General features: G+C 43.0%; 1 protein-coding gene across 4 annotated transcripts; it reads right to left on the reverse strand.

Annotated features, from left to right (window-relative positions):
• Positions 1-6,598: 6,598 nt before the first annotated feature.
• Positions 6,599-36,065, reverse strand: LOC147903256 (uncharacterized). Of its 4 annotated transcripts, none has more exons than XM_087373022.1 (14): positions 35,796-36,065; positions 34,986-35,096; positions 32,879-33,006; positions 32,100-32,247; positions 31,865-31,977; positions 31,677-31,760; positions 31,515-31,563; positions 31,303-31,394; positions 24,173-24,275; positions 23,861-23,952; positions 8,956-10,622; positions 8,702-8,833; positions 7,900-8,570; positions 6,599-7,769 (listed from the first exon to the last, which is right to left on the reverse strand). In XM_087373022.1, the coding sequence occupies exons 2-14, from the start codon at positions 35,085-35,087 to the stop codon at positions 7,665-7,667; spliced, it is 3,486 nt and encodes a 1,161-aa protein (XP_087229148.1). In that variant the 5' UTR covers positions 35,088-35,096; positions 35,796-36,065; the 3' UTR covers positions 6,599-7,664. The 4 variants fall into 4 exon arrangements, with proteins under 4 accessions (XP_087229148.1, XP_087229149.1, XP_087229146.1 ...); XM_087373023.1 differs by having other exon boundaries at positions 8,708-8,839; XM_087373020.1 differs by having other exon boundaries at positions 8,702-8,839.
• Positions 36,066-72,089: the final 36,024 nt, after the last annotated feature.

Consider the following 72,089-nt stretch of genomic DNA (forward strand, 5'->3'; position numbering starts at 1 on the left):
GTTCCAACGAGCCAGGTCCACGACACTAACATGGCCCACAATGTCTGGGGAATATGAAGGACCATTTATGAAGAGGGAAGCATTGGAAGCATCCTCAACCTCCAACATAGCCTGTCGCCCCACGTATCAAAAAATTTAAAGCTTTGTCAAGAAGCCTCACCGTTGTGTGCAAGCACTCCAGTATCACCGAATCAACTAGCTTTCACAATTTTGGGGAGCATGCCCAGTCAAGAATGTAAGTAGCCACCTGCTTCAAGAAGAAGCAAGATGCAAATGTCTGCACAATCCGACTGAGCATGCCCTAATTACAGCACCTACTCCGACACCCAAGAAGGCCTACCCCCCTCCCCGGGTAGAGGAGTAGCCACTCTCACCGGACCTCTTGAACAAAACAGCACTGGCAAGAAGATCGTGCGGGACAAGAAGGCGGATTGCACATGCCTCTATTGCAAACGAAGGAAAGAATGTCCAAAATGCGCTGAGGATCTCAAAAAGTGCGACAGTTCTTGGAGGAGCATCACCAAAAGCATGCCTCAAGGCGAAGCCGTTCCACCTCGAACTGCGGAGTTCGCTTTTGCAATCATCAAGGGATCGCAAATCGATCATAGATCAACGTTGGTACCTTGAACTTGGGGCTACTTGTCATGTGAGCTTTGATGAACGAATACCAAGTCCTTCCACAGCGGCGAAACGTTGTCATAGGTGACAACGGGCTATCAAGGTAATTTGGCAAAGGAACTCTGAATATTTCTCTCCCCAGTGGAGAACTTGGGGCAGTCCATGATGTCCTGCATGTCCCTCAACTGGCCAAGAATCTCCTATCCGTGAGTGCACTTGATATTAGCGGCCTCATAACCAACTTTGACCAGGATCACTGTCTCTTACTTCACCGCGGCAAAATCTATGCCAGCAACATCAAAAGCGACGGATTATACATGCTTGATGCAACAACAAATTACCTAGTTCAGCCACACCACACCCTCGCAACGGTGGCCAAGGCTCAACATGACAGTCTTTGGCATTGTCACTTCAGCCACATTGGAACCCCAAAACTTAAGCTACTTGCGAACACTCCCTAGTTCGACTACCAACAAGGTTCCGATCTTGAATTATGCGCTAGCTGTGTCTTCGGCAAATAGCACAAAGAATCATTCATCCGGTACGAAGGGAATTGTGCTAGTAGACTCCTGGATCTTGTCCATACCGACGTCTACGGCCCCATATTGACACCCTCCATCGGTGGATCAAGGTATTTTGCCACCTCCATTGATAAATTTTCCCTCGCCCATAAAGATGAATAAAGATGACGTGCTCAACAAATTCATCGAATTCAAAGCTTTGCTCGAAAATCAAACCAGGCACAAAATTAAACGCCTTCGATCCGGCAATGCCACAACCATCAATTCAATCACCTCTGTCAGACTATTGTGATTCACTGTGAATTCATGATCCCCAACACGCCTGAGCAAAATGAGATCTCGAAATACAATAACCAGACCACCCTCGAAATGTCCAAATGTATGTTTCATCACGAGAATCTTTCGTAATTTCTGTGGACCGAGGCCGCCTCCACTACTATATACCTCCCCAACCATGTTCCCACCAAACCCATTGGTCTATGAGCTTTTGCATGGCAAACTTCGAGTCTTCAGGTGCCGCTTCTAGTCGACCACCGTTCAAAACTTGATCCATGCGACAAAGTAGGTGTGTTGGTTGGTTATACGAGCAATGGGCGTTCTTACATGCTATTCTATCCCCAAGATTGCTCCATGAATTTTCACAATGTGTTATTTGTGGAAGACAATTGCACATCCTACCACATGTCAACAATTGACAACACTCATGTGGCACCTCTAGTGGCCACTGTTGACATTAATAACCTCCGCCACCAACTTCTATTCCTCCATCCCTCGCACCTACTGTCGCCACTTGTCCCATCCACCATTTTGGCAAAGAACCACTCACCTCGCTCCAATTGGCCCATGCCACACACTCTCAATTTGAGATTGGCGAACCCAATTTGTCCATCATCCCACTGAATCTCCACCTGGGGCCCTTTGATGATGCCAATCAGGAGATTCCCCCTCCATCTTCCCATCGCTTCCCCATGCCTCCTCCCTGGACAACGTGGCATCGGAATCCGCTCCATCCAAAATCCACTTGGCACCTTCATCTGCAATCCCCTTGCGCCATTCTCCTCCCCGACCTCCTCCCCTCCTCCTCTTCGTCGATCTCCCCATTCTCGTATTCCCCCCCAACAATTTGACGAGCAGTCCTTTGTTGCTCACGTCAGCCTACCATCAGACCTCACACTCTTCATGAAGCTCAAGCATTTGTTCACGCGCCACAATGGGAGGTTGCCATGGGCGAAGAGCTACTTCTCCATCTAGAAGGATCACACTTGGGATGAGGTCCAACTACCACCCAGACGGCGAGCCATTGGCACAAAATGGGTCTTCGACATGAAGTACACCCCGGATGGCACCATTTCCAAATTCAAAGCATACAGAGTCTCACGATGTAGACTGTTTGGGTACCTTTTCCCTAGTCATACGTATCGCCTCAATTCTCTTACTGATCCATGGACTACACGACACGAGATGCATATCCACCAACCTGATGTTCAGACAACCTTTCTACATGGTGATCTCCAGGAGGAAGTATACCTCCAACCCCCAACCGGTTTTCCTCAGATCGAAGGTACCATGCATCACTTGCACAATGGCTTTGTATGGCCTCAAGCAAACTTCACATTCCTAGTACATCAAGATAGATTCATACTTCCTAGAAAATGAATTCCATTGTTGCTAGAGTAAATCTAGTTTGTATGTCTGCACTTCCAATGAATTCTTTCTTGTCGTGGCATGAATTCTTTCTTGTCGTGGCACTATACGTAGATGATCTCATTGAAATCTATAGCGACCTCCATCGAAAAACCATGCTCAAACGAGACATTTAATGACACTTCCCCATGACTGATTCAGGGCTACTCTACTATTGTCTCGGCATAGAGGTGCATCATCATTCTTCTCTTGCATCCACTTACCTACATCAGCACCGTTACATTGACTCAATGCTTACAGGTACTACATGTGCAATTGTGCACCCGCCAATACCCCGCTTGACCCCAATATCAAGTTCACTGCCAGCGTGTCACCCACCATAGCTAACAAAAGAGCATATATGGCCAATGTTCCATACCATAGTCTAGTCGAGCCATCGATGTATGCAATGGTCTACAAATGCTTGGATATCTCCATGGCAGTAACCAAGCTAGCCCAATTCATGATGAATCCGAGCATGCAACACTGGCAAGCAACAAAAAGAGTCCGTCAAATCGAAAGGGGACCTCTACAATTGGCATTTGTTATCACCCCACGATTGCCCAATTGCTCGACTATGCGAATTTCAATTGGGCTGGAGACAATGATGACAGGTGATAAACCAACAAATTTGTCTACTTGCTCGTGGGAGGACTTGCAACACCATTATGTTTGGGATCTCGTCCAACGGGTAGCCTTGCAATTGCACTATTGTAACACAACCAATATGTTGGCGGACCTATTTACCAAATCCTTCGCTAAAGATCACTTTCAACTTTTGCACTCTGGTATTGGTCTCAATCCCTAACCCTCAACCTTTGAATAAGAGAGTGGGATTGTGGGATAATCCACTCTGGCTGAGGATCTACTTGGATCTGAGCCCAGTTAGTTTGTTAGGATGTGTTTCACAAAAATAAAGCAATCTTTCAATGTCGTACTTATGATGAGTGTCAACAAATACGTCCTTTTGGTTGCCAACTTCGCTTTTCTTATTTGCTATTGGATTGATATTTTCTTATTTGCTATGGGATTGATAGCACCTGCAAATTAGTAAAGATGATTGATTGTTAATGTCTTAAAAAGCAACCAAACTCACTAATACTAATAACCTGTAAAAATTACAACATGATAATGCCTAGAATTTTTATTAAAACATATTTATGGTAACCTAATAATTAATCGGATTACTCAACATGCACGACTCGACTACAATCGTGTCCAACTCAACACGTACGCTGCAACTATTCTGTCCAATTCAACACGTACATCTTGACTACAATGCACGTTTTCAGGCATGTTCTAAGTTCCCCTCTGTGGCTTTTTAATTATGAGGTTCGAAGCTTTACACACACGACTTGAGTACAAAGTAGATTCCTGCAACCAACAACTTAAGTGCATCTAAAGTAATAGCCACGACACTGAGTATTTAGCAACGTACACAACTACTGCTGTGCTACTACCACAAGCTACCTTCATATGTCAGGTAAGAAGCGACTTCCAAGAAACACGCAACAAGCTACGAAGGCACAAAGAGTCATAGACCTATGCACTAGTAATGAATTGCTCGAAAGTAGTGAAAGACAAACATGCTTTTTGAGATTGATCAACAAAAACGACGAGTCGTCTCTAGGACAAGCAACCAAATTCACCTAGCACCTAGATTGTTTCTTCAAGGAAAGCAACCAACGTTTCCTCCACGAAGCAATTTCTCAACAATTTCTTCTTGCTGCCCTTCCAGGAAAAACTTCAACAAATCCTGCACAATCTAGCGATTCCCATATTCAAACCCCATGTAACCACCCGTATGAAATTCCATAAGGGGGTACCAGCAAACCAAAAGGCATCGATAGAAATCATCCATGTTCCACTCCCTAATCGCACCTCAACCAAAGGAAATTTCAGAATCAATGCAATGAGCAATTTCTCAACAATTTCTTCTTGCTGCCCTTCCAGGAAAAACTTCAACAAATCCTGCACAATCTAGCGATTCCCATATTCAAACCCGATGTAACCACCTATATGAAATTCCATAAGGGGGTACCAGCAAACCAAAAGGCATCGATAGAAATCATCCATGTTCCACTCCCAAATCGCACCTCAACCAAAGGAAATTTCAGAAAAGCAATTAATCAATGCAATGATTATGTCTCCTTGCAGTGTGCACCAACTAAGGAACCAAATCATCAGTTTTTCCTCAAAGAACTCAAGCAATCCAGTAGCGATCTCTCTCTTTAGGGGTGCACCATACTAGAAAGCTGAATCGACTACCTCAAAACTTGAGTGTATCTGATCATATATCAACACACTCATACGAATGGCAAGCAAGTAGCACACATCGTTTCAAATTGCAACAATGCCATTCAAGCAATGATTCAAGGCATGAAGACAACTAGAATATGGGGCTAGACTAATCATTGTGGCTAGCATCACGATAGCATATGGCAATGATTGATGTGAGAAAAGGAAGACTCGAAGACTGAGCAATCAAAAACACATGCAGCACAAGAAAGACAACTCAATCCAATGCAAGAAAGCTAAGTGACAGTCACCAGTGATAAACAAGCAAAAAGCCTTTGCTACTCTGAATCGAAAGTAATTTGGATCATGAGACCACATGGAGATTAGGGAGTGTTCAAGAAAGGAAAAGAGAGAGGAAGGGGGCGGCGGGGGGGGGGGGGGGGGGGGGGGTGGTAGGGGGGGGTAAAGTAAAGACATGATCAAAGGAGAAATTGTTTTCTCATATCAACACCTAACGCGTGTTCACATAGATGTAGTTTCACTTTCACTTATAAGCACCTGTTTTGAAGAGAACCACATAAGATACGTTAGCTAACTGACTTTTTTCAAAGGTACTTTGCAAGCCTAGTTTAGAAAACTATGGGCACCGATTTATTCTTCAACCACCCCAACCTCATTTTTTAGAGCCTCTCTGTGTCTCTCTCTCTCTCACACACACACACACCTCCCTCTCTCTCTCTCTCTCTCTCTCTCTGTATCCCCCCCCCTCTCTCTCTCTATCACTCACACACACACACACACACATCTGTATCCCCCCCCCTCTCCCTCCCCTCCCACCTCTCTCTCTCTCTCTCTCTCTCTCTCTCACACATACACACACATATCTGGTATCCCCCCGCCCCCCCCTTTCCCTCCCTCCCTCTCTCACACATCTCTCTCTCTCTCTCTCTCTCTCTCTCTCTCTCTCTCTCTCACACACACACACACACACACACCTCTCCCCCTCTCTCACACACATCTGGTATTCCCTCCCTCCCTCCCTCCCTCTCTCTCTCTCTCTCTCTCTCTCTCTCTCACACACACACACACACACACATCTGGTATTCTCATTTCCACTAAACCACAAGTGCCTACCAAGTATTCAATGCCCTCATTTGGGACAGCCATTCATCCACCAGTTTAAGAAACTTCCCAACTGTTGTGCATAGTAAGGATCCATTGCGAAGGCATTCCCATTGATTGAATCAACAAGTGCTCTCACTCGCACTAGGAATCCATTGTTTTTAATAGAGTAAAGCACAAACTTGGCTACTTTAAAGCATTTGCAAATCTCGAATCCATACAATCTAGGTGCAGCAGAGCCTTCCACCCATCACTACAAAAACGTGCCTTGGGTTACCCCTTCTCTTGGGGAGAATGTCAGGTTGCAAACATTAAGCCCAAAGCAAAACATTATACAAGCAATTCCTATGCACCATACAGAAAACAGTCGTGATCTTTCCAATCTCCAGATAAAGCTGCACCACCGGCTAAAGCAGTGATAAAAAATAAGAGGGCTTATTAACAGTTTTGCTTACAAGGTGGAACTGGTCAGCGGTATCCACATCTGAGAGGGCCACAACCACTTTCAGACCACATACAAACAAATATGCACAAACGCCTTAGTTTGAATACAAGCAGAAACCACCACTCCTTTAGATTGACAAGAAGATTCTACTGCTCCTGCTTCAAGCCAGAACCCAATCGGTATGCAAGCAGTCCTGATTCAAGCAAGTCCAAGAGGTTGCCGAAACGACATCCCATGGAGACACATTAAGTATGAGCTCCCAACATGCTGCTTTAAGTGTTACAATATCTTCCTTCACATTCAAATCCCAAAGTTTGCTATTTTACTTTTGTCCTCAGTTTGTACTGCATCACGCTTGAAAGGTGGAAGCTTTTAACAAGACCGCTTCTTTGACGTAATTTAGCATAGAGAAGATCGCCTCAATTCATCTGTTGTTAGCACTCAGGTATTTCTCGTCACTGATTATGCAGAAAATTGCAGGAGTGCAAATACAAGCTGTCCTGTTCTCAAGCATGCAAAGTGACAAGGGGCAGACCTCACAAACTCTGTCCAGTGGCAGGCTGGCAGCATTGGTGCGACAATCAGACGTGCAGATCACCCAAAGTACACAAAGATTCGTCGCAACGAAGTATCCACCACAAGGTTAGCACTAGAAATTCGACTAACCAATCAGGTCCTTGACCATCACTAGTAAAAGTTTTCCAGTGCCCTGTTGAAAGCTCATTGGCAACAGCAGTATTTAACAAGCACCTGATTTGGATACCAAAATGGCCAGCAAAGGGCAAGATTATTTCTCCACTTTTCAACCACAGTGAAGTGCGTCTCTTTGCTGCTGAAAACAAGATGAGTACCTCAACAAATTGTTCCCCTCCGAGATTACGTGAACTTTCCCTGCTCCTTTTGGCATTCAATAAACCAGACAAAAGTTCCAAGGATTGCCCCCATTGCTCGAACTGGCTTAAAGGTTGTAGCAGTTACAAGCTGGCACTTGCAAACCTTGCCACCTGAAAATCTATTTATCAAAGAGGTTCATGACCTCAATTCTGCAGAAAGTATCTGTTACTCCTTGCATTGCTGAAGGGCCCTTGGTCATCATGTCCAGTTACCGAAACAGCATCACCAAAATACTTTGACCCTAGCTCCTGCACAGCATCATTGACAAACATGCCTAGCTTACAATACGCTATAGCCAGAAAGACAAAGGCAAGCGCAACACACAACAGATAACAGAAAACTACATTCTCTACAAAGACTGTAGGGATGAGAACTTACCTTGGTCAAGGCTAGCTCTTCAAGGCGACTTTGAAGAACCCTGTCCAGTGACATTTGAGGCCTATTCATATGCCCTACTGTATCATTGACCAACCGCTTGGTTCCTGTGTTTACCTCAGTGCTGGGAGTCAATCTGTTCCAGTCATGCCAAGCACTTCCAGGAGACTCTTGAAATCTAAAATGTGGGACATCATGTCCATAACCTGGGTCTTGAATTCCAACATGAGAGACACCAGATCCCATCACATCTTGATATTGTCCAACTAACCTGGGTGGATTCATAACTTCATTGAAGGTTGGTGGAAACAAAGATGGTAATGACATATCTGGCTCCTGATTTGTGAAACCAAGTTGAGAAACAGAATTCATACCACCAAAGTTTCCATATAAGTGCCTCTGATGATTTTGGAAATGTGAATCAAAATCCAGTGGTCTGGGCTGCTGTGACAAAGGAGAAGCTAAGCTGGGTGATTGTGGGAAAAAACCAGATAGGGGAGGATTGCCTGCAAAAGGTACTGTTGGCCTCATGCCAGATGGTAACTTTCCTCTTCCAACAGCCATGATTGCAGGGTCAAGAAATTCAACATCGCTTGAAGTATTGACTGCTTCCAAAGGGCTATGATTACCAGTTGCTATGACATATCTGGAAGATCCTGAATCTTGGTTAGCATCTGCACAAGCACAACTAGTCAATTATAAAAACACAGGCTGTCCATAGCCCTACTTCCTTCCCATTCTGTCCCTATGCATGCCCCCCAAAAGAACCACCAAAGAAAGAAAGAAAACAAAGAAATAAGTTGACCTGTACTTTTCCTGGATTCTAATGGCCTGCTCTGCACAGGAAACCCAGGAGGGAAACCTGCAGAGACCCTTGCAGATGAAAATCCAGGCGGAGCACTCATGGAACTCTTAGAAGTTGAAATTGAAGATATTGCTGTCCCTACCACACCAACACAAAAAGATGAAAACAAATCTCAGAGTAGAACCATCGCGTCTTTTTTACAAGTTAATCTACAAAGCATGCATCTATCTCTAAGCTGTGGTTTATTCTCTTACCACAAGATTCTGCTGAAGTGCCACTGCAACTGGCCTTGTTCAAAAGCTTATCACCAAAAGAAGATGATGTGCCATCAACTGAAAATTCACCCAAGCGGACTGCATCAATGCTATCTGGTTTCATACTGTACCTTTCAACAGACATTTGTCTGTCATTTCCATGCACAAATGTAGATGCAGACGTGTGAGACATGCTTCGGCCTGAAGAGGGAGTTTCCTCTACTGATTCTTCCAGTCTGGCAAAGTGAAACCGTGATTGTTTGTTGCTCGGTGATTTCCACGAGCTGGTCTCTTTCAAATGTGAAGAAGAAGGAGAAGTGATTTGTTTCCCATTAAACAATAGTTGTGCCAAATCCTGAGGATTTCCATCGGTCCATATGTCAAATCCTGTTGCAAACATATCTGAAATAAGTTGATGTTCCCCACTGCCCTTAGTTGAATCCTTGTCGGATTCCCACTGCTCCTTAAAATCCACCTTCTCTGTACTAGTTCCAGAGTACAAAGATCCTTCTATAGACAACTTCCCTCCACCATTCACCACACATGATGATAAATCCTCATTAACACTGCTTCTCAGGGACTCAAAAGCAAGACCAGTCGGTGAGGCGTCTATACATGGACCTGATGATGCATGGGATCGAGAGTTGTCCTTGTTTCCACATGGTATAGCCAGCATATTGCTGGAGATGTCAGCATTAAGATGAATACTCAGTCCACCAACACTTAAGGACCTTGCCTGCATTGGGTCATTAGCTGTATTTGCAGGATGACTAGGTGTATTCATCTGTGCAAAGATGTGTGGAACTACAGCAACCTCAGAAATTCCAGAAATTATCTGCTTTGCATGGTCTAAGGAATCTTGCACAACATTTCCTGAACCACTACTTGCAGGCCTATCACTAATGTCAAAATTCAATGACAACGTCCCACAGGAAGGCAGGATCTCACACTCCACAGCAGATTGGGTTACACCTTCACCTATCTGTGAGCTTTCGGATGATGTTATACTTGATGGTCCAATCAAATCAACGTTGTCTTTGAAACTGTCACGAGAGGGGGATGTCCAACTGCATTCTCTCTCTTCCAAAATATCTGCTACATTTTTACCATCAACCTCAGTAGAGGCATTTAGAAATACTGAAGATACTGGATCCATTAAAGTTAATGCCTTGACAGCTTTGGCATCGGGATCAATGCTTTCTCCAGGACTTGAACAGCTGGCTGCACAACCTAGCCCATCTTCAGCAACTTCATTTTTCTCTTTTCCCACCCACCCATCTACACACGAACTAGTTCTTGTGTCGATACAAGAAACCATTCTGGTGTCTACCCCTATAGGACAGACTCCTGATTCCGCCATCATTGAAGAGACAGCAAGGGAATCGCTTCCTTGTAAAAGTCTAGCTGTAGCAGCTGCAGATGCAGAAAAGGGCATATTAGCCCCCTCTGTAATCTTAGCTTTCATATTTTTTACATCACCATATTGGTTTATAGTCGATGTCTGCGGTGGCTGCCCATTTGTAGACATTCCGTAAATTCCCAGCCCAGTTGGAGCAGGCATTGCATTCACAACTGGTCCTGTGGCTATTTTCATCTTGGTAGAGACAGAACCTGCACCATTTCTTCCCTGAGTAGCCCTTGCAGGGGAAGAGCTTGAGCGAGAGCCCCTGAGATTACCAGTTTAGCATTAGAAACGTGTTAAAATGAAAGCCATGGAAAAAAGAATCTGTAAGATTCAATCTAATCCTGAAAATCTCGAAATGTGCTGCATATTCAAACACACAAGAACGTATAACACCTAAGTTACAATAGCAAGGAACCAACTGATACAGAATAGGTTCCCCAGACACTGTTGGGATATTGAACACCAAATGTCCCTAGCGATCCATGTCTAAGATGCATCAAATAAACAAAAGGGAAAGATAGCACGAAAAAAAGAAGATAGGAAGAAGGTGACTAAGCAAAAATAAACAAACAATCCAAGAAACAAAAGAGACCAAAAAACAGGAATAAAATCCCTCTCTCTCTCTCTCTCTCTTGGAGACTCTCTGAGACAGCAAGCAAGCTGAGCACCTGGCTGCCCACACAACAGGTCATCAGAAACACATGCATGGCTATTTGTTAGAAATCACATAACAGAGGGTGCCCACAGCAGAAGACTGATAGATAGCCCAGGAATTCACACAGAAATCACTAACTTAGTACTCAACATACATATGTGCAAGCCAGTAAATAGACAATGCTCCAACAGAGATATAGAACCAACAAAATATATTTCCATCCAAAAGGACACAATACAAGGAGTCCGAATCATGGTCCTCTGTTTTTACCAAAAGGTGTTGTCCTACTACCTCCACGACATTCTAGATCCTTAAGCCTGTGTGCTCCTCGTCAAGCTTCTGTAGACTTTAGTCACCATGCCTTGATCCCTGCACCTTGCTGCCCTGAATGTCAGCCTAGGTGTGCAGCCCCTTCCTGAGCTATATCTACAGTTCCTCGGCACTTGTCCTTCTGGATGTAGGCCCAAAGACTGCTCCAGTTTGCTCCTGATCTGCTATTCTTATGAGCCCTGAAGGCTCCCTTTATATTGAGCTGAATGCCCTCCATGTGGACCAGACCCAGGCACCCCAAACTCACTGGTCTGTCCAGCAGACCCTGGTTGGGGCTCATTTCTTGAGGTGCGGCAGGATTCCCTGGCCATGTGGCATCCAGCATTGTGCCACTGTATATCTATAAGTTATGGACGCTGGGGGAGGTCGAGACAAAGGAGCACTCCTCATGTGCCTACATAGCCTACTCTGAGGTCAAGGACAATACCATTGCCTCTTACAAGAAGGGCACGGCTTTGGTTCACTCTCACGCTTAATCCACTTCCAAGTTCAAGTCTTTGTCGGCCTCTATCTAATTGAGATGTGATGGCATAGAGAGGCACTATTGAGACAGATCACACAACAGCAAGAGGTGACTACGCCACAGGACGCTCAGGTAGACCTGGCACTCACGAACTTTTATGCATTGAGTCCACTCCGGGACATAGTGGTGTGGACGAGGACGAGCTACTAGGACATAGTAGATCAACAAGGAGAGACAATGCAACGCTATCGAGTCAAAGATGCAAAGACCACACACAATACAGATAAGGACTAGAGCACGCACGACGAGGTCCGGTCTGTCTCAACCCTCCTCAAAGAAGGCCGCCGAAGATAAGGCATCACTCTTGATACTAGAGAGGGAGATCAACAATCACACAAAGGCACAAGGATAGCGGACTCTCGGGCAAGCAGGCCTCTGACGACAGCACTCCACATCTTCACCTTGAGGGCCATCATTGAGGAGGGTGAAATCGACGCGCCAGAAAGTCTATGCTTGCTTTGTGAACTTTCGAAATGCCTTCGACTACCCAGAGAGCAGCGGATAGGCTATGCACAGTTGGGGCAATTGAGATACCGACATGACACCACTACTGGACAAGGGACACAGGGATCTCACATACGACAAGAGACCAGGGCACGCACGATTGAGGTTCGACCTATCTCAGCTCTCCTTAGAGGCGACCGACAGAGACATGGCATCACAGTTGACATAGCCCATGCAGATACGTCAGCTCTTTGCATCACATCAGAGAGCTATCACGGAGCCTGAATACATGGAGCCGGATCACGTTCTTGGAGCATTAGCTCTGAGCACCTGACGCCCTCATGCCTCACTCCTGCTGCACACTACTTGGCTATTTTGACTTGATATGTTGGACTACATTAGTATTTCAGTTTGTGGGTTTTTCTAGTACTCAATGTCACGATCTGTGACGTATTCCTCTCTATTTCTAGACTTATGGATGGTTTGATGAATGGACACTTGTGGAAGGGTATGCCCTTTCGACGGGACACTTCCTAAGGCACAACCCTATGCCCTTTCGACGGGACACTTCCTATGAGGCACAACCCTTCACAAGAGACATTCTATTGAAGAGATATTCCTATTGTAATGTACCCTCTCATCAAGGGTCACACCCTTCACAAGGGGTACACACCTCTTCATGCACATACACTTTGGAGTACACACCTTTTCATGTGTGACTCTTCACTCTCTATATAAGAGAGGCCCAATTGTATGGATGACACACTACAAACACTCAAGCAATACAAATATTCCTTGTTCTCTGCTATTTCAGTCTCCTTTCTGTTCCTTAGCACATTTCTAAATATAGTAAAACTAGGATTTCTTACAGTGGTATCAGAGCAAATTTCGCTCCTGCCTGTAGGAAATGCCCCCCACCTTCTAGCGCCTATCTGATACATCTCTTTCCACTAGAAGGATATTCGTGCACATTGTGCATGGAAGAGATGGAGAGAATAAGCGTAAACATTTTTAGCGCCAACCCTGCCTAAAGTCATCAATGGCCTCTCCATCTCCCACACATCACGAGTTGATGTGAATGGACACGACAAAGATCGTGTCTTTTCATGTGCTTGGGCTGTCCCAAAACCAAGGGACGCACCTTTTCCACCATCGGACACACCTTTTGATGAAGAGTCTTGACTCCTCACCCAAGGGACACACCCCATCGTGGAAAAAGGACACACCTCTTCATGTGGGGACACCCCTTTTAAAAACAGGGACACACCCCTGCCAGCCTGCAGTGCCAGATCAGCGCCAGTCCCTGCAAAGCCTGCAGCCTGGTTTCGCCAGCCTCCATCGTGATCCAGCCTGCAGCCTTTGATGCCTTTGACGCCTTTTATCGCAATCCAGCCTGCAGCCTGTTTCGCCATTGACAGCCTGCCCTCCCCCCCCCCCCCTATGTTTCGCCAGTCTTTATTGCGATCCAGCATTGGACATCTGCAGCCTGTTTCGTCATAGACAGCCTGCCTCCCCCTTTGTTGCGCTACATTATCTGCCAGATCAGCAGCAGTTCAGCCCTCCTCTCGCGATGAAGACAGCCTGTTAAAAGCGCCCTGTTCCTGTTTTCCAATCCGGACCAGCCAGGCCCCGATCTGCTCCTGGCAACCCACTGCAACATGGACCTCCGGACAGAAATCTGCAGGCCTTTTCTACGCAACAAATTGACAGATTAAATCAATGCCAGGTGGATTCTTTCCATTCTACTTTTAAGGATTCTCTTGTCATTATCCAATTACAGCAAATGAAAGACGCTCCCTTAAAGCATGGAAACCCCTGGTAATTCACCCGGCCTTTCAAGGACATCTCAGGCATTATCTACCACACAATATCGTGTTCAAATTGCACAACCAGCCCATTTCGGAGCTTTGGCATCGTGGGTCTTCTGTGTCACGTGCCCTCCTAGTGATTTGGACCACATCTTATATCTTCTGCATGAGGCACCTCAGTTACATTACTTCCTCAGCACAGTCCAGGTTGTGTTCCACGAGACACGAAGATACCCAAAACCCGATATTCCTAAGAGTTTGCTGTCCATCTTTGGAGAGAATTTTACCCCTCACCTTCGGCATCTCCAAGGTACTCTCCACCTCCTTTAGCTCCCAGATATCCTCCTATACAGGTTGTACCTTCCCCAAGACAGTATTTACACTCTGAAGGCACTCCTTCTCCTGGATCTCCTCCTTTTCCAACAGCAGCTCCTTATCCCTTCTCAGATCCGTGGACTCTGCAACCTACTCCTATACTCTCACGAGCAGTAACACCCCTTTCGGCATCACCAGTGTTACCTTAGACAGGACCTCCTTTACCAGATTTCCACGGGTGGTTCCATCCTGCCTCGCCTGCCCCCTCCAACATGAGCAACCTCACGGAGCAGCCCGAATCCTCTTCTAGGAATGGTACAAACTAGAGCGCAAGTTCATGCTTTTCTCACGGGGACCTCAGAGATGTCGCAATGCTCGCGTGCAGCCTCCCCAGAGATCAAAGACTCAAGTCCAAAAAAGACCCCTGAAGTCAACGTACAAGGCGAAACACTACTGCAACTTCAAATTTCCCAGCTTCAAAATGCATCTCCGACTTGGTCCAGAAAGTCCAACAACTTCAAGATTCTCGCAGTACCACCCATACAGAGGATGACGTGACGCAACCAGACGACTATGCGGATTCATTCCCACCTGAGGTAGAAAACACTGAACTACGTGCCCTCTACTGTTTACTTCAAGCTTCCAAAACTAAAAGACTTGACATCAAACTTTCGGAAGCCTACACTGGTCAACGCAATCGCCAAACAGTTGACCAATGGCTCGCAAAAATGCGCATGTATTTTGATACTGTTGACCTCACTGAAGGCAAAAAGGCAAAAAGATCGCCTTGGCAGCCTCCCAAAATGAAGAAATCCAAAGACAGGTGACCGAACTACTCGACAAAGGTCATATTCGGCCCAGTCGCAGCCCTTTCGGATCTCCTGTACTACTTGTGGAAAAAAAGAATAAGTCAATGCGCCTCTACATAGACTACCGAGCCCTCAACAAGCTCACTATCAAAAACAAGTATCCATTGCCTCGCATAGATGACATCTTCGATCAACTTCTACACGCAACACAATTCTCAAAGATTGAGTTCAGGTTATCATCAAATTCGCATACGAGAAGGCGATGAGTACAAGACAGCTTTTCGAACAAAGTATGGACACTATGAATGTTTGGTCATGCCTTTTGGGTTAAACAATGCCCCAGCCACATTCATGACACTAGGCCTTTCCTCGATAAGTTCGTCATCATTTACCTCGATGACATCCTCGTTTTCAGCAGATCCCTACATGAGCACAAACAACATCTTCACCAAATTTTTGAAGTTCTCCGTGCAAATTCTCTCTACATCAACATTGAGAAGAGTGAGTTCTTCAAGACCCAACTCGAATATTTGAAACATGTTATTTCAGCTCAAGGCATCTCTGTGGATCCCAAGAAGGTCGAGGTAATCCGAAACTGGCCTACTCCTAAGAATGTTCATGATGTCCGCTCTTTTCTCGGATTGGCAAACTTCTACCATACAAAGGTCTATCAGTTTTCCGAAATCGCAGCTCCTATGTCCGAATTATTGAAAAGCACAGCAGTTTTTCAGTGGCTTCCCGAAACAGAGTATAGTTTTCAACAACTCAAGCAAGCACTCACTACCACACCAGTTATGGCTATTGCTGACCCAAACCTTTCATTTGAGGTCATGACCGACGCTTCCAACATCGCTACAAGAGCAGTCTTGATGCAAGAAGGCAGAGTTATTGCTTTTGACAGCCATAAACATTCTGATATCCAAACCCGATACCCGGTTTATGATAAGGAGTTTCTTGCCGTTGTACACGCTTCTCGCTCTTGAAACATTATCTCATGGAAGCTGTCACGGGGGCGTGAAATTCTAAGTACTTTAATGTACTACAAGACCGTGACAACTTTGGTTTTAAAAGTCCAAGCGTGGGCTTAATAATGTGTAATTAAACGCGGCATGGTGCCTAGCACATAAGCGTAATTAATCCCTAGGCCCAAAGGCATTCCAAGGAATTAAAAGAGTGGTTGTTGGGAAATGATGATGTGGCATTTTTAATGGGCCATGTACCTTCAGTGGCCCCCCTAGAGTTCCAGGTGGCTCTAGTGCCTTCTACATGCTCCTTTGCCATTCCTGGACCTTCCTGGGCCTTCTAAACTTCACATGTGTGGTTTTCTCTCTCATCTCCTCCCTTTGTTGAGATTTTGGACTGGTTTTTCAGCCTCCTTCAGCTGAATTCCGTTTTTCTTCATAACTCCTCACCCGTTTGGATTCCTCGACTTCCATTTGGCCCGATGGCTTCCCCTCTGCCTCCCCTTCGTAGTGATACGCTTTTCCCTCCGTGCGTTTGGTAGAACGGGCAGAGCTGAGCACTTCTTTTGCTGGTCGAATTTGCAAAAGTGGCTTCTTCTAGACCTTTTTTTCTTCTACCGCCTCCTGGGCCTCTCCTCTTGCAAAGCTACAGCTTTCTGTTGAATTTCGAGTGGTCCGACGCGCTGGTTGACTGGTTTTTCTCAGTTTTGGAGGACTTTCCGGCAATGAAACTTCTCCAAAACCTTGTAAATGCATTCCTCTCTGAAGCACGCTTCTTTAGAGCCCAAGAACTCCCACTTCTTCGCGACAAAAGTGCTTCTTTTCGCATTTTTTAGTGGAATTCTTGTTGGTCGGCTCTTGTAAATGCTCTTTCTTCATGCCTTTGCACTCCTCTTTGGCTGAGAATGCAATTGGGCATTGGCTACTATGTCCTCTTGGCGATTGAGGACTTGGTTCGAGTTTTCAGGGCTTGGTGAGTTGTGATTTTGCTACTGCAATTTCTTTTTGCCATAAGCTATTGGTTGGCCTCGTGTGCCGCCTCTTTCTTGGCTCACAGGTGCCCAGGCTACTGTGCTACATGAGTCATTCTTTGGTTGGGTACTTTGCTGATTTTATTTTGGAGCTTTGAAAAGCTTTGTGAATGCCATCTGGAAACCACTCAAAGAGAGTGCAGCTGGGGTGCAGTGTGATTGCATCTGGACAGCCAATGGAATTACACTCGGAAAAGAGAATGCCTTTGGGTTGAGCCTACGGGTTAAGTGCACTTATGTGATGGTGTTATATGCTTGAAAGCCTTGCGAAGGCTTAGTGAATTGGGGCTGCGTGCTCAGTTGCAGGGAAGGTCTCCCAGATGCAACTTGTAATCATTTCACTGTGAAATATAAAGAAATACCGAAAGGGGCACCACGGTGTTTGGGGCCAATCGGGTGCACTTGTCTATGTCTATTGAGCAGGGGCATTCTAGCCTCCATCCCTTTTTCAATGGTTTTGTTTGTGAACAAATGGATAAATGCCAAATGATGATCATGCAATGGTTAATGGTTGTGATATATGCTTTGTGAGCTGTGAATAAGTGCTGAAGTGATTAAAGGTTTAGTTCCCCTGCCCTCTGAGTGATTAGAGGCCGGTTTCATTGGTTCCATTGCCAGGATACCACACACTCTTTCTCAAGAGGTGGGCCTCGGTAGTTTGGTGGAAGGATATCTTTGCTGCACTTTTTGACAGCTGAATATTACAACCATAAACATGGTGAGTACCCATGAGCAAGAGAGCTCCAGAACTCCTCAAAGGAGAAGGCAGGAAAGCCTTAATGATCCAGCTAGTGTACAGCTGCAAGGAGCACAACAAATGCCTTTTGAGCAGGCCACACATGAAGCTACAACTAAGCTCAACAGTGATACTAGTTCTAGCAGTGAGTCAGATGATGCTACTATGTTGAATGCACAGCTTGCAAGTGCAGTGACTGCTTTGACTCAGCTGGCTCAAAATTTGGCTCATATTGTGCAAACAAATGCCAAGAAGAAGAAGAAATCAAGAAAGCACAAGCACGGAAAGAGTGAGTACACACATGCATCAGCTTCTCATGGCGGACCGCACACTCATGCATCAGTTTCCCATGAGGGACAGCCATCAAAAATGACTCAAAAAGTGACTTCCAAGAGAGAGGAATCGCCCAAAAGAGCACTTGAGAAAGAGGTACAAAAAGTACATCCAGTGCAATAGTATGAGCAGCCAGCACAAGGCCTTGGTTTGGGTATTTCTACTCCTCAAAATAATAATGTGCAGTCCATAAATGTGGCTCAACCACCTCAGCCATATTTGAGGCAGCAACCTGAATATTTTGGTACAGATTCTATCTTTGATGCTATGTTGATTTCACCGCCAATTGGGCATAGAAAGCAAGCCATGTATGACAATGTGGGAATGCAGCCAGGCATGCAAGCCACAGCATATGCTCCCATGCCTAATGTTCAGCCAAGCATGGCTCTCCCTAGTGAAGGGAATGCTGCAAATATACAGCCATCTTTGGGACAGCCAATATCAAATGTATATAAAGAATTTAAGGATGGTGGTTCTCATGTCAAGTTTGATACATATAATGGAGTACAGGACAGGTACAAAGCCCTCACATTCCTTCAACAGTTTGATGCTGCATTTCTTGGGGGTTTGTTTACAGAAGCATCCAAGATGAGGAAGGTTGCCACATTTTTGAAAGGCAATGCACTTAAGTGGTACACTAACCTTATGCTTCATGGAGAGGCACCTGCTACTTGGCTGGAATTTAAGCAAGTGTTCTCTTCTACTTGGCTTACTCCAACTTTTGAAGTTGAAGTACTTTCACACTGGCATGACTTGTCATACAAACTTTGCAAGAATCTTGATGATTACACCAAGAGGTTTTGGGATGTTTTGCTGCCATTGAGCTCTTACAGGCATGTTTCTTTGAAAGAGCAAATAGAGAGGTACTGTTGTGGATTGCCTAGTGAGCTACGTGATTATTGCATCAAAACCAAGGTGGGTTCTATGACTCAATTAATTGAGAATGCAAGGACAGCATATGCATGGATGCAGGAGAAGAATTTGGCCTTTATGGACAGCAAGAAAGAAGACGACAAACGGGCTGCCAAACACCAGGATAAGGACATCAAATCTGAAAATAAAAATTACGGCAAACGACCGTTTCAAAAGGGAGGAAAAGCCCAATTCAAAGCTGGTCAAAGGCGTGGACAGCCTAATAAACAGCCCCGTACCGAGTTATCTGATGAAGAGAAAAAGTCACTCATGGAGCAAAACAAATGTTTTATATGCAAAGGAGAGGGACACCGCTCTTATGATTGCCCATTCAAGAAAAGAGACAGGTCAGATGATGATAAGAATGGTGATAAACAGGCTGATCGGAAGGGCAAAAAGCCTAAACCTTCTGCTGGACTTCTTCCAGATGTGATTGGGAGTTTGCCACATGCACATGATGAAGAGGGTAAAGTTATCCGTCGCTACTTGGTAAAATTTCAAAATTACCCATCACTTGATGCGAAATGGATGGAGGAAGGTGAACTGGTAGATTCACCTGGGATATTGCAGCTTTACCTTCATGCTTTCCAATTAGAGCCGACTGCGGTCCGGGCTCCTACAAGTAGTTCAGCAGAGCGAGCGTCTGGAGCATTACCTGATGTTCGAGAGGGGGGTAGCACCTCCACTCCCTCAGTACAGACGGGCTCACTATGATTTCATGAGGTCGCTTGATGACACTGTATGTTTCATCCGAGATACTGAGCTGACAGTATTTCTGCTGTGAGACTTCATGATATTGATGCATCTTGACTATTGATCGCCGAGGATCACATAGATTTTGAGCAGTATATATGGATGGATGCATGCCTCTCCTAGCCATATTTTCATTGTCTCTGTATACTATCGCTGCGGCTTTCTTGTATACTCTTTTATGCTATATTTCATGCTCGCTCCTATGTTTTGGGGAGTTTGCTGCTTCAAGAGAGGGGTATGTCACGGGGGAGTGAAACTCTAAGTACTTTAATGTACTACAAGACCGTGACAACTTTGGTTTTAAAAGTCCAAGCGTGGGCTTAATAATGTGTAATTAAACGCGGCATGGCTTAATAATGTGTAATTAAACGCGGCATGGTGCCTAGCACATAAGCGTAATTAATCCCTAGGCCCAAAGGCATTCCAAGGAATTAAAAGAGTGGTTGTTGGGAAATGATGATGTGGCATTTTTAATGGGCCCCCTAGAGGGCCATGTACCTTCAGTGGCCCCCCTAGAGTTCCAGGTGACTCTAGTGCCTTCTACATGCTCCTTTGCCATTCCTGGACCTTCCTGGGCCTTCTAAACTTCACATGTGTGGTTTTCTCTCTCATCTCCTCCCTTTGTTGAGATTTTGGACTGGTTTTTCAGCCTCCTTCAGCTGAATTCCGTTTTTCTTCATAACTCCTCACCCGTTTGGATTCCTCGACTTCCATTTGGCCCGATGGCTTCCCCTTTGCCTCCCCTTCGTAGTGATATGCTTTTCCCTCCGTGCGTTTGGTAGAACGGGCAGACCTGAGCACTTCTTTTGCTGGTCGAATTTGCAAAAGTGGCTTCTTCTGGACCTTCTTTTCTTCTACCGCCTCCTGGGCCTCTCCTCTTGCAAAGCTACAGCTTTCTGTTGAATTTCAAGTGGTCCGACGCGCTGGTTGACTGGTTTTTCTCAGTTTTGGAGGACTATCCGGCGATGAAACTTCTCCAAAACCTTCTCAATGCAGTCCTCTCTGAAGCACGCTTCTTTTAAGCCCAAGAACTCCCACTTCTTCGCGACAGAAGTGCTTCTTTTCGCATTTTTCAGTGGAATTCTTGCTGGTCGGCTCTTGTAAATGCTCTTTCTTCATGCCTTTGCACTCCTCTTTGGCTGAGAATGCAATTGGGCATTGGCTACTATGTCCTCTTGGCGATTGAGGACTTGGTTCGAGTTTTCAGGGCTTGGTGAGTTGTGATTTTGCTACTGCAATTTCTTTTTGCCATAAGCTATTGGTTGGCCTCGTGTGCCGCCTCTTTCTTGGCTCACAGGTGCCCAGGCCACTGTGCTACATGAGTCATTCTTTGGTTGGGTACTTTGCTGATTTTATTTTGGAGCTTTGAAAAGCTTTGTGAATGCCATCTGGAAACCACTCAAAGAGAGTGCAGCTGGGGTGCAGTGTGATTGCATCTGGACAGCCAATGGAATTGCACTCGGAAAAGAGAATGCCTTTGGGTTGAGCCTACGGGTTAAGTGCACTTATGTGATGGTGTTATATGCTTGAAAGCCTTGCGAAGGCTTAGTGAATTGGGGCTGCGTGCTTAGTTGCAGGGAAGGTCTCCCAGATGCAACTTGTAATCATTTCACTGTGAAATATAAAGAAATACCGAAAGGGGCGCCACGGTGTTTGGGGCCAATCGGGTGCACTTGTCTATGTCTGTTGAGCAGGGGCATTCTAGCCTCCATCCCTTTTTCAGTGGTTTTGTTTGTGAACAAATGGGTAAATGCCAAATGGTGATCATGCAATGGTTAATGATTGTGATATATGCTTTGTGAGCTGTAAATAAGTGCTGAAGTGATTAAAGGTTTAGTTCCACTGCCCTCTGAGTGATTAGAGGCCGGTTTCAGGAGCCGACTCGGTGGTCAAGACAGACCATCACTCTCTAAAGTATATCTTTACTCGGCCAGTCATGAACGCTTGACAAGCACGCTGGACGACCTTCTGTATTATCAAGATCACATCTGTGTAACACATGACAAGGATGTTCGACGTCTTTTGTTAAAAGAGCATCATGTAGTTCCTTATGCTGCCCATCCAGGCATCAACAAGACTTTTAGGTTACTCAGTGCAACATAATATTGGCCTCAGATGAAAAGCGACGTCATCAAAATGGTTACATCTTGCTTCTTAAAAAAGATCTGGACGACTCCGACGCTACTTGGCAATCTGATGAAGACTTACAGCAGTACCCTGACATTTTACAGCAGTATTTTCAGAATTTACAGTGATATTTTCTACATCAATTCATTATCTTCACCAGGGTCTTATTTTGAGTGGGAGGGGATGTCACGATATGTGACGTATTCCTTTTTCTATTTCTAGACTTATGGATGGTTTGATGAATGGACACTTGTGGAAGGGTATGCCCTTTCGACGGGACACTTCCTATGAGGCACAACCCTTCACAAGAGACATTCTATTGAAGAGACATTCCTATTGTAATGTACCCTCTCATCAAGGGTCACACCCTTCACAAGGAGTACACACCTCTTCATGCACATACACTTTGGAGTACACACCTTTTCATGTGTGACTCTTCACTCTCTATATAAGAGATGCCCAATTGTATGGATGACACACTACAGATACTACAAACACTCAAGCAATACAAATATTCCTTGTTCTCTGCTATTTCAATCTCCTTTCTGTTCCTTAGCACATTTCTAAATATAGTAAAACTAGGATTTCTTACACTCAACAAGGGCCTTAGCGAGCCCTTCGCTCCAGCCCACAGTGGCTTGTATGAGTTTACATTGATTTCCGCACTTTTGTCCCATAGGACCATGAGGCCTCTCGCAGACGTCAATCTCTCTCTCTCTCTCTCTCTCTCTCTCTCTCTCTCTCTCTCTCCCCCCCTCCCTCCTCCCCCCCCCCTCTCTCTCTCTCTCTCTCTCTCTCCCTCCCTCCCTCCCTCCCCCCTCCCCCCCGCTCTCTCTCTCTCTCTCTCTCTCTCTCTCTCTCTCTCTCACACGTGTATGCTTCCACACTGCACCACTCTCACAAAAGGAAACCGTAAAAGCTATTTGGAATGAGTTGTGACAATGTCAAGTGAGTTTTTATGGTCTTTAAAAATCTCTCTCTCTCTCTCTCTCTCTCTCTCTCTCTCACACACACACACACACGCGTGTATGCTTCCACACTGCACCACTCTCACAAAAGGAAACCGTAAAAGCCATTTGGAATGAGTTGTGACAATGTCAAGTGAGTTTTTATGGTCTTTAAAAATCTCTCTCTCTCTCTCTCTCTCTCTCTCTCTCTCTCTCTCTCTCTCTCTCTCTCTCACACACACACACACGCGCGCGCGCACGCACACGCGTGTATGCTTCCACACTGCACCACTCTCACAAAAGGAAACGGTAAAAGCCATTTGGAATTAGTTGTGACAGTGTCAAGTAAGTTTTTATGGTCTTTAAAGGAAAGGTGCCAAGTAAGTCTTTATTGTCTTTAAAGAAAAGGTGCCAATACGATTAGGTGCGTTCCAAAAGGGCATGTAACGCTTCAAACTGCAACTTACGATAAGGTGTGAGCTTTGAATCAAACCATGACAATAGCATCATTTTAAAACATAAGATGTAAAAAAACATGCTCCAATAAAAATGTGAGCCTGTTTGAGAGAGTTGCCATGGTTATCAAAGCTACGTAGTTATAAGTTCTATTGATCCCTAGAGGGCTGGTATAGGCTATCCACAAGGACTCAATATCCATTTGGAATATTCAAATAGTCTAGATATAGAATAAAGGTTTCAATTTTCTATAAAGACAGTTTGGTTTGAAACAAATTGCCAGGTCAATGGTGAACAGGACAAACAAGAAACAAAACAAGTAGGTTTCATAAGCTGTGACAATTCATAAAAACTCATACCAGGATGCTGCAGCCGGTAAACTGCTGGACTTCATTAAACTTCCATTTGAGAGAGAGACCTTTGATACGTTCCCAGGAATAGCTGGTGCATGCTAGACGAACCCAACATATAAAGACTTCAACAATGCCGCGGCAAGGGAAACACTGGGCTAAAGATTTCAACGCTACCGCAGCAAACAAAACACGGTGCTATCGGTCCTATAAATCCCTACAGAGCTGTATGAAATTGTAATTGAAGGAAAAGTTGTGTGCTTTACACAACCACACTCTAAAATAAACATTACTTTATCTAATGGTTTCCTGAATACGTACAGAGGTAAAAGATGCAGTAGGTACATCTATAATAGGAGGCGGCAAGCCAACTCCAGAGCGCCGCTGAGATGGGTGGGTGAGGTCATGAAAGTGCTGATTCTTGCTGCACACAAAATACCAAACAGGAAATGTCAAAAGGGCATGAAAAACTTCACCTACTTTAGCATTAGAAACTTAAAAATATCAAAGAGTAAACTCATTCCAGACTGATTCACCAAGGGCACAACAAAAATTCCATTGTGGCAACCTAAACACATACAATTGGAAAAGCAAGCAGGCTGCAACAGCAGACAAGCATATCAAAGTTCTACAATAGATATACAAAATAGGTAAAAAGAACGTGCATAAGCTGCTTTTCCTTATAGCATCAGCATTTTCAAGTCTCGAAACACTTAAGTAATATGACACTAAAAGATCATTTCTATATAATATAATGTAGACCAAATTCATGTCGGAGGCAATCAAGGCCTACAACATCGTAAAACAATGCCAAGCGATCGTGAGGCTTAATTCCATGCATAGCTGGAGTTAATCATGGGAAACAATCTATAGAAGCTAAAAAGGAAAAAGGGAGCAAAAGGCAGTTTAGCACCCACACACAAAGAAGACCATTGCCAATCATGCTTGCAGGCACGGTTCGGCATAGCTTCAACATAAAAAAAATTCAGAGGCCCCAAAGATTGTTGGCAAGATTCCAGAGACAGACCTACTCTAGTCCATATCTTCACCCTGTGGGCCATCATTGAGGCGGCAAAGTCGAGATCCCAAAAAGTTTACGCCTGTTTTGTAGACTTCCGGAAGGCCTTCGACACCGTCCCACGCTCTTGTATGATCAAGAGACTCCAAGATATGCAGATTCCAAAGGTCATGATATGGGAAGCCATGAGCTTATACGAGTCCACCAGAGGGAGAGTTTGCGCCCCAGGAGGCCTATCAGATTGGGTTGAGAGCACAATCGCAGTGAAACCCCTTTCACCGACTCTCTTTGGGCTCTACATTGATGAGATCACATCCTTTATCGACCGCGTAGGAGGCAAGGGATCACTGCTGGCTAATTTGATGATACAGATATTGCTATATGCAGATGTCATCCTCCTCATATGATCTACAGGGGAGCTACTGCAAAGACATCTGGAGGCCCTAGAGGTAGAGAGAGACCTGGCAGTTCACCTTGGGAAGCTCAAGGTTATGATCTTCAACACCTCATGTGTAGTACTCCATCGTCACATCTTCACTTACTGAGGTGAGCCAGTGGAGATAGTGCAGTCTTGCACATACTTGGGGGCAATCTTTACAGGGCTAGTTTTCGCGATGGTATGCACCTGTGTCCACATGGTTTGCCAATCACGATATTCAGATGGACCGGTTTCCCCCCTTTCTGTACAGCATGGACGCACCACCCGAGCGGATCCTAGAAGACGAGATTAACCATATCATACGGTTAGATCTCCTCCAACTCCATACGTCTTGCACTTGGGGAGGGGGGGGAGGGGAACAAGAGTTCCCAACCACTTCTTGAGAGTATCGGAGGATGGACTCATCGTCAGACTACAGTACCTCAAGAACAGGAGTCTCACATGCACTGCGGTCCCATCAACTGAGCATCGAGGTACGGAGAGCTACAGGCATACCCAAAGAGCAGCGGATCTACACGTTACACACGATGGGAGAGGTCGAGACGGATGAGCATTTCTTATGTCTCTGCCCAACCTACTATGACATCAGTGGACCATACCACTGCCCTTTTCAAAAGGGGCACGGCTTTGGTCCACTCTCACGGTTGATCCACTTTCAGAACCACGTCTGCATTGGGCTCTATGTGATTGAGATGCGGCGACACACAGACACTATTGCGACAGATCACAGAGTAACCGAAGGGGACCACGCCGCAAGAGCCTGAGGTAGACCAAGCACGGCGATATGCCACAAAATTTTATGCATTTGAGTCAGCCCCAAGACATAGCAAGGTGGAGGAGGAAGAGCTAGCTGACATGACGGCAGTGTAGATCAACAGGGAGAGACGACGTGATGCTTTCGAGCAAGGGACGCAAAGACCACTCACAACACAGAGACCAAAGCACACACGATCGAGGTCCCGTCCATCTCAGCATTGCTCAGCCAGGGACAAGGCAACACTCTTGACATAGCCCATCGGATACAAAGACTGAAGAGACCACGTCCTCCACCACAACGAGAGACAGCTCAACATATGCAGATTCGGGATATCTTTGCAGCCCAACAGAGACCCATGACATCGGGTTTCAGATTTCTGAGCTCTCGGTCTTTCAGTTTCTCAGTCTTTATTTGAGTTAGCTTTAGCATAGCACTCAGCAAGGGTCCTAGCACGCACTTTCCTTCAGCCCACAAAGGCCTGTGTGGGTTTTTGGCCTGCCCCAGTGTAGGCCTTAGTGAAGGCTTCGTCTTGGAGATGGGCAAATTTTGAAATTTATTTTTGTTTTTTTTCGTGAATTGTTTTGTTGGTCCACATGACTGGTTTTTGTTTTTCATGATTGATTGAGGGCATGTGATCTCCACCTCTCTCTCTCTCTCTCTCTCTCTCTCTCTCTCTCTCTCTCTCTCTCTCTCATACCCTCACACCCTCGTTTATATCACATCACACTCCCACTCATGCATGCACATGCGCACAATGATGCAAATGCGCTAGTGCAACTCCTTATCACCAGCTTCTTACACTCCCAAATCCCCATACCAGAGAGACATGAATGTGTTGCCTACAAAGCCTAGGCCACTCAAGAGGAAGAGCAAGATCAAGTGTTGCTCGTCTTTAACTCGAGGAAGAACAAGCCTAGGCCACTCAAGAGGAAGAGCAAGATCGAGTGTTGCTCTTGTCTTTAACCAAGACCAAAGCACTGAGGCGGTTCGACCAATTCAACAGTCCAATTGTCATTCAATGAAGCTCCCCTTAAGAGGTATGATTTAAAAACTCATCCATTGGCACTCATCTTGGCTCAATCAATTTGAAAGCTACTTTCCATTGTGCACAGAACTTTGACTATCTAGCTACCAAGGTCAATCTCCACATAAGGGAGGCCTAGGTATCATTGATCCAAAGATATAGAGCAAAGCGGCAAGCCATGTTGGGAAAGCCTATTGTCAAGCATCTGGCTCCAAACTCTAAACCTTGGAGGCTCTTTCTTTGACAAGGGCTCCTAAAGGAACACGCCTCCACATGAGAATATGGGCATTGGTAACAATCTCACCAATCGATCGTCATGACGGCCCCCCTCTCACATGAAAGGGATCACTACTTATGCGGAGCTTGATGATGAAACAACTCATCAAAGCCACCCCCAAAGCAAAAGATGAGTTCAAGCAACAGCCCTTGATTTGGCACTTGGACTTCCAAGACCACGAGGCTCGTATGTCGAGGCAATGCACACACATTGGGTTGGGCATGGTGGGAGAATGATCAAGACTAGAGTTCACAGATGATACAACCTTGTTCGTAGAGCGCTCACCCAAGGGCCTAGAGAGGGTTAGAGGTGCACTAGTTGGATTCAGGAGCCAAGCCCAATTTGATTGCTTTTAGCATAGGCTCCGAAGAGCTCCAATCATGGGCCAATGACCTTAGCTATTCCCAAGGCCATATGGTGACATATTTCAGCTGTCAGGTGGGATCGGATATCTCAACAAAGCACAGATTTCCTCACTACAGTGTTCCACGCAAGCTCCTCTATTGGAGCTCAGCCATGCTCTCTTTGGAAGGCAGAGCTTTTGGTGCCTCGTGCTAGTGCTTTCAAAAGAGGTGCAAGGGACATCTACGGCGCTTGCTGGGCAATTTTCTTTGGGTAGGCTCAGAAGGCACACAAAATATCCGTGCTAGGGTCATCAAGAAGATAGTGGTTCTCCCCAAGGCAAAGGAAGTCCTATGTAGGTTGATCTAAAGATACAGAGCAAAGCCATGTTGGGGAAGCTTATTGTCAAGGGTCTGGCTATAGACTCTGAACCTTGGAAGCTCCTACTCCTAAGGAACATGCCCCATGCACACGAGGACAATGGCAACAGTCTCACCAATGGATCATCACGACGGTCCCTCTCACATGGAAGGAATCACCTCTTATGCAGATCAAACCTCATTCGAGCCCTCCAAAGCAAAAGATAGTTCGAGCAACATCCCTTGATTTGGCACTTGGACATCCGAGACCTGGGTTGGGCATAGTGGGACAATGAGCTGGTGAGATCCCTAGGGGTAGAATCAGCTCCCCTACCATCCCGAGGAGAGGCTAAGCACTCATGTACATATACATGCATACATTATGTCTCTGTATATATACACACTTGAGAGGGGGATGTAGGAGATCGAGAAGGCCATCCCGGAGGCAAGGCTTTGACTAGACCCTAGATGCACAAACCCTCCGCACTGGTATAACTCTCCAAGACAAGAATTCCACTCACAACACCACCACATAGAGCCCTACCAGACTTTCTTCCCAAATAAAGTCAGAGCAAGAGGTCAAAGGCCTAGGGACTTTACACTCATAGAATGGCAGCCGATCAGAGTGGTTGGCCATTAAGGGCAAACTTGTATATCATCAATCCAAACCTTTTCAATACAAACCAAATCACTCTATGTGGCACCTCTAGTTATGGTAGGGTAGAGCCTTGCACAAGACCACCCACATTGGACTAGCCTCCAACAAGAAACATCTCCTACTTCTAGGAAATCGAGCGACAAAGTGCTGAAGTTTTGAATAAGAATGATCATGCCCTATCGTTCACAATTGGTGCTACTAGTTCAGCAGGATAGTTCTTTCATGACCTGTAGAACTTTTACAAATTGACTATTAAGAACCACTATCCGAATGATTGGATGGTTTGACTAATTTGCTGAAATAAGCTATAGTGTTTAGTGAGATGAAAGAAAAGGACACACTATTTGCACTCCTTAAAGCTGTTGTGAGTTTCTAGTCAATCCTCCTCAGCAAAAGTAAGTTTAATAGCCATAGCTCAATAAACTAGTAATAGTCTTCTTCGATGATGTAGTAACAATATTGAGGAGAGTAAGGAACGATTAGACATGGTGAAATAAAATGGCTTAGAAAGGCCTAGTTTGAATACCAAGATCTATAAGGAACAATGTGACTTACATGCTTACGAAAACACATAATGAACATCAAGAACAAAGCACCATAGAATTAAGCTCAAAACTTTCAAAACATTGCTCAAAACTTTCAAAGTGAGCACATGAGCTGAAGACTTCAGCACTAGATTGAGGACCTTTAGAACGATAATAACAATGTGTATGTATATAAGTATATACACAATGTACGTACGTGCGTGCGTGTGTGCATACGTACGTATGCATGTATGCATGCATGCATGCATAGAGAGTAAGGGGAGACACACACACAGAGAGAGAGAGAGAGAGAGAGAGAGAGAGAGAGAGAGAGAGACACACACACACACACACACACACACATCTTCCTTGCTAATGAGGGGGATGTCAGCACGAAAAATAGGGTTTTGACTGTCAACAAATCATCAAACAAGCTGATCTTCAAACTCTTTTCTAACCCATTTATGACTAGCTCTTTCTCCATGAAAAAGGTATTACTCTAAAATGTTCCCAAAATCTCTCTCCTTACTAGCACAAATTATTAAAGTATCCATATGATGGCTGATTTTCTGCAAGTCAAATCAGACATCAAGAGCACTTTTTCTTGGAAAAAGTCCTTCCTCCAACAGCCAAAACACAGCATCCATGAAAGCTGAGAACTGCAACGTAAGGCATGCATCTAGATCAACATGCCGAAACTCATCCTCGATCTCATTAGAGTCACTCACATAGTTAAAAACCATGATATGCATTACTTCATTATCTTCATATCCAGTACCACAAAATATGTCTACAAAGCATATCCTCTGCCAGTTTGTCCTGGGAATTACGGAATACTCCGGGGAAAAAAGAATGTTCTGGCAGATGAATTAAGCTACCATCCCGCACCCTTGGAGTATTTGAACCTGGGTTCACAAATGTGAACATCACTATTCGCCAACGTCCTGGAAGGATAGCTACATTTTAGAGATTATGCAAGGTCAATATAAAAGGAAAAACACAAGATAGAAATCCTCTATTGGAGGAAGTATACAACGATCTGTCGCTTGCTTTAAAAAAGGACTGAGCTGAAAAGACAGATTGTTAACACTCCTGTTAGCGCAAAAAACAGTAGAATGTCATATGACCCAGCATTGTGCAATCTGTCTATATATAATATAGGTAATTTTGCAGAACACATATCAAATATATGTACTTCTGTGAAAACACATTCATGATGATCTTACATTGCATCTACGAGAGCAATTAATTATCACACAATCGTGGGAACGCAGTAAGAAAGATCTGTTTGATCCCCTGAAAACGCAGTTTACTTCCGCATGTTTCAAGATGCAACTATGATGACCTCAAGATCCCCACAGCAAAACTTGATGGATGACAAAAAACTACAGAAAGTCTTGATCCAAAAGACATCATTGTTTGACAATATAAGCAAAGAGCAAGCAAACGAGAGCTGCAAAACCTCTTAGCTCGAAGAATACCCACTGAACTACGTATCTGGATTATAAATCAAAATCTATAGACGAGGCACTACCCCTCCTCCAAGGTAAAATAAGATGCATCACAGCATGCAAGCATTAAAAATCAAGCAGGAAAGAACATAGCCCTTATTGGATTACTTATGGTTTGGACTGGGAATGTCAGCCTTACCGGCCGAGTCATGCCCAGTTGGCATTCTTCATTCTAGGAAGAAGAGCACCCACCCCAGCATCCAGAGCTGCTATGAATTATCCCCGTTCTCATAGCTCTGATGATCTCAGACAAACTCCCCTTTAATCCTATTGTCTGCGGCATTCTCTAAGAGATTCTATAGCATTTGAAGTCCTTTCAAGGCCCCATTTTTCTTCACTTTCCTGTCTGTGCTGACCTATGTAACAATTCTCATCCTAGAATGCAGAATTGAAGTTTTGACAAACACACTATATGAGTTTGTCCATTCCAGATAGATCCAAACCTCCCAGACAGGAAAATCATATGTTAAAGACAACCCAACCGTGAACAAGATACACCTTCTACTGCTGAAGTCCCTGCAAACAATAGCTATCGTCCTCACCTTCCATACTTTGCGAGCATCTCCTCTTTTGTGAAACTATCTTCCCGTGTTCCCTCATCATGCAAGTACAAGCAGTCAGGATTGTTGCAAGGCTGCAAAATAAACCGGTAAGATTTAATAGAGAAGATGCAAAAAGAGTTGAAAAGGTCCTTGCCAGGCTGAGCAAGGCAAACTATAATGTTGGAGACAGAGTACAACTGCTAGAATCATACCATATGTTTCAACCAAGCATTGCAATATTTCGTAGTTCCAAAGCAAGCCCTGCACAATAAAACCCTATGGTTTACCACCAGGAAATCGAAAGTACACAAATGTGCACCTCAGAACCTCTAACTAAAGCTTGCATGCATAGAGAGAGAAAAGAGTCTTCTTACTTTAAAACCTTTCCTTCCAGAACATAGCCATTTACAGCCTGGATACACCGGAGCGCATCTTCCTCTTTCATATATGTCACATATCTGCACAATGTCAGGAATACTTGAGAGATAATTCATCATTTGCCGCCACAAATTCAAGAAGTACATGCCTAAATTTGCTTAACATCAGGTTTTTTGACACTTACACACTCACACTCGATCCCACTGTAGAATGCTGAGAGCTGTGACCACCGGACTTTGAAACTGAAATTTTCAGAATCTTCCCATACTGGCCAAAATACTCCTTACGCTCTAACATCTGGCATAATACCAAAGAGTTCCAACGACGAAACCAATTAAGAATACCAAAGCAAGTACATAGTGATAGAAAAATCCCATAAGACCCCCAGATTTTTCCAGCCCACAAATCTACAATAATACCTCTTCATCTGCCAGAGTTGCAGGTACTCCAACAACATAAACAAGGTTTCTCTGAATAACACGAACATTGCTCAGACTCTTCCTTCCTTCCGTTGCCTTTGCCTTACCCTTACTAGACTTCTGCTTCTTGTCGTAAATATCAACAGGTCTGTTCCATACTGGCACTCCCAGTCATTAGAATTTTTTTAAGGTTCGACGAACAACACAAACATAGTTACGTTCACACACATTTTTGAATAACAAAATTCTTGAAATTCTGCAATGCAGCAAGTAGCTAGGAATCACTCTAGAAAGGCCTTGAAAAACACGCTTTCCTTGACATCAGCAAGATTGCTAGCACATCACTTTAATCATTTAGAATTACAAAAAAGAACACAAGCATCATTGAAGTTGCCCAGGCACATTTCCAACTCCAAAATGTAAAACCTTTGAAGATTTTGCAAAGTTCTGTATTTCTTTTGCATTCATAGCACAAGTGCAGCTGCTCTTCATCTAAAAAGGCCTGGCAGACTTAGCACTCAAGACACTGAGCCCACAAAAAAAAGAATAGAACTACACCTATACAAAGCACGCTAATATCAAAAAGCAAAGACACCCCTGCTGATGGCGATGTTATTGCTACAACACCACTCAATTGGGCTACAACAAAGATCACCAGGTTCTTGACAAACAGGCAGGCGCTTCTGGTATTTCCACACAAGTAAATCCTGTACACAGCTGCAGATCTTCCAAATACAAAACAGAAAGCCATGTGCAATAACTTCTGAGCATAACATTACCTGTCACAACTTACTGTCGTTGCAACTATCTTCTCCTTGTCGTATGGGGTCCTGCATGCTGGACAGCGCCCTTCAGTGCTGTCTTTCTCTGCCATCTCCATAATGTGATTCCAGCACCATACACAAATCTGTTGAAAGGAGAAACACCTTAGACAAAAGATTTGAATGCCAATAAAGTCCTGAAAACAACATCTCACTATGAGATAATTCATCAATAAAGGTGTACAATATGACAAAAACAAGCAACATATAGCAAGCATTAAGTGTCAAGCATGAAAGACAGAAAAGGACCAAATAACAATGAAAAGGGTGCTAATGTGCTTTGACAACTATCCTATAACAATGCTAGCGCAATTGTAAGCTCCCCAATCAAAGTTTTTGCCATAACATAACATCAAGACAAGCAATCTCTTTTGTCAACATTCTTTACTCCAATGTTTAGGAATGCTAGAGCTAAGTCTAGGTGAGGGAGAGGACACCCCTTCAGTGACCAAAAGGCAAACCACGCAGGTCAGTGCCCTCCTTTCCCAGGGAGACAAAATAAAGGTGAGTTGACGAGCTCCATTGTTTTCTAAACAGAAAAAAGTTTTAGGTTTGGCTCATTCAAAACTCTTCTCTGCCACTGCTGGCTTGTCAAAGCTCAACCTTCAGAGTTTCCCATTCCCCGGAGCTCATTTCTTCCTTGTGCTTAAGGTAGTGTCAGTAGGCTTTGTGGTAGATTGATAGCAGTTTGTGCTGATCTAACTCTCCACATACCCAAATTTTGATCCTGCCATACCACGGGTACGTGGCAAAGCTACTGCAATTCCTCATTGCACTTGAAGCTGCATCATTCATGCTCCAATATAAAGGTGATTGTCTGATCCATAAGCCGAGTAGGGCGTTACAGAAAACTTCATCAGTCTTAAGCTCCTGCAGCAATTTGCTCAGCTGTGCCACCCCCGCACGGAATTACGAACCCAATCTTGCATCTCGTGCCTGCTCGTCTCTACCTCCATTTTGTTTCAAACTCAGCCAGCAATTATTTGCTAGCCATATAACAGTAGAGTACACCAAGTCTGTCAAACACCTCTTTTAGCATATAAACAGACCTTGGGCTAGCAGCAGCCCGGAGCTGAAAATCTCCTGGAAAACTCAGTACAGAGGAGTGCTAATGTGTCCCTAAAAGCAGTGAAAGAACGTTGGGGACAAGCCTAGGTGACCATCGGTGTGGACCCAGACCTCCACTTGGGCTGCTTTGCAGTCTCCTCCTTCGCCTGAAAGAGCTGCCAGTAAAGGGAGGTATATATTGTTTTTGACTTACTATTTGATGTATTTAATACCTTCAATTCCATAATGTTTATATTTTTCTCCACCAGCCATTGATTTGGCATCCTTCATCCATTAGACTCAATTTGCCATTAAAAACTCAAATAATACCTTCAACACCAAGTTTTCGCTCTTTGCACTTCGAATACTGATTGCTGGTGTCTTTTGGTAAGCACCAGCAACCTTAGGGAGAGTAAATTTACTTAGTACTACAAGGAGGTTTCCCAATATTCTTAAGCGAGAGAGTACTTTCAAAGTTCCATCTCTATAATACTCATCTTAAGCGCATCCCCGTAACCATGACACCAGCTCTTGTAAAAGGAAATTACTTGAAAGTTAAAGCATGCAGTCTCACAGCGATACAGAGCATAACCATTGCATATCTAGGTCCTCCTTTACTTCAGCAAAGGATTCTTAAGGCATAGACTTCAAGATTTGTCTTTACGTAATTTTCTAGCGTGAGAACGTCTAGAATTCGGGGGCCAATGTTTAAGGTGCCGTTATATTTTAGTAAGCACACACGACCTTAGAGACAGTAAAGTTACTGTACTACAAGGGCATATCCCATGACACCAGCGCACGTAAAAGGGACAATTATAAACATGGAGTTGACTGGATACAAAGCAAAGCTTTAAGTCATGCAATAAATGTGCAATCATGAAGGTAATTTAGGTACCGGATACAAAGCAGAGCTTAAATCATTCAATAAATGTACATCTTCTTTCTCTCTTTTGCAATCATGAACAACTAATGCTCATTTATCGGAACAAGCAGAACGGAAACCAAAGTTTAGCAGGACCTGATAGCCACATGGACATGGTTTCAGCTGTCGATCTGTAGAATCCATCTCTTCCATGCACAAGGGGCAGCAATTATCTCCATCTTCGCTAGCTTCATCCATGGCTTTAGACTGCGCAGTTCCAAAAATTGAGTGAACTACTATATATGCAATGTTCAACATTAAACGTAAAATCTGTCCGGAAAGTGCACCACCACACGTTGCAAAAGGTTATATATGATCAACATAAATAAACGGTAGAAGCGCTAAAATTTGACTGCATAATGAATGATATTTTAGCTTCCTGGCGTGTCAGAATCCTATTCATAGCAACATCATGCTAGCCCACAATTTAGAAAAGGCTAAAATTTCTATCCCTTCAGGCAAAAAGCTAATGATGCATAACATACCCCTACAAGATCTACTGAGTCGGCAATCAAGATGATTGCACAAAGCTGCAGAACGGGACGCTAGATAAGGGGCGACAGACCAATGGCCTTAATTGAGGTTATAACCATATATTATAAAACAAGATCAGCAAGCTATCACGCCAAGAGGCTAGAAAGACAGTTTAGCAAAACTGCATAGATTGCAGGTTTGAAGGCATGCAAGAGCAGCACAAAGATCGGCGAAGCAAGCAGTAAGAAGCAATACGGAAGATTAACAAACGATCAACTTGACACGGAAATCAACGTGAAGATGATGTTTCGGCAGAGTGTGGAGCGAAGATTAATGATTCAGCAAGAGTTGGAAGGGGGATCGATCGAACCGCGAGGAAATAGGGTGACGGATGGGGGGCCAACCTAGTAGTGCAGATGTAGAGTGAAGTACCTGGGGATGCGGGGCGAAGGATGAAGATGCTGGTGGCAACGAAGGCGCGCTGCTGCTGCTGCTGCTGACGAATGACGATGAAGGCAAGGCGACAGGTAGGGAGTGGAGGAGGAGGAGGAGGAGGAGGAGGATGCCGCTAGTAGTGGGGCTGGGACGAAGGGAGGGAGGGAGGGAGCAGATCGGCAGGAAGGGGGAGGAGAAGGACAAGGATAAGGCCTTAGCAGGAGGAGCAGCAGCAGGAGGAGGAGGAGAGGGAGAAAGGATGTAAGTGGTGGTGGTGCCAATCTTTGAGAGTTTTTCCCTCACACCTCTCAACTGCTTAAATACTTCCTGCCACCCTTTACCCTTTTAACTAATTTAATTTATACCCCTCCTCTCTATTTTGACTCCAAGGCTGGCCAGGTAGCCCTTCAATCCTCCCCACCAAGATCCGCCTGCCCTCCGACCTCTTGAGGTTGAAAGGGATTTTTGTAAAATCATGAATCTTTGGTCCATTAGCTTTTTCCCAACTCACTTTGTTTGACCATTTTCCTTGGCCTTACACAAGTGTACTAATTGCTAGAGAGAATTTATAGCCCAGAACTGGGATTGAGAGTCGCACGCAATGTTGTAGAGGACGCAATCCAGAGCATGGTAGGTTTGTTTACAAGCAACAAGGAGCATTACATAGCTCCACACCAACAAAGCAACTCTTTGATCAAGAGATCTCGCTCTATCCCTATTATTTAGATGTTTGTTATTGTGGGATGGTAAATGGCCTCTACTATCGGGTATCATCTAACATTCTTCATCAATACCACCATTACCTACCATTAATTCTCCATGTTCACATCCCCACCTTGTTTCCAATGTACTTTTGAACACACTGCTATGACTTTACTTTCTTTGGGTTTCCCCTTCAACCCTCCTAGCCATCTTGCCATCAAAAGAGACCCTATAATGCTTGGGTTTAGCCACACCGTTTTCTTAAGCAGGACATGCCTACGGGTCCAAGGCCTCCCTTCTCATGATCAGGTGTGGTAGGCTTTACATAAGCCAATCTCTGACAATAAAAAGCACCACTAGGGAGGGAAGGGTGTGCATGAGAGGTATGGTGCGGGATCTTTATGGTGTTGTTGAACAATTCTTCAATCAATAGGGCATGTAGGCAAGGCAACCAGCTTAAAGACAAGGCCTTGGCATGAGTGTCTGGTGGAGATCTTATGGTTGAAGGGTTGCTATTTCTTAGAGCTAGAATCTCTAGGGTAAGGAGGAGGAGGAGGAGGAGGAGGAGTAGGTATGAAAGAGGAGGATGCACGTAGAGGGCCAGCCAAATCCAGCAGGTCTCAGGTAATGCGTGGTCATATGAGGCATTGCCAAGCCTTTCCTAGCCATGCACATGGCACATGTAAAAACAAACATGAAGCTATCTTAAGTCCACATGTTGTTCCATCAGTAATGGAGCTTGGTTTAGTCGAATTGTAGGATATGTTGAGAAAGAGTAGGATTAGGCCATGTTCCACTAGAACTATCTCCACGACAATATGTAGATTGTGAGCTATTCTAGGAATGGTATCATGTAAATAATCACATTAATTGGTAGATTGAAGTGTTTAAAATCAAACGTCTTTTATATACCATGTCTTTTACATCTGCAGCCCTCTTGCCTTATTTCTTGTCTCAACCCTTGTTCTCATCACATCAGTTGCCATAACATTTGTGGACACACTCGGGAACAATTCCTACTAATAAAACACCATATGGGCAATCAATAAATTGTGTTACTTGTTATGAGAACTTTTCCTTGCATAGTTATGAATAATACCAATAAACTAAGAGGTAGTGCCCATGAGCATGCATATTCTCATGTTTTGTGTCCGTGTCTTAATCAAACTTAAAGAGATGCCTCAGACTTCTACCATGGTGATTCATAATGGCAATCAATAGTTTGCATTGTGCTTATGATGCAATTGTGATAATCTTATTGTTGTTACTTACCCCACCCGATGATGCAACTATGATAATCTTATCATTGCTACTTACCCGACCTTATGGCCTCACTTCATGCATTGTATGGGGTCACTTTTCCCCCACTCCATCACATCAATTATCATTGATTTTGTGTGGAAGCTCAAATTAGGGTTTGACAGCATCACACCTTGCTACCGAATGGAAGATCGGCACTTCAAGGTGACCTTCGACTAAGCATTCATAGTCTCTCTATTCAACAACTACCATTAGAATCACCAATATGTGTATACTTCTCTAATTTTCCATAAATCTTGGTATCTAAGTAGAGAACATCATTGCCACAATACATATTTTGTTTTTATCCGTTCTATGACAAGCATGTCCATGCTTCCAAGTGTGTTTATGTGTTGTCGAATAACATTAACGAACTATGGCAACTACTTGACTAGCTGGCATGTATGGATTGAAACCGGTCTGATAAATATACATATACTTATGTTAGACAAAGGCTAGTGATGACTACAGTGCCTATTGATGGAACCATGTGTTGTGATGGTGGTAGTTGTGTACAATGATCGAAAGCAAGGACCAAATGACTGAAGGACCGAATCAAAGGATGAAATGATCAAATTAAAGGACAAATTTAATAGGGCAAAGATAGATAGAAACTCAAAGAAGTGATCATTAGGACATGTGGAAGATGCATACAGAGTTGGTGGAGGTTATTGACATATTAATCTTCTTAATTGTGTTGTGATTGCACGCTAAGAAAAAACTACATCATGAACATGATTGCAAGTTCTTCTTGACCATCAACGTCATAGCTCTAAAAACGTGGACAAGGGACAAGTTTACTTTAGTGACAAGTTTAAAATTGGAAGTCTTATATCACACTGTACACTCCGGAGAAGCTTTATCAAGCATTAATAATTAAAAAGTTAAAAAATGAATAGTACCTATAGGAGGAGCATAAAAGCAACCCCTCAAAGGTAAACTTTTTGCATCTAAACTGAGTAAAGTAGAATAGAAAGCTAAGCAAAGAATAGAGCTAAAAGAAGAGCTTAAAAATATATTTAACAAGTGAGGGCCAGCTCTCTCATATCATAAATAATCTTCGAGGAAGTCTGCCACCTCTCCCCATACATCTTGTATGGATTTTCATTCTTTGTTTTACAATGTTTTAATTCTTTTTTAAAGAATCCCCAATTTTTAAAATGGTAAAATTTCATTAGTTTGTTTTTTTTACAATGAAGAGCTTTGTATCCATTAACAACTGAATATGTAGAGTTCCATTTTTAGGACACATTTAGGCTTGAATCCTATAAACTTATGATTATAGCTAACCAACCCTCTCCTTTGTTATGCATGTCCTTGACGGTGATAGAGTGCTAGGGAATCAAAAGAAACAACCATGGTGCACACAAAATCAAAAAACAGTGACACCAACATTCATGTGATCATAGTCCAACTCATTATATCTAAAAGCTTGTGATGACCACCCCATGTTATGGAAGAGAGAACTAACAAGCTCATGCGAGCAATGACTTAGTTATGTATTATTGGGGTTTAGTTTCTAAAAAGTGCTACTCTTTGTCCATAAATAATGGAAGCACTACCATTGATATTTATAGGGAGGATTAGGTCCTATGGACCTTAATTTGTGTCTCATCTCTAAAAATTTCCTACTCCTTTCTAAAATTGTAAAAATTATAAAGAAGAGATTATATTTGAAATTAGCAATTATATGCTAAAAATAAAATAAAACTATCGGACATCTGGTTTAATCAATAAATAAATACAACAATATGTGAGCCTATCAAGTAATGCAACTAGATGGGTTTCTGATTACCTGCTCCACAACAACAACAAAAATAAAATAATAAATAAATGCAACAACATATGAGGCTATCAAGTAATGCAACTAGATGGGTTTTTGATTACCTGCTCCACAACAACAACAAAAATGAAACATTGGGTTTAGCATAACAATAATGCAACAACACGTGAATCTATCATGTAATGCACATATGACTCACAATATAGCTACATGCTATCTATCATCAAGGATTATAAATAAGATTATTGAACTAAGATATCTTATATAATGGCCATTTTTATGCAGTAATATTTTTATTCTTCATGCTATTCTTAAATTCAAAAATATAACTATGTGTGCAACACATATATAATATCTCTTCCTTAAATGCTACCATAATTATAGATTTTACCAATGTGCATTTCATTACTTTTTTTGCAAAGAGAAGAACTTTCTATTACTGCTTGGGAAAAAACACCATATGAATCAGCTACCAAACTAGGGTTGATGATGGTAAATACAAATAAAAGACTTGGCTGTCCAAATCCAACCTACCAAAATCCCAGCTCGCGCTGCCTAGGGACTATCCGAAGTAGGGGCTAACAACCAAGATGGTGGCCTATACATCTAGTGAATATCTCCCACAGAGAATGTGTAGAAAATGCATGCAGACCAAGCCTTGCTGAAACATTCTCACTGCTCGGTGGTCCCTCGTGAGCATGGAGCACCGCACTCCCCATTAGCACACACTGTGAAGATAATGTCTTGCCATATGGCTACTATTATAGTAGTTGGTGGAGCGTGTTGCCCTCCCATCATTAGACTACAATGGGCGACCCAGATGTTCCAAGTAGTTATACTAGGCACTATATCCCAAACACTACCCTCATGCAAATGCTATGGGCGATTGCGAGTGTGAGATGGTGGTACAGTCTCAAGGAACTCAATTTGAAAGACCTACTCAACATGGATCCTATAGGCCAGTGAGATAGGATCAATAGAAAAAGTATGGCATCTCGATGTGAGCCACGCCACCATCCCCCATGTGAAATCTCTTCACATCCTCTGCGTCCTAGCCACAATCCAAAGAGTTGTTATCCAAATGCTCTTTGTCACAAGACAGCTCCATAAGCAGTGTGGGATCGTCTCCAGCACACCATCCGTACACCTAACAAATCTGTCGTCCCGACCAACATCTGTTCCCACCAGGGATGGATGGGTAGGCCCCCATGAGCCACCCTTTAGAAGAAGTAAGAGATCTTCCATGGTCTCAGACTGTTGGACTAGAGGCATGGCCAGAAGTGGATGATCACCTTCCTGGGAACCTCCTGCTCTATCTAGTGTCGCTCTCTCAAGGGGGTCCAAGGCTGCTGCCTCTAATTGAATGCATCTGTCAGTGTGAGTTGTGTAAGAAAAGAAAGGCATCTCCTCTCTCCTATTTGAGTATCCCAACCGAACTAACCCAAACCACTCTCCTGGGTCCCATTGCATGTCCCTAAGAGGCTTGCCCTCCCACAACGATAGAGATTCCAAACCTCTCCCTTGGGATGTGCTAAGACCATGGTTGGATCGATATGCCACACTCTTCCCAACCAGCCAACAATCGTGATCCTCTACCACTCTAGATCCTCTAAGGCTACTAGCTCCTCCAACTCCTTCTCTGACTCTATCTATAAAAGGCCTCCTAGTTCCACCGAGTAGGATTTGCACTGATGAATCTCAGATGCTCTCCAAAAAGCCAAACCCTGAGAGGCACCCCTGTCTGAGAGAACTGACCCTCCCAATAGTGGGGGTTCCAAGGATTGCATAACCCCTCCCACCGTGACTTAGGGATCACTGAGTCAATATCGTCCATCCATATACGTAGCTACTCCTATTAGGTGAGAGAGTGCTTGTGCCCTAGCCTCTATATCCCTAGGGATCTATCCCCTGGAACCAAAGTATCTTGTTGGACCACTATCCCACTGTGCCCATCCAATGTGTATCCTCTGCCCTAACATCCATCCATCCGTATCTCTGACCTCCGGGTGCCAAAGAATCGACTGTCTCTTGAACCCTGCTGGAAGGGTTGGCTCGTATGAATCCCTTGAAACCCTGCACCACACCCTAACTAGGTTGCTCATGAATTGGGATCCTCTCCTTGTGAGTAGTGCCACTAAGAAGATCCACCTAAATACTGTTGCCACCACTGACCACCTATCCGAGGGGTGTTCCTGAGAAGTCCTCTCTAGAGGAGGAGCTTGCAAGGCTCTATGCTGAGCATGAGACCTCGAACCACCAACTTGCCTAAGAGGGCCCTACTCCGTATCTCCGGGTCTATGATGCCCAACCACCATGCGACCGTGGAAGGATCACTATCAGCCAAGCCATTCTAGCCCTAGTATTCCATGTGCCATTTCAACCCACCCAACGAAAGCTGTGTACCAATCATTTGAGCTGTCCCATGCAGCCCCTATGGAAATACCAACAACATGTAATATACTAGGATGTAGTGAGAAGGACTTGGTTGAGCTCTACCTGCGAGGGAGAGTACCTCCAATGTAGAAGCTTGGGTTGAATGCTCTCTAGCACCAAGGCATTCTACTCCTCTGCCAATAATATTTATCCCCACCTGACACCCTAGGTATCTCATTGTTTGCGCACATGGGATCCACCTGAAGCCAAGGGCCACCCCTAGTCCTAGATCTCCTGGACCTCCCCCGTGCTTGTGTGGAAACTAACTGATTTGGTCCAGTTAATTCATGCTCTAAAGGTCTCACAATAAATGGCCAAGATCCCCCTGATCGACGTGAGGCTTCCCATTGATCCCTCTACAAAGGCACTATATCGTTCGCAAACTCTGAGTTAAGCAACTCGTTCTCCTGGCAGATCGGGTGTTGCATGCCGGAAAGGTTAATGGCCTGAGAGCACAAAAAAATCCCATGGCCTTAGCCACAAAGAGGAAAAGGAAGGGTGCAAGAGGGTATCCCTAACAAAGTGAGTGGGATAAAGGAAAAGCCTCACTGGTGTGGCCACCAATAGTCACATGACTGTAGCTCCCTACATAAAGAGTTGAGACCCATCTGATCCATCTCTCTGAAAAGCCCAATCTCCACATCATACCCTCTAGAAAGGACCACTCCACTCTATCATATGCCTTCTCAAAATCCAAAAGAAGGATATCGAGAGGCTGAGCTTCCTCTCTGGCCCAATCCATTGCCTCCCAAAAGGTGAATATATTGTCCAGGATGTTGTGCTTTTGAACAAAACCAGTTTGTGTGTCATGAATGATATCTAGAAGGTGCGCCTCATTTGCAACCTCAAGACCTTGGCTAAGATATTGTATACAGTCTCTAATAGGGTAATCGACCTCATATATCAAATGTCCAACCTGTCCCCCTCTTTTGAGAGCAAACAAATCTAGCCAAGACTCAAGAACTATGGGAGAGAACCTATATAAAAAATCTCATGGCAAACCCGCCAGAGTGGGGTGCAAACATGTCCCAGAAGAAATAGAAGAAAGTCAAAGTAAAGCCATCCTCCCTAGGGAACTTCTAAGGGGGAAGGGCCTTGAGGGCATCCCAGAGCTGCTCCTCCATGAAAGGGGCCTCTAGGTAGTAGCAGCTGACTAGCTCGGAGAACCACCATTAGAACCTAGTCCCACATTGTTGCACTTGTCACAAGGGAAGTGACGGTTTCCTCCTCTTATTGAAACAACTGCTTTTAGAAATCCATGGTCATCTCCAAAATCTCTTGGGGGCCTATATGTATCTATCCCTATGCATCTCTTAGTCGCTGTTGCTATAGCTACTCCCTACAGAGAATGGCCTAGTGACCTAGAAAAACTGATGAGTCATCATGTCCCCCTTCTGCACCCATCTAGCATGGGAATAGACTACACACCTCCACATCCTACAAGATCAGTCACACAAACTCATATCTATCACTGAGCCACTGAGAACCAGGTTCCTACTATCTAAGGTGCTCTATGGAGGCTAAATCTCTCATGGCTCTCCCCCTCTTCTACAAGGCAAGTCTCCTCTTCCGTGGTCTCAATCACTGGGTCCAACACATGGACTGAAAAACATTTTGGCAACAAAGCTATTTGTAAACTCTACCAGAGTGCAAATGATGAGCAACATAGAAGTTTTAGGACCTCTTGAGTTCACCGGAACTGACAGATCTGCAAATGGTTGCTCCAAACTTGAGTTCCAACACCCGGGCAGAAAAATGCAGAAACTGACATAGTGAGTCAAAATTCCAATGAAATATCCCAGATTCAAGAATGAAGATGTTTCCAAGCTCTTGAAGTGAAGTGGACACCAAAAGCAAGCAATATTTGCCTCTACAAGTCAATATGGAGTCTCTGTCATCGAATGGAATAGGGAAAAGCTCAAAAAACGACTTTTTCTTTGAAAACACTTAATAGGCTCTCAAAACCACTTCGCAAAGCCAAAGTGACTTTTCCAAAGGTTCCTTCAAGGTCTTTGCACACTCGGATGCAAGTAAAGTCACCCATAAAGCTTCCCACAGAGCTTCTCTTTCCTCCCACATAGCTGTTGAGCTTCAAGCATTCACGCACACTCAGCTAGATCACCTGGGCTCTGATACTAGTTGAGAGTGCTCTCAACGGAAGCAAGAATGGAAAAGGGAGAGAGAGAAACAGAGAGCCACACAAGTTTTTGGTGGGTGCAGAACATCCTAATCTTCTTTTTCATTCATTTATATATGTGTTTAAGTATTGTACATAACTGAGGTAAAGGCACAGTAACCTTTAACCCCCACATATGGGACATGCCGGCTATTATAGAAGATTTATCTTATGGTATGCCATGATAGCCAGACCATTTTACAAATTATTAGTGGAATTCTTATGGACAGAAGAGTGCAACCAAGCCTTTAAGCTTTTAAAGTGGCACCTAATCACAACACCCATCCTTATATCTCCCAATTGGGATATCAATTTTCATGTTCATACTAATGGATCCAAGTATGCAATTGGGAGTGTGCTTTGTCAACCTGGAGAACATAAGAAATACTGCCCATTCTACTTTGCCAATCAACAACTCAATGATGCAGAGATCAACTATACCACCATAGAAAGAGAAGCCCTTGCAATGGTGTATAGTGTTAAGAAATTTTGGCACTATCTATTGGCAAATGATTTTGTCTTCTACATCGACCGTCAAGCATTGCTTTATCTTGTGAACCGTGAATTCTTGAAGAAAGGGGAGCCATCTGGTTATTCTTCCTGTTGTACACAGTACTTCAAAATAGTAGTTTGCAAAGGTTTCCAACACTACATTACCAATCACATGTCTCGTGTCAAGTCGAGAGAAGAAGCCACTAGAGTAGAAGATGACTTGCCAGATGCCACACTATTTCAGATAGATGATGTTCCCGATTGGTGTGTAGATATCATTAGGTACTTAATGGTAGGAAGATCACCCCTTGAAATGAAAGCAGTGGATGCCAAAAAACTAATTTTAAAAGTTGCACCCTATCAACTCATTGCACGACAACTATACAAGATGGGCAAGGACCAAGTTTTAAGAAGATGTGTAATGCCTCATGAGATCATGCCAATCCTTAGTGAAGTCCATGAAGGCATTGCAGGAGGACACTTCCAAGTGGAAGTGACAGCAAGAAAAGTCCTCCTTGCAGGCTACTAGTGGCCAACACTTTGGGCAGATGCTTATGAATATGTCAAAAGCTATGATGTATGCCAACGGTGTATGCCAACGGACTACTAAACCACAACACAAGGTCGCCCTATTGAAATAATGTCATCGGATAGAGGCACACATTTTGTCAATGAGGTTATCCAAGAAATCTTATTTGGCTTTATGGTAATCCATAAAGAAAGCACTCCCTACTACCCCCAAGGGCCGAATCCACAAACAAAAGATTATGCATTATCCTCACCAAGGTAGTAGAACCACAGCATTCTAATTCGATAGAGAAACTAAATGCAGCCTTGTGGGCATACCGAACCATACTTAAGGTCAATACGGGGAATACATCTTTTTAATTAGTGTATGGCCTTGAAGCTGTGGTCCCACTCAAATTTGTAATACCAAGCTTACGCATAGCAGTATAGGAAAGCATGGGAGATCATGCATCCCTGAAAGAAAGACTCTATCAATTGGAGAAGCATACACAGACCATATTATTCACCTACCATGCCATGACAACAGAAAAACGTTGAAGAAAGGAATGGTTTGATAGAAATATTAAAGCCAAAGACATCAAGGAAGGCGACTTGGTCTTGCTATACAATGCCAAAGTCCACAAGGGAAAACTCAAGTATCTAGGTCAAGGACCCTATCGAGTAAGAAAAATGAATCCCATCAAAGCTGTGCTACTAGAAACATTGGATGGAGTCCAATTCAACACAACCATAAACGGGAGCCGACTGAAGTACTACTACATCAACACACCAGCCATCCCTGACAATAATGAAGTTTTGAGAATCCCAAGTCTTCAATAGTTAGCACTAGATTGTTACACGTGCACTCACTAACATATGCACTTTTTTGCACATATAGTTTGCACTTGACTGTTACATGCATACTCACTGGAATATGCACGTTTTGGCACATATAGGAAGACCTAATTAATTTCCACTTAGGGATGATTGAATCTTAGTTGCCCTATAAAATCCCACAAATAAGCATATAATTGGTCCCTACCTAATTGATAGATCTCTGGGTGCAATCACATCCAACATGTCTGCAAGATAGCAAGAAATGCCAGCCTCAATAATGAGAACCCGCCAAACCTCTTCTCAAGAAGATTTGAGCCTTAGAAAACGAGATCCCCTCTAAAATTCACAGCCATCTACCTCTCCTCCAGTGGAGATAGGCTTTCTGGAAACATAGCAAAAATTGTATGGTGCCATCGCTTTAGAGCAGGATCGACTGGCATGCCACAAGTTCCACATCCATTGGGTTACATGCATGGCATCCCAACTCTGTGATCACAATAAGCCATAACTCGAGGATGGGTAATAAAATGGATCCGGGAGTATGTTGTCTCTATGCCAACATGGACTTAGGTAGCACATAATGTGTGTGTAGAGTAGCAGTAAAGCTTCGCTTATACTTGCATAAGGCTAGGAATAATCCCTCTTAGGAATCCAACTTGCATGCTCTACATGAAAGTCCTACATGCAACTCCTACATGCATGTTCTACATGCAAGTCCTGCATGCGATTCCTACATGCATGTAGAACATGCAAGTCCTACATGCAATTCCTACATGCATGTTCTTCATGCGAGTTCTACCTATAACTCCTACATGCAACATGCAATTCCTACATGCATGTTCTATATGCAAGTCCTACATGCAATTTCTACATGCGAGCTCTACATGCAACATGCAACTCCTAAATGCAACTTGCGACTCCTACATGCAACTTCTAGATGCAAGTTCTACATGTAGAGAGAGAATGTCTTACAATTCCTACATGCAGAGAGAGAAGCTCTCCAACTTGTATAAATACCCCATAATGGAATGAAGCCCACACTCTTTGGGGCATTGTATTGAGTTCTACTTTGGTATTCCAAGCAATTGTCTCCAAGTGTCCGTGCTTCCTTGCACTCCATGTCTAAAAGCATGTCCTAACCTTACAACTCCTCCTCCCCTCTTCTCCAACCTTGCAACCCATCCTCTCCCTCTCCTCTTCCCTCCTCCTCCTCCTCCTCCCCCTCCTCCTCCTCCTCCTTCTCCTCCCTTCTCCTCCCTCCTCCTCCTCCCTTCAGCTCTTACACCTTCTTCCTCTCCCACTCCTATGCTCCCCTCTGCACATTGTGCAACTCCTGTTTGAGTTGCATTTTCCTGGCTTGCGTATTTGTGCTATACATTTTTGCCAAAGTATCCCATGCCTCCTTTGGCGTATTTGCATCCTGAATATGCACAATCATGGAGTCCGAAATACTGATAGACAGCCAGTACATAACTTTCCTGGCTCTCTCATGCCATCCTTTGAATGCCTGCATTTCCTGTTGACTGGGAACATTAGGAAGGTGATCGGAGTAGGAAACTCCTTTGACTTTCACAAAAAGAGTATGTTACAAAAGTATTGCAGCGTTTCAATATGGAGGGGGGGAAGGCAATGAGTACTCCATTGCCTCCATATGTGAAACTGAGTCATACAAATAGTCCTAAATCAAATGAGGAGAGGGCCATGATGGCCAAGTTCCTTATGCATCAGCAGTTGGGAGTCTTATGTATGCTATGATAGCTACTAGACCAGAAATTGCATTTGCAGTGGGAGTTGTTAGCTGGTATATGGCTAATCCAAGAAAGAGGCATTGGGAGGCAGTTAAGTGCATCATGAGGTACATGAAGGGTACCAAGGAGATGTGCATGTGCTTTGGTAGAGGAGACATGCATGTACTTGGGTACACAGATTCAGACTATGCAGGGCATGTGGATAGTAGGAGATCCACTTCTAATTATGTGTTCACCTTTGCACGTGGTGTAGTGTCGTGGATGTCTCGCACACAGAAGTGCATTGCTTTGTCTACCACAGAGGCTGAGTATGTTGCAGTCACACAGGGTTGCAAGGAGGCTATATGGCTTGATCGGCTAGTGGGAGATTGGGGGATTCATACAGGTGTATCGACATTGCATAGTGATTCCACGAGTGCTATTCAGCTAGCACAGAATCCAATCTTTCATGCAAAGACCAAACACATTGAGGTCAGGTACCATTTCACTAGGGAGGTACTTGAGGACAAGTGCATAGAGCTTGTCAAGGTTCATACAAATGATAACCCTGTAGATATGCTGACGAAGAGTCTCCCTAGTCAGTGGTTTGAGTATTGTCATGTATTGATGGGCATTGGATAGTATGCTCATTGGTTGTTCTCCCTTAAAGGCACATTGTCCTTTAAGTGGGAGGTTGTGGGGGTTAAAGGTCACTATGCCTTTACCCCAATTGTGTACAATACTCAAACACATATATAAATGAATGAAAAAGAAGATTAGGGTGTTCTGCACCCACCAAAAACTTGTGTGGCTCTCTGTTTCTCTCTCTCCCTCTTCTGTTCTTGCTTCTGTTGAGAGCACTCTCACCATAAAGACCTGTACACCTTTGGAATTTGTAGGAGGAGGCAATTCCATTATGATTATGATTTTGTCCATGTCAGTTGCAATCCTATGTTGAGAAATGATGTGTCCCAAAACAACTCTGTGGGTGACCATGAATTGGCATTTTGTTGGATTTAGGGAGATGCCATACTCCCTGCATTTGATTAGAGCTGCTTCAAGACATTTGAAGTGGTCTTTTCTATTCGAGTGGATGCACCAATCATCCAAGAACACCTATAGAAACTTATTCAGAAATGACTTGAAAGCTATGAACATGATTCTCTGAAATGTGATCGAGGCATTACAAAGGCCAAATTGCATGACTCTATAGACAAATATACCCCATTCTGTTGCAAATTCTATTTTTGGTTGGTCTGTAGGAGCAATTTGCACTTGGTTATAGCCACTAAAGCCATCCAAGAAGCTGCATATCTATGATCTAGCCACCTTTTCCAATATTGTTTCTATTGAGGATAGGGGATAGTGATCCCTGATTGTGGTAGCATTCACATTCTTTAAGTTAACGCATATTCTTAGCTTCTTATTGCATTTAGGAATGATGATGATGGGTGAAACTAGCCTGACATGTGTTATGGGTACTGGGTGGCATAGTGTCATTAACCAATTTTTGAAACTAGCCTGACATGTGCTTTGGGTACTGGGTGGCAGAGTATTATTAACCAATATTAAGGCTCTTGTGGACTTTCTTTTTCTGAAGTCTCATTATCAAGCTTCATCCACACATGTGGCTTATACTTTTGGAACTTCTTATGTTGGGAACTATGAGGTAACTTTTCCATTGGCAAAGTATTCCCAACAAGTAAGGGTTCATTTGTTGTGCATACTCCTTCAAGTCCATCAGGGGACCATTCAAGAGGAGGTGGCTCAGATTTAGAGGGAGCTAGCTTGGTAAGATACAATTAGATGATCCTAGTTTGGACTCGCTCGAACTCATTAAAGTCTTTGGCCTTGGCTTTGCGACAATATCCTCCTTCAGCTTTCTTGTGGGATCTTCTGCTATTATTCAACTTTGGGAAGTTCGACTGCCATCCAGGCATGGAGAATGGCGAAGTCATTATCAAAGACATGATCTTCAAATTGAGCATTCTCAGCCTCATTTGCAAGGTCCCAAGGAAAATCCGAGTCCTTATTGGAATGAATAGCTTCTTCAGGTTTCCTATTCCATTCATAATCCACCATAAAGAATGGCATCTCTAGATCGATTGGTGCTTCATGTGTGAGTGGAGGATTTACCTACATGACCTTAGCATCAATTTGCGAGAAGATGGGACCTATTGAATGGCACTCGTCAATGGTCGCCAATGCTTGGATCCAATTATTGACATTTCTTTGTGTATCGCTCGCTATGGCATGCTATTGCAGGGGGGCTGATTTGCTTGAGATTGTCGTTGAAGAGGTTTCATCCAATGCTCTAGGCACAATTGGTTTTATTGATCCTATCCCCACATTGGCTATAGCTCTAACAAAGTGAGATACATAAAACTTAAGCTAAGTGTCAAGAAGGCAATAAGAGTGATCATCATTTTTTCCATAGAAAAAATGCTTTACCACCACAAGAAAGTTGTTTTCCCCATCTATCCTTTCTAAGTATAGTTCACATGCTCTCTTTTAGCTCTTTTTTAGCATTGCATTTTATGATATAGAACCTTTGGCATTGTTGATGAAGAAAAGCAAGAATTACAAGAAGGAAACCTAAAAGAGCAACAACTCACATGCCCTACAAGAGAAAGAAGACCACCACCCAGGTTAACATATGCTCAAAAAGGCAAAGCAATTCAAGTTGAAAGCACTAATTATGCCCTTATGACTACCATGATAGCTATAGATGAGCGAATGCACTTGGAGGATGCAATTGACAAGACAAAATGGCAAACTTTTAAATAACACTTATGATTTATGTGACTTGCCACCAAGAAAGAGGCAATTGTAAAAAAGTGGGTTTACAAAGTCAAGTATAACCCAAATGGTGCCACATTGAAAGATACAAAGCCAAACTAGTTGAAAAAGGTTTTGCACAACAATATGGTTAGGATTATGATGAGAGTCGTGCCTAATAGATCAAATATGGACTCAATAAGATTTTTTGTATCCCTATCCTCACACTAAAATTCATCAACCCCACACATTGGATCCAAGCCTAATATCTCAACAATGATCTATGGTGACAAAGGAGAGGATCCCATTGCCCAATGCTTGGCGATCGATGTGTTCATAGTACGACTAGAAGATGCCCTCTCTTGCACTACATAGGTAGCTGGGCACAAACATTCCTACTTAGTGCGTGGTTGTAGAATAGGTGTAGTGACCTAACAGGCTCTAATCATGTGGGTGAAAACCGTATCAAGATTGGGGGAATGAGTAATCAAAACAAGTGTTCCATTGGAGCAACACTTTAGGGATCCAAATTAGGAGCACATTAGAGCTACAAGGAGTCTGCCTTAGGGACCAGTTTAGGAATAGGGGAGGTGGCCGTTGGTAGCAAACAAAGAGCCCACACGAATCTTCTAGGGAGCAATGATATGGGAGTTAATAGTGTCAAACCTTCAACAATAGGTTTTAGTCCATTCATGATGATTTATGGATTTCAACTGCCAGACTCCTTCTTGCCTCCTGTGCATATCTACTAACAGCCGACATTGATCTACTCTCCTTGTACCAGAGGTCAGTCCTCTTGGCTCTAAAATCCATCGTATCAACCTACATTTGGACCACTGGATCAATAGGCTAAGGTTTATAAGCTTCACCACACCACTAAGCTATTGGGGATACCTTATGATTTCTCCTCCAAAGATGGCACCTGAGAAGCTATTTCTCTTGTGCTCTTGCCTTAATCTTGCAAAATTTTATCCAGCACATTCTCCACCATCTCCTTGTCAAGTGAAAACTTGGCTGGAAATCCCTTAGCCAAATGGCCACTACACTTACAAAAGTGGTAGGCATCGAGAAACATCCGAAACTTGACTTTAACAAAGTCCACCCGTTCAATAAAACCAATTCAAGGCCTTTTCTCCTATCCCAAATGATTCACACTTTAGTAGAGGACTTCTTAGCTTGAATAGGTGGAATATACAACACTCTTCCTAGAAGTAAAGTAATTGTGGGGGTTAAAGTTCACAGTGCCTTTACCCCAGTTATGTACAATACTCAAACACATATATAAATGAATGAAAAAGAAGATTAGGGTGGTTTTGCACCCACTAAATCTTGTGTGGCTCTCAGTTTCTCTCTCTCTCCCTCTTTTGTTCTTGCTTTTATTGAGAGCACTCTCAACTGGTATTAGAGCCTGGGTGATCTAGCTGAGCATACGTGAATGCCTAGAAGCTCAGCAGCTCTGTGGGAGGAAGGAGAAGCTTTGTGGAAAGCTTTGTGGGTGACTTTACTTGCATCCGAGTGTGTAGAGACCTTGGAGGAACCTTTGGAAAAGTCACTTTGGCTTTGCGAAGTGGTTTTGAGAGCCTGTTAAGTGTTTTCAAAGAAAAAGTCGTTTTTTGAGCTTTTCCTTGTTTTGTTCGATGACAAAGACTCTGTATTGAGTAGTAGAGGAAACTATTGGTTGCTTTTGGTGTCCACTTCACTTCAAGAGCTTGGAAACACCTTCATTCTTGAATCTGGGATCATTTCATTAGATTTCTGACTCACTGTATCAGTTTCTCCGTTTTTTTGCTCAGGTGTTGGAACTCAAGTTTGGAGCAACCATTTGCAGATCTGTTAGTTCCGGTGGACTCAAGAGGTCCTAAAACTTCTATGTTGCTCATCATTCGCACTCCGGTGGAGCTTATAAACAGCTCTGTTTCCCAAAACGTTTTTTAGTCCATGTGTTGGACCCAGTGATTGAGACCACGGTTTCCAAAATCGTCTGTGCCATTGCATTCCGGATGCCCAAAAGCCCCTACTTGTCAGTTCTTATGTGATTCGGTGGAGGATTTTCAGAGTTATAGATCTTTGTGTATTCAATTTCGTCTCTCTATTATGAAGGTTTTGAAACCTTAGATTTATGCCACATGGCAGTGGATAAGTGTTGACTCCCATTTCTCACTCATCGGTTGGGATTTTGGAGTTCCGACAGAAGAGAGATATTTGCAGATTTTCTTACTGAGTCCGATTATGCAATGGCGCCCATGTTTTGAGGCATCTCAGGTTCTATTTTCAGTAGCGGTCATTACCGTGGGACTATGATTTCTTGAGCATACCTTATGCAGATCACTCTAGTTGTAGTTTGAGCAGTGTGCGCTCATTCGTGGTGTGCATTGGGTTGACGTGGATGATTTATAGGCCATTTGGATGCATTGCGGTCCTTATTGGATGCGCTAATAGGAAAATTGCCTTGTGGGATGCTATTTTTTATGGACGCTTTGCACATGGATGCTATTTTATGCTGAGGGACAGCTTTGACACATTGCACGTGATGCACTGATAGTGCTATGCTCTCTTGGATGAGATATTATTAATGCATATGCCAGTGGACGATGTTTATGCTTGAGTCATTTGGCACTTATTGGCATTTTGGATTGCCATTGCAGTTGGCATTTTCTTTTGGGCCAGATTTGCTCATATGGATGCATAGTATATGCACATGAGTCAGATGCTTTGAGACATGAGTTTTGGTGATATTTCACTCTATTATGGCATACACATTTGGGTGCACTTGGTATTTGGTGTGATTCTCTCTTACAGGCACTAGCATTTGGGATTTTGCTTTATTTGCATCATGGCATGCTCTTCCATGTCTGAAAAGGAGTTTTTCAACATTAAAAAGTTTGATGGGACAAACTTTTCTTTGTGGAAAGAATAGATAAGGGATGTGCTTATTCAAAAGAAGCAGATTAAACCCTTGATAGGGATTGAAGCTAAGCTTGCAAATATGTCTGAGGATGATTGGAATGAGTTGGATGCATTAGTAAAGTCTATTATTAGACTTCATCTTATAGAGTCAATTTATTTCACAATAGTAAATGAGCAGACTACAGAAGATTTGTGGAAGAAACTGTGTGCCACTTATGAAAAGGAAACTACCTCTAATAAAGTTTACCTCATGAAGAGGTTGTTTGAGTTGCAGATGAAGGAAGGGGTCTCCATTGCTTCTCACCTGAATGAATTCAATATTATTTTCAGCAAGCTTTAGGCTCAGAAGATGAATTTTGATGCGGAGACTAAGGCAATATTTCTCTTATTTCATTGCCATCCTCATGGGATACCTTCCGTATAGCTGTCAGTAACTCTACACCTGATGGAGTACTGAAATTTGATGATGTTGTGGGTAGCTTGTTGGTTGAGGAGATTAGATGGATGCCTACGGTGGAGAGTATCTCTCTCATGACTTTTAACATTTCTGTGATACACGTGGGATTAAGAGGGAGCTCACATCCCCTCATACTCCAGAGCAAAATCCAGTTGCAGAAAAGATGAACCTTACCATTCAAGAAAGGTTGCAATGCATGCTTTCCAATGCAAGTCTTTCTAGTGGTTTTTGGGCTGAGGCAATGAAGACTGCAGTGCATGTGATCAATAGATCACCGAGTAAGAGTTTGGATGGTGGTATTCCTGAAGAGGCATGGAGTGGCAAGAAGCCCTCTTACTCTCATTTGCATATATTTGGGTGTGAGGCATATGCACATGTGCCAAAAAAGCTTCGAAAGAAGCTAGATCCTAAGTCTAGGAAATGCATCTTTCTGGGTTAGGGTGAAAGTGGAGAGATGGGCTATCATCTCTGGGATCCAAAAGCAAAGAAGATCATACATAGCCATGATGTAGTCTTCAATGAGAAGAAGATGTATAAGGCACCCATGAAGGATGTGGAAATGAGGAGAATCACTTTCCAAGATGTGAATCCACCTGCATATGTTGATAGACAACAAGGTGTCCATGCACCAAATGTGCAAGAAATGGTACCACCAAGTACTCCCACAGGTATACAATCAAGGGTAGATGATGGATCATCTATTGGTGGAAATGATGAGCCAAATGTGGCTGATATATAGGTGGGACAGCAAGCTGAAATGCTCTTGAGAAAATCATCTAGAGTGTCTAGACTGCCTGATAGATTTGTTCCAGGAGTAGACTATGTGATGCTTACTGATTGCAGGGAGCCTTCTTGCTACAGAGAGGCTATGATGTGTGAGGATCAACACAAGTGGGAGTATGCTATGCAATCAGAGATGAGTTCACTTATGAAGAATAAGACTTGGGACTTGGTTTCTTTGCCACATGGAAAGAAAGCATTGCCATGTAAATGGGTCTACAAGATGAAGGTCACAGGTGATGATGTGCCTAGGTACAAGGCCCGTTTGGTCGCTAAAGGGTTCAAGCAAGAGAAGGGTGTGGACTTTGATGAGATATTCTCTCCGGTTGTGAAGATGACCACACTTAGATGCATGCTTGGACTAGTGGCATCAGAGCATATGGAGCTTATGCAGATGGATGTCAAGACAGCTTTCTTGCATGGGGATTTGCATGAGGAAGTTTACATGGTGCAACCGGAAGGCTTTGAAGAAAAGGGCAAAGAACATTTAGTTTGCAAGCTGAAGCAGAGTCTCGATGGTCTTAAGCAAGTGCCTAGAGAATGGTATCAAAAGTTTGATGCTTTCATTCGGTCCTAGGGTTTTAGAAGGAGTGAAATTGATCACTGCCTCTATACTAAAAGGGCTAAGGATAATAGCCTGATACTCCTGACACTATATGTGGATGATATGCTATTGGCTAGCAAGAATACTTATGAGCTAGATGCATTAAAGGCCAAGTTGCATGAGGCCTTTGATATGAAGGATTTGGGACTTGTTGGTCATATTCTTGGTATGCGCATCATGTGTGATCGGAGTAGGAAACTCCTTTGGCTTTCACAGAAGGAGTATGTTACAAAAGTATTGCAGCATTTCAATATGGAGGGGGGGAAGGCAGTGAGTACTCCATTGCCTCCATATGTGAAACTGAGTCATACAGATAGTCCCAAATCAGATGAGGAGAGGGCCATGATGGCCAAGGTTCCTTATGCATCAGCAGTTGGGACTCTTATGTATGCTATGATAGCTACTAGACTGGACATTGCATTTGCAGTGGGAGTTGTTAGCCGGTATATGGCTAATCCAGGAAAGAGGCATTGGGAGGCAATTAAGTGCATCATGAGGTACATGAAGGGTACCAAGGAGATGTGCATCTGCTTTGGTAGAGGAGACATGTGTGTACTTGGGTACATAGATTCAGACTATGCAGGGCATGTGGATAGTAGGAGATCCACTTCTAGTTATGTGTTCACCTTTGTAGGTGGTGCAGTGTCGTGGATGTCTTGTGCACAGAAGTGCATTGCTTTGTCTACCACAGAGGCTGAGTATGTTGTAGCCACAGAGGGTTGCAAGGAGGCTGTATAGCTTGATCGGCTAGTGGGAGATTTGGGGATTCATACAGGTGTATCGACATTGCATAGTGATTCCATGAGTGCTATTCAACTAGCACGGAATCCGGTCTTTCATGCAAAGACCAAACACATTGAGGTCAGATACCATTTCATTAGGGAGGTACTTGAGGACAAGCACATAGAGCTTGTCAAGGTTCATACAGATGATAACCCTATAGATATGCTGACGAAGAGTCTACCTAGTCAGCGGTTTGAGTATTATCATGTATTAACGGGCATTGGATAGTATGCTCACTAGTTGTTCTCCCTTAAAGGCACATTGTCCTTTAAGTGGGAGGTTGTGGGGGTTAAAGGTCACTGTGCCTTTACCCTGGTTATGTACAATACTCAAACGCATATATAAATGAATGTAAAAGAAGATTAGGGTGGTTTTGCACCCACTAAAACTTGTGTGGCTCTCTGTTTCTCTCTCTCTCCCTCTTTTGTTCTTGCTTCCGTTGAGAGCACTCTCAGTAATATTTTCTATCTCACTAAGTAGAAACTCATTGACGTTGGGGAAATGTATCCAAATAGGGAATTCATGCTGCAAAACCTCTTTCAGCATGAATGATGCACTCCACAGTATTGTGTAGACCAAGTTTCCTCAAAAGTCCATAGGGCTAGAGATGATCCATTCATGTGCACCCGTTTGACTTAAAAAAGCTTAAAAAAATCCACAACCACAAAATAGTAATTAACAAGCATCTTTCTTGATAGGTAGTGATAAAACATTGGTAAAATCCCCCTCAAACATAAATTGACCCATTAAAAGCATGAATATCCCACAATCTTCTCTTCCCCTTGAATGGGACTATCTTTCTTACAAAAGACATGCCTTGAACACTTGCTAGCTTGGATTTTTCTATTCTCTCTTCTTGCTTGAACTTCCCTCTCCCTGACAAGGTGATTAGGCAAAACTTAACTATGACCATTCCATCTTCATTGCTTTCATTAGGAAGTCTTTATGTGAGGCATGTTCAAGGAGTTTGTCAACCAGCCTTATAGCATGGGAGGTTGAGATTAGGAGTGCATGAACCAAAAGTGGCAAAGAACTTTTGGAAAACAAGGGAGTTACTCCAAAACCTTCAAGCTACCAGATGACTTATGCTTTCATTGCTAGAGTATATTCATGGAGGTTGAGCCATTGGAGGAGTAGTAGAGTTATCAGGTTGACCTTTCTCCTCCTCATATAGAGTCTACTTAACCTTCATTCTTCCCATTCTCTATTCTTGCTCTAACAGTTTTGAAGCTTTTCTCCACATTTCAATTCTCATAGACATTTGCAAAGACAATGGCTTGGCTTCCAACCAAATAGAACCAAAAATATTATCCATAAGTACATCTTCCCTCAACTAAAACTTAATTTATTGACTCTTCTATCTCTCTTAGGTAGACAGTAGGTCATCACACTAGGTGATGACCTACTATCTCACCTAGTGTGATGTACCCTATTGGGGCAAAGGTGGGTACACACACACACCCGCACCCACACACACACACACACACACACACATGCGTGCATGCACACACACACACATACCCATGCATACACACACACACACACACACACACACACACACACACACACACACACACACACACATTTCATACTCCTTCCTCCCTTTGTTTATTCAATGGCTCCTTTTATCTCCCCACTTTAAACCCCACCAACCCCAACCCCCCACCATTGTAAAGCCTTATTAGCTATTTTCTCGCATTGTGCTTGGGTGCCTGGAGTTGGCCCGATCTCCACATTCATTTTACTTCTTGTGTTTTTTCCTTCACTCTCAGATCTCTTCACTCCTTACTTATCTCCTCTAATGACCTTTGGATGATATTCTCCTTGCGCTATGGATTTCCATCCCTTTGTGAACACTACACTTACAAGGGCTCGTAAGCTGCTCATTAGCCTTGTATTTTCCTAAAGCTAACTTGAGTTGACTACCTTCTTAGGTAGCAGCCCATGGATTCTTTGTTTTCTATCTCCTTCAAGCTTGAAATGGCTATTGCACAATCAAAGTTCTAATCCATTAGTTGGTAGGAGTTGGTTCCATTGATGCTCTTGCCTAGTGTACGACCACTACATTAAAATTGTATAGAGAACAAATCTTTGATTGGAGGGTCCTAGTATCTTCTCCACTCTCTAAGTTTCCATTTAAGATGGAGGGCCCACACTTGAGGTGGCACCTAATAAATACTGTGGGGGAAAGAGTTCTCCATGAGATGCTTGGTGGGTATCAGCTCACTCATCAAAACAAAACAAAGTTGGATGGCCACACTTTATTTGGGACTACCCGTTCTTCTCATTTGGAAACTGCCCAACAAAAATATGAGAAACAAGGAAGACAGAGGTTAATATGCAGAGTTCCTACATTGTGGAGGTCACCAGTTGGTAACTCCTATGTGCCACATTTGATCAATGCAATTGGGATCTCTTGTGCCATGGCTCTCCTATGCTAATAAAAAGGAGTTGAGATGGAGAATATTGCAAAGGGATCCCTTCATAGAGAAGCTTGATCCCTTTGTATATTTATGTTGTGATTAATTTTGGTCTTAATAGGCCTTATGAGATTGAATGCCTAGATTTTTGGAGTCGATCTTTTCCTCAAGTGGAGATGGATTCCCTTGGAGACAGATTTCCTGGCTCTAAAGGTGGTTCCACTTATGTTAAAAATCTTGGTGGTCCCTTAACACGTAGTTGTTGCAATTACCTCAATATTTGGCATCCTATCTAAACAACCTCAGAGCATATAGCTGGTAGTGACGTTCACTACTTTTTCACACCACTTATTTATGCTAGTATGGCAACCATAGAATTAGCTTAGACTTCCTAGCTCTCCTACTGGAACTATTGTTCTTCTACAAACTCCTTGCAGGTTGCAGCCTCCTTCAAGATTCCAGCACTCAAATGGTCTTACATCAACTACCCACTACAAAATCACCACGTCTTACCCGAGTTCTAGGTCCTATATGAGCTGATGGTTTTGAGAGCTCCTGTTGGTTCTTGGCCACTTCATTTGATTTTTAGGTGTTTGAATCCGGTCACAAAACCAACTAAAACTCTCCTTGCCAATGATATAGAATATAGGTTATAGAATTGAACAAGCTAGCGAGCCTGTAGCATGGATCTATCCATTCTTGCATTGGACATGCTTCTATGTGTATACTTGCTATTATTGCACTGGACATGCCCATCACAATGATGAACTCTGTACTAGATACTGGTTGTCTGTTATTTGGAAAAACTCTATCATCACAATGTTGTATACCAAGGAACCCATACTACAGCAATTGTTAGATATATAGAACAATGGTAGAAATATATTGCACTTTTGGAAGAAAGATCTACTCTATTTTCAGAAACTCTCTTAGATCCTTTGTTTACAAAAACTCAATTTATTCTTTTTAAAGCTCAGTTTATTAATTGAGACTAGAAGGTAGTAATGGAAGTTCCATTGGGATGTGTATATATTTCTTACACATTTGGACTTTGTTGAAACCCATGCATTAAGATACTTATTCAACTTATTTTGTATAAAAGGTTTTACTATAGGTTGCATATGTAGCATAGTGGAGTCTTCGGTGCTGAGCTACTAATGATAAGTAAAAGATTTGGGAGAAAAGACACTTGATGAGAGCTAGTCTCACAGTTCTTATTGGTTTATAAAAAATAGGTACCAGACTCGAATTCCAAACATTAGGAAAAAAGGAAGCTGATTTTGGGGCCCTGAGGGAAATCCACAATTCCTTCTTTTTTTGTGAGTCCCAAATATGGGAAAATAATAAAATACTCAATAAAATATTCATAAGTATTGTAAACATGTCAGAGGATAAAATAATAAAGATATTCTTCTATATTCACTCCCATATCTCACGTTAAGCTTCTTTGTCAGAGCACCATAACTAATCTTGCCATAGCCTTGTTTTTCAAAGTTTACTACCATCAAGAGTCTTTGCCTTATGAAACCTTAATGAAATTGCAAAGCAATGGAAAAATACTGTGCTCAAAATGGTAGCACCAAACTACAACTCTATAGAATAAGCCAAAAATTAGATGGCAACACCATCTTCATATTGATTTAGCCTAAAAAATATGCGCCTCTTCCACAACAACAACACCATGCAAAGAGAAAACATGAGGAGAGAAGGTTTACAACATATCAACTTATGGTGTGATGGGAAGATTTATCCAAAATGTCTACTCCAAAACTCTACTCCATGATTTTCAAATCCGATAACATTGCTGAAGTTTGTGGGTGATGGAACAAAAGTTATGCATGGATACATCACAGTTCAGTCTCAAGTTGCACACATGTATAAGTCTTTATACAAGCAAGAGGTGAACAGAAAAACACAGTAGATAGCCAAAAGCTCTAGATTGAAAGAGTAGTTATAGAATGAAATTAAAGAACATACAAAGACAAGGGAGCAGTTACATAAAGCAAGATCGAAAGCAACCCCATTGGGAGATAGGCTTATAAGAAGAAAATTTTGCAACCTTGCAGAATTGAAAGTAGGAATTGGAGGATGCAAGCATCAAGTTCAAGAAGCACAGCAAGATGTTTGTTATTTGCAATGTGGTTATTATAAATCTTCCTATGTTAACTCTTATTTATGCATCCGGTTTATAGGAAATTTTTGAAGCCCCAAAAGGAAAATGTTGATCCAAATCCTCTTTAGGTAAAACAAATGAAAGGTCTCTTTTCAACTACTATTACAAAAGGGATGATTGAGGACAAGAAGTTTAAAACCATCAACCACAATGTTGCACAACAATTCATGGAAAGCAACAAAGTTGATGTAAACTTAATTTAGGAGGCTCTCGATGAGAGTGGAGTTAGAAGGAAAGGTTATTCATCTATTTTCAAAGCATTGTCATCCACTTTTAAAGATCAAAGGATCAAACGTGTGCTTCTTCCAAATCTTGCAGAAGTTTGGAATTTAAGAGCTTCACTCAATGAACAAGTATATGATTGTATTGGACAGTGGTTGCATATTGAGGATGTATTTAAAGGTAGTAAGGGGAGCATTGTGTATAATGCTTTGAATAATATTTTTGTTGATCTTGAACAATTACAAAAAGGAATGGTTGAATTCTATAGAATCACATTTGAAGAGTGTCAGGGATGGCTTATATTTGTCATAAAATTGAATGAATGTGAAATTGTTAAAGAGAAAAAGATTGAAAGAGTGACTATCACACTTATAAATAGGGCACTTGATACATCAATAATAAAAGAAAACTCAAAGCATTTTAGTATACAATCAGAGAAGCACATTCGGTGGTTAGGAGCATTTAAGTTAAGCTTCCAATAAGGATAAGAGTAATCCCAAATTCAAAGGAGTTCTTGATATCCCTTTGTGCAATGTACATATATGCACATTGCATGCTTTATGTAGAATCATCAAAAAGTTAGTCTTTTAATATATTGGATTTGCTTGGAATATTTGACAAAAAAAATAGGAAAATAGCAATTGCTACATTAGAAAAAGTATTATTGAACATGGGTCTCCATGGAGGAGATGATCATAATAGACACCAAGAAGTCCTCAAATGGAAAGGATGTTCTGATCAAGTTGTCAAGTAGTGGAGTCAAAGCAAGAAGGTTTTTATCATAACCACAAAGAGAAGGGAAGCTTGGTAGATGATCAAGATAAGTTTTGAGGGTGAGATACGCCCCTTGGAAGCATGTGCACTAAGCTAGCGAGCTTGCAGCATGGATCTATCCATTCTTGCACTAGACATGCTTCTATGCATGGTATACTTGATGTTATTGCATTGGACATGCCCATCACAATGATGAACTCTGTACTAGATACTAGTTCTTTGTTGTTTGTAGGTTGCGGCCTCCTTCAAAATTCCAGCAATCAGATGGTCTTACATCAGCTACCCACTACAAAATCACCACGCCTTACCTGAGTTCTAGCTCCTATATGAGCTGATGGTTTTGAGAGCTCCCGTTGATTCTTGGCCACTTCATTTGAATTTTAGGTGTTTGAATCCGGATATAAATCCAACTAAGAACTCTCCTTGCCAATGATATAGAATATAGGTAATGGAATTGAACAAGCTAGTGAGCTCATAGCATGGATCTATGCATTCTTGCACTGGACAGGCTTCTATGCCTGGTATACTTGTTATTGCACTGGACATGCCTCTACGATGCATCACAATGATGAACTTTGTACTAAATACTGGTTGTATGTTGTTTGCAAAAACTCGTTGCATGTACTCTTTAATTCGCACTATAGATTCATATCAGAATCATAGAATCATACCTAATTATACATATGCAAGGGAGTCAGCCACATTCGTGTATGGAGAGAGAGGCAGATATGTGCCTAGTTTGAGGAAGAGGAGAAAATGGCTAAATTTTTCATTCTAACCTCTCTCTCTCTCTCTCTCTCTCTCTCTCTCTCTCTCTCTCTTCCCTCTCTCCCTCCCTCTCTCCCTCTCTCTCTCTCTCTCTCTCTCTTCCTCTCCCTCCCTCCCTCTCTCTCTCTCCCTCCCTCTCTCTCTATACCTCTCTCTCTCTCTCTCTCTTTGTGCACATCAAAGAGTGTACAAAAGGAAGTGATATGGAGGGTTGGGAATTTCCCAACCCTCCATATCACTTTCTTTTGTATACATGTTACTTTATGCTCCCTCTCTCTCTCTCTCTCTCTCTCTCTCTCTCTCTCTCTCTCTCTCTCTCTCTCTCTCTCTTTCTCACCCTACACATCCCTCCCTCTGTCCCTCCCCCTCTCCCTCTGTCCCTATGTTCCTCCCTTTGTGTGTGTGTGTGCACAAGAGTGTTTACAAAAGAAAGCGATATGGAGGGTTGGAAATTATCCAACCTTCCATATTGCTTTCTTTTGTACACCCTCTCCCTCTCTCCCTCTCCCTCCCCCTCCCCCTCCCCCTCTCCCTCTCCCTCTCTCTCTCCCTCTCCCTCTCACACTCACCCTCACCCTCACCCTCACCCTCACCCTCACCCTCACCCTCAACCTCTCCCTCCCCCTCTAACTCCCCCTCTCCTTCATGACTTTTTTAGATTATTAGAAACATGTACAAAGGAACATGATTTAGAGGTTTGGGAAACTCCCAAACCCTCAACGGCGTGTTCTTTTGTACACGAAGTTTCCTCATGGAGAGAGAGAGAGAGAGAGAGAGAGAGAGAGAGAGAGAGCTTTTTCCTCCATTGTTGTGTTGGTGTGGGAATGCTGACAAGCTCAATGGGCATGACGAGTGTGAAGGGCGTGACGAGCTAGACAAATGTGATGGTTGTAGGAAACTGGGCATGAAAGATGAGGATTCATTGGGGAGGAGAGAGTAATATGACAACCTTTCGCACAACTTTAGAGACATATCCATATCACTCACACATTGTACAATGTCCGTTGGTCGACATGTGCCAACATTAATGCTAATGTAATTGGGGGGACAAAACGAAGGAAAACTTTCTATTTAAAGGGTATGACTCCTTGATCAGCATAAATGCCATCACTCACGAAATTTGCCTCCCAATATCCATTTGTGCGAGGAGCTCCATCATTCACGATATCTATTCGCCGCCTAAGTCGCTACTATCCACCGTTGTGTTAGTCTCTCTCTCTCTCTCTCTCTCTCTCTCTCTCTCTCTCTCTCTCTCTCTCTCTCTCTCCATGAGGAAACTTTGTGTACAAAAGTACGCGATTTAAGGGTTTGGGAGTTTCCCAAACCTCCAAATCGCATACTTTTGTACACGTTTCTAATGTTCTAAAATATTAATGAAGGCGGGGGAGAGGGAGAGGGAGAGGGAGAGGGTGAGGGTGAGGGTGAGAGGGAGAGAGCACAAAGAAACATGTGTACAAAAGAAAGCGATATGGAGGGTTGGGAAATTTCCAACCCTCCACATCACTTTGTTTTGTACACTCCAGGTGTGTACACTTGCATGCATGCATACATACACACACAAACACACACACACACATGGAGGGAGGGAGGGAGGGAGGTGTAGGGTGAGAGAGAGAGAGAGAGAGAGAGAGAGAGAGAGAGAGAGAGAGAGAGAGAGAGAGAGAGAGATGAAGGGAGGGAGGTGTAGGGTGAGACGTAGAGGGAGAGGGAGAGGGAGAGGGAGAGGGAGAGGGCACAAAGTAACGCTTGTACAAAAGAAAGCTCTACGGAGGGAAATTCCCAACCCTCCATATCACTTTCTTTTGTAGTCTCTGGTGTGTAGAGAGAGAGAGAGAGAGAGAGAGAGAGAGAGAGAGAGAGAGAGAGAGAGAGAGAGAGAGAGAGGGAGGGAGGGACGAAGGGACAGAGAGAGTTATGGGGGAGAGGGAGTTAGAGAGAGAGACACAGAGAGACAGAGTACAAAGTAACATTTGTACAAAAGAAAGCAGTATGGAGGGAATGGAAATTCCCAACCCTCCATATCAATTTATTTTGTATACTCCCTAGTGTGCAAAGAGAGAGAGAGAGAGAGAGACATCACAAAGTAACACTTGTACAACAGAAAGTGATATGGAGGGTTTGGAAATTCCCAACCATGCATATCGCTTTCTTTTGTGCACTCTCTCTAGTGTGCAGAGTGAGAGAGAGAGAGAGAGAGAGAGAGAGAGAGAGAGAGAGAGAGAGAGAGAGAGAGTTATGGAGGTATATATATGTTACTAGCCACATGTTGTGCCCTTTGAACTTCTTTACCTCTCAATGGTTGAGAGGATGTAGAGGCTAGCTGCTCTTCACCTGTGGCGAGGGACATAGCTTGCCCATAAGCCATTGCAGCCTTCTCATCATAGCTCTTAGCCACAGTGACACGGCGATTTGATGCAAGGACCCTACTCTTGTGCTTGGCCCATACACCCATCCATTGTGTTGACTTGAAGACATCAAACTCTTGTGCAATAGTAGGTTCTACATTGCATGCTTCATTGAAGCAGTTCTTTGCATTCCCAATAAAGCTATCAACCCAAAGCATGGCAGAATCCTCCTCTTAGTGCTGACTCCCTCTAGACTTCATTCCATGTCACTCTCCTCCATGTTGCACACCCTAAAAAAAAAGGCATCCCGAATGCTTCTCATCACTCTCTTGTTTTTGTCCTTACTTAGCTCTTTCCCTACTTTTTGCTTAGTGTTGGTGGTTGAGGCCATGCTTTTGAGCATATCTTACTATGTGTGCATAAGCTTCATCGCTTGACACTAGCAAAGAGTTGCATTTGCCACATAATAGTGAGCAAGTAGGCATCTAACAGTAACTCCCACCCTATGCATTCTTTATTTTTTTTAATTACATGAAATGCAAATGAATTATCATGCATCGATGTAAATGTTTAAAGATTTCCTAAAAGCTAATAACTCTCAATGCACAAATGATTCTTTTAATGCATGCATGCAACAAACGCTAAGTAAATTCTTAAAAAAATTGACAAAACAATCCTCCCTTTATGTGAAGATCCGAGGGAACTTGGATCTAGGTCATAGTTCCAACTAACTGCCCATCCCATTCAGGATGCGAGACCAGGAACCACTTCTTGGACCAAGCCCCTCAACCAAGACTTGGAGAAAGGAGGATTTTTACCTCTTTTCAATCCACTTCTAGCAAAAATGAGCCTAGTAGTTGGCATATATCTTGGGCTGGTACTATTACTAGAGGTAATGTATATATTACTACTAGTAATATTAGTACTGCCGATGGGAGTATATAACTTACCACATCAGTAAATGAATTCTATGTGGGAATACTGCCACTACCTATGCTGATAATATTACCAACAGTATTGCTAGTACTATTGCTCGATAGTATTGTGTTAAACTACCAATAGTACTGCTAGTACTACCGTCGATAGTATTGTGTTAAACTAATTGCGGCGGTAGTATCAATACTACCACCAGTATAAGACTACCATCGGTAGTGTTGATACTACCGGTGGTATATATTTGATTTCCAGGTTAGGGCCACCTGATAGCACAAAGGCGTGATTATGCCCATGATTGTGTGAAATATGTCAGTATGCAATGTAATGACAAGAAAATTCACATGATTACATGAATATGCAATCCTTGACAAGGATGCCAGGATTTATTTAATGCTAATCTAGATAGGGTGACATGGATAACAACTGTGAGCCGGCATTGAAGCCTAGCTTCCACAACATGAATGAGATGTTCTAACTTTCATTGTGTTGTGATGGTGCCAAGTGAGTTGGCATGCCTCTCCATCAGATTTGCAAAGTAGAATCTTGGGCATGACTTTGTGGAAAAGGATGATGGCAACTTGGGGGAGTACCCTTGCATACCTTGTGTTGAAGGACATAGTACTCTCGACTTTTCTTGGATACCTTTACATAAATATAGGATAATGCTTGTCTTGAAATGCCCACACACATCTCCCCTTTGGGGCCCCTGTGATCCTAGGATGCACACGTTGGGTGCACAAGTCTCATATGCTATGGTTCCCCACATTGAGATTAGAGAGGAGTTCCTTAGACTTGATCACAATTTCTAACTTTATAATATGGCCATGATTATTAATGTGTTACTTTATGACTTGGGGTTCCTCAAAATTATTACTGATTGGGGCCCATGATTTATGTATTGATGGAGTTGGATTTTGCGTCCCTAACCATGATAAGGGGAATTGGAATTTGGAACTAATTTATATATATCTTTACTTAAGAGCTAAAATTAGAGGCCATGATAAGTAATTGATGGATGGCATGGGGAGTATATATATAGTGTTAAATTTATACTAGCTCGTTTTTTACTGTTCACCTTATATATCAGGTTGCCTCAAGTGTTCCAGCAGTCTATTGCCTTGTTTGAGTGGGGGAGAAGGAATATTATCCATCTACGGTCAAAAATGACTTGTTGCTCTACAATTCCATCCTACCCCATCTTTTTGAACAGTCTATTGCCTTGTTTGAGCAGAGGAGAAGAAATATTATCCATCTATGATAAAAAACAATGTGCTGCTCTATAATTCCAGCCATTGGAAGTTGCTTTTTTGGGGCCCAAAAGCAAAAACGTCTTTTGCTTGTAGCAAACTCTAGTTGATCAAAGGCGGCTAGTACATTTAGATTTTAGTTGGGTTTATGCCTTCAAGTTGATGCATATCAAGCCAAAGGTTGGCTGAAAGTGATTACTTACAATTGATGCATTTTGAGCCTTTGTTTGGCTGAGAAAGTGAGCATAAATGGGCAATGTTTTTTTGAAGTCTTGTATTCAAGGAAGGGATTATTTTTTAGTGCAATACTCTTCCCACTAAGGGAATTTTTTGGACAACAATTTTCAGAATTGTTGGGCTATTTCATTGGAGTTTATGCCTCAAATGCTTCAGGAAAAATTGGTGAATGTTGTCAGTTTGTAGTCTTGTGATAGCAGTAAAAAGTGAGCAGGTGGCTACTTTCAAAAGTGAATATCTGAGAATCCATGAGGAATTGTCTTTTGAGTTAAACTAAAAAGTTTGTTTTTTTGGACAATCTACAATCTTGTTTTGGAAAGCGTTTCAATTCGAGATTTGGATAATAAGTTATGATGCCCAGTATGCCCATGATTTACAGTTTTGACAGTTTATGACAACAGCTAGAAAAAGTGGGCAGAGGGTTGCTTTTAGCAGTGAATATCAAAAAATCCATAATGAATTTGGACCTGCAGTAAACTAGAAGTTCGTAGATCTATTAGTTGTCTACAACTTTGGTGTTTACATAGCAAAGGCAACTGAGTTACAATTGGGAAGATATTGATAGCTCAAAACAAGCCAAAACTATTGCAGACTATTATTACAGCAGTAAAAGTTTGCAGGTGGTGGTTTCCAATAGCAGATATAAGGTAATCTATAAGGATTTTGTACCTACTATAAACTGAGAAGTTGTAGAGTTTCCTACAAGCTACATTTCTTCTGTTTACACTTTTTGCATCAGAGCTACCGTGCAAAAGCTATTGGCTAGTTTTGGGATGCCCTGAGGTCACTTACAGTAGAACATGTATTTGTGACAGTGACAGTGACAGTGTGGCTATTGTCATTGCAGTTGATAGTTTTTGGGCTTGAGTTTGGTACATTGGTGCAATGTATCTTGGTTGTTTTGTCATCCATTCTGATGGCTTCGACATCAGAGAATCCATTGTTTAACATTCAGAAGTTGGATGGCACAAACTTCTCCTATTGGAAGGAGCAAATCTACAATGTTCTGGTGCAGAAGAAGCAAGTAAAGCCTATAAAATGCAAAGGCTTATAAGCTAGAGGACTAGGAGGATGATAAAGAGTGGAAGGAATTGGATGAGCTTGCATGCTCCACGATCATGTTCACACTTTCAAAATCGATGTATTTCAATGTGAAAGATATTGCAAGTGGTGCCTATGGTGTGTGGACAAAGTTGCATGATCTTTATGAGAAGCAGAGTGCCTCTTGTCAAGTGTATTGGCTGAAGAAACTCATAGATCTTCGCATGGAAGAAGGGACTTCAATGTCTAGCCATTTAAATGAGTTAAACACAATTTTCAGTCAACTTTCAGCTCAGAAAATTACCTTCGATGACTCAGTTAAGGCAATGTTCTTATTGGTCACCCTTCTTGAAATTTGAGACACTTTTAGGACTGCTATAAGCAATTCAGCATGTGTAGGAGACCTGACAAGAAGTGATGTTGAGAGTAGCCTTCTCACTGAGAAGGTAAATAGAAAGAACAATGCTGGAACTAATAGTTCAAGTGCTCTCAATGTGAGAGGGAGGTCATATTCCAGAGGGAAATACCAGGACAGAAATACATGCAAGTCTAGAAGCAAATCTAGAGGGAAATCCCATGCCAAAAAGGATTTGGAATGCTTTTATTATGAGAAGAAAGGCCATTTCAAAAAGGATTACTACAAATGGAAGAACGATAAAGGCAAAGGCAAAGCTAATGTGCAGCCCAAGAAGGAAGAGAAATCCACGGTCAATATAGAGGAAGTGAATGCCATAAGCAACAATAGTGATGAGGGTGACATTCTTTATGCCTCTATGTTTGAGCATGCTTTTCTTGTGACTAGTGATGATGCATTGTCACATAATTGGATACTAGACTCAGGACCCATGTCACTCCACATAGGGAGTGGTTTACCATTTATGATGTGGGAAGGAAATGAACCGTGAGACTTGGAAATGATTATCCATGTGACATAGTTGGAGTGGGAGATATCCACTTGTCTCTTCCTAATGGTTCTACATTTGTACTCAACAATGTTAGGCATGTTCCAAATCTGAAAAAGAGCTTGATAAGTACGGGACAACTTAATGATGATGGCTATCATGTGTTTTTTGGCAACAATACATGGAAAATTAGCAAAGGGTCACTTGTGATTGCTAGAGGTTCCAAGCATGGAACGCTGTACTCAATGCATGTGTTAGGCATAAGAGATAATGTAATTAATGTGACCGAGTAGCCATCCATCTCTTTGTGGCATCGTTGGTTGGGACACGAGCATGACAGGAATGAAGATACTTTCTTGTTTGTAGTATGTTCCCATGTTTAATTTTTTAGATTTTAGCATGTGTGAGCATTGCATGTATGGGAAGCAAACACGGCTTTCACATAAAAAATGTTTGGGCAAGAAGAGGCTTGAACCATTGGAGTTGGTTCACAGTGATGTGTGTGGACCTATGCCTACTATCTCATTGGGTGGTGCTTCTTACTTTGCTACTTTCATTCATGATGCTACACAGAAAGTGTGGGTCCAATCCTCTTCGGAAGAAGAGTGATGTCTTTGATGCATTTCAAAAGTTCTTAGCATTTGATGAAAATTAGTCGGGCAAGAAACTCAAATGCTTGCACACTGATAATGGAGGAGAGTATACCTCTCATGAATTTAAGAATTTTTGTGAGCTACGTGGCATCAAACGGGAGTTGACTACTCCTGATAATCCTTCTCAAAATGGGGTTGCTGAGAAAATGAATAGAACTATTCAAGAAAGGAATATAAGCATGCTTTCTAATGCCGGTTTACCTCATGGCTTTTGGGCTGAGTCTATCAAGATAGCAGTGCATCTTATCAATAGATCACCTAACAAGGCACTATATGGGAAAGTGCCAGTAGAGGTTTGGTCAGACAAGCCACCATCTTATGGGCATCTTCGTGTATATGGCTGTGAAGCTTATGTTCATATCCCTAAGGAAAAATGCAGCAAGCTTGATCTAAAGTCAAGGAAGTGCATTTTTCTGGGATATGGTGATTCAGGCAAGATGGATACCGATTGTGGGATCCAGAGGCTAGGAAGATAGTACGTAGCCATGATATTATCTTTAATGAGGACAAGATGCACAAGAAGCCAGAGAAGACTATTGAGATATGCAAAGTGGTGTTTCATGAGGATGGACAACCACCATATGAGAGGCATGCATAGCCTGTTCCACATGATGCAGGGCATGGACAGCCCATAGATCGTGAGGTGGGATAGCCACATCTAGGTGGACAACCTCAGGTTATGCATAAAAATCAGTTGGGACAGCAAGATGCTCATGGTAGCAAGTGTTGAGACATTCCACTAGAGTCTCGCGACCTCCACAGAGATATGCTCTATCTCTAGATTATGTCATGTTGACAGATTGTGGTAAGCCTTCATGCTTTGAGGATGCTATGTCTAGGGATGACAAGCATAAGTGGGAGAAGGCTATGCAGTCAAAGATGGATTCTTTGATGAAGAATGCTACTTGGGGTTTGGTTTATTTGCCCAAAGGAAAGCATGCATTGCCATGCAAATGGGTTTACAAGCTGAAGATGTTTCCAACAGATGCATTGCCTAAGTATAAGGCAAGGTTGGTAGCCAAGGGTTTTAAGCTGGAGAAGGGTATTGACTTTGATGAAATCTTTTCCCCAGTGGTGAAGATGACTATCCTTCGTACAGTGCTTGCATTGGTTGCTAGAGAGGACATGGAGCTTTTCCAAATGGATGTAAAAACAGCTTTTCTACATGGAGATCTTCATGAGGACATCTATATGCAGCAACCAAAGGGGATTGTTGTGTAGGGCAAAGAACGGATGGTATGCAAGCTTCAAAAAAGTTTTTATGGGCTAAAGCAGGCTCCTAGGGAGTGGTACCATAAGTTTGATGCATTTATGCGATCCCAAGGATACACATGGAGTGAGACAGATCATTGCCTCTACACGACGAAGGCATCAAATAGCAGCCTTCTTATTTTGATTTTATATGTTGATGACATGCTCATTATTGGGAACTCTACTTTGGTTGTGGATGCCTTGAAGAAAAGGTTGCATGAGACCTTTGACATGAAGGATTTGGGTGATGCCAGTCACATACTTGGCATGAGGATTGTTCGGGATAAGAACAAGAAACTCCTTCATTTGTCACAAAAAGAGTACATTAGCAAGGTACTTGAGTGTTACAATATAGAGAGGGGGAAGTCCATAAGTACCCTGTTGCCTCCATATGTGAAACTCAGCCAAGTGGATAGCCCTAAGTCAAATGAGGAGCAGGCTGAAATGGCAAAGATACCTTATGCATCTACAGTAGGAAGCTTGATGTATGCCATGGTGGCTACACATCCAGATATTGCTTTTGTAGGGGGAGCTGTTAGCAGGTGTATGGCAAATCCTGGCAAGAAGCATTGGGAGGCAGTGAAAGGTATCATGAGATACTTGAATGGTACAAAGAACATGTGCATTTTCTTTTGGAGGAAGGACACATCTCTTGTTGGATATGTAGGTGCTGATTTTGCAGGGAATGTAGACACCAGGAGGTCTACTACAGGATATGTTTTCTCATTCACTAGAGGTGTAGTTTCATGGTCTCTCATTTGCAGCCATGTACAGCTTTGTCTACCATTGAGGCAGAGTATGTTGCAACACTAAGGCATGCAAGGAAGCTATATGGCTTACTTGTCTAGTGGGAGACTTGAGCATTGTAGGAGAGGTTCTAGTTTTACACTATGATAGTCAGAGTGCCATCCAGTTGGCATGGAATCATGTCTTCCATGCGAAGACAAAGCATATTGATGTGAAGTATCACTTCATCAAAGAGGTGATTAAGGACAAGCGCATCCAGCTTGTTAAGGTTCACACAGGTGAGAACCCTGCAAATCTTCTTACAAAGAGT

Source organism: Dipteris shenzhenensis, chromosome 3 (assembly GCF_047967505.1).
Source record: "Dipteris shenzhenensis isolate YYH24624 ecotype China chromosome 3, Dip_SZ_1.0, whole genome shotgun sequence".
Taxonomy (NCBI): Eukaryota; Viridiplantae; Streptophyta; class Polypodiopsida; order Gleicheniales; family Dipteridaceae; genus Dipteris; species Dipteris shenzhenensis.

Coding starts and splice junctions, on each gene's coding strand:
- LOC147903256 (XM_087373020.1), bottom strand. CDS start 35,087: ATGGATGAAGCTAGCGAAGATGGAGATAATTGCTGCCCCTTGTGCATG. Junction 31,761..31,864: donor GTGGGATCGAGTGTGAGTGT/GTAAGTGTCAAA, acceptor GACATTGTGCAG/ATATGTGACATATATGAAAG. Junction 23,953..24,172: donor CTACTGCATCTTTTACCTCT/GTACGTATTCAG, acceptor GGGTTCGTCTAG/CATGCACCAGCTATTCCTGG.